Below are 72,089 nucleotides of genomic sequence, written 5' to 3'. Positions count from 1 at the left end.
GAAATGCAAAAGCATTTCTTTTTCAATCGCGCTGGAAGCTCTGCTTCCAGCGCGATGGTGGAGACCCTGTGACTAATCAGCGCGCGCTCGCGCGCTGACGTCACAGGGGGGGTTGGGGGGGTTGGGGGTGGGAGGGGAAGGGCTTCCCCTTCCATCCCTGACTTGGGGGGGTGGGGGGGAACCCCACAGAGGGAGCGAGAGCGCTCCCTCTGGGCTCTGTGCACAGGACGTAATGGTTACGTCCTGGGCACAGCAGCACTGTGCCTCAGGACGTAGCCATTACGTCCTGGGCACAGAAGGGGTTAAAAACAATGATAACACATGGAAATCATGCACAAGGCTCCGTTGCATGATGTATGTGACCCAAGCCCCACAAAACTTCTGACTAAATTGCTGTAATTCCTCTCTCACAGCACACACAATGCACCCCTTTCATCCACTGTTTCACTTACTTTGCAATTTAACAATATTGTTGCTGGGGTGAGGGAGGAGTCCTAGATGGTTACAAAAATCCATCCTTCTTTACATGCACGATTCAACAACCATTTACACTCAAAGTCACATATTCACTCACTGGCCCATCCTCTACAAATTGTGGACCCCAGAGCATCAAAGGTCCTCATTTGTCCAGTGCTGCAGTTCAGAAATCAAAGGAAAATCTTTGTATGCCCCATACATCTCAGGGAACAATAATTGTGGTAAAATAACTCTGGTGGTTAACACGTTTGCTGGAGAGTTGAGTGTATTGTCCCCTTTCCTGGTAAAGTGACTTGGAAGTGGTGTGCTGTCGGATTCACAAGATTTAAAGCATGAGCTACTAACAAGATCCGCGTCCATACTATGTCATTATAACTTGTTGATACACCAGTCCTATTCACTGAAGTGATTAGCTCTTTACCTTTGCACTTGTCATAGATTGCGTGGGCCGTCATCATGTGTAGCGTAGTTTTCTTTCTGCTGTGATGTAATTCATAAAACTTGATTTGAAAAAGACAGTACATTTGTACAGCAGAAGCCTGTCAGTTCATGGGGTTGTCTTCCGCTTCTTCGGTTATATCTTCCAAGCCATCATCAATGCTGTTGGCTTCTGTTCCAAACTCAATAATTTTTAGTTTGTAACAGTTTTGCTTTGGCTGATATTAAACAATGATGTAAAATGTTAGGAAAACAGGCATTCCCATTGACTCTCATGATTTGCAGAGCTCTGGTGCATCACAGAATTTGTCATTAAGTTTAAAATCTAAGGGGGTGATTCTGACCGCGGCGGACGGCGGTCGCCGCCCGCCAAGCGGTTCCCGCCGAAAGACCGCTCCGCGGTCAAAAGACCGCGGCGGTCATTCTGGCTTTCCCACTGGGCTGGCGGGCGACCGCCGAAAGTCCGCCCGCCAGCCCAGCGGGAAACACCCTTCCCACGAGGAAGCCGGCTCAGAATGGAGCCGGCGGAGTGGGAAGGTGCGACGGGTGAAGTTGCACCCGTCGCGAATTTCAGTGTCTGCAAAGCAGACACTGAAATTCTTTGTGGGGCCCTCTTACGGGGGCCCCTGCAGTGCCCATGCCATTGGCATGGGCACTGCAGGGGGCCCCAGGGGCCCCACGACACCCCATACCAGCATCCTGTTCCTGGCGGGTGAACCGCCAGGAACAGGATGGCGGTATGGGCTGTCAGAATCCCCATGGCGGCGCAGCAAGCTGCGCCGCCATGGCGGATTCCCATGGGCAGCAGAAAGTCGGCGGTACACCGCCGGCTTTCCGCTTCTGGCCGCGGCTGTACCGCCGCGGTCAGAATGCCCGGCGGAGCACCGCCAGCCTGTTGGCGGTGCTACCGCCAACCTCCGCCATGGCGGTAATTACCGCCAGGGTCAGAATGACCCCCTAAATCTTTCAACACATTTCTTTAAATGGTTTCTGCCGATTTTACTGCATTCTGTGATCTTATTTTGGTAGCAAGAACTTCCGGAATCAAATTAACTGAGAACACAATAAGTTGTTCATTCTTTTTGTTAGAATGACAAATCAAATTCTTTCATTGTACATTCTCACCAGAAAATCTTAATTTCATTAATATGGATCAATACAGTTTCATCAATGTTGACCATTACTTCTTTGATCTCACTGAGTGTGAACCTGTAGCCAGCACCCAGAAGTGGCTTTAAAATTTAATTTGCTTTTTCAAAGAGTGCAAACTTAACAGAAGGCTGGCGGTTATGTTGCTGCTGGAGGCTCATTGTGCATTCATATTATTAAATGTATGCACACATGCAGTTTGGATGGGCATATAAATCCGCTGCAAATACATTCACCTCACTGCTTAGATCAGCTACTCGGCTGACACTTCATCTTGGAAGAAAAAAGCTGCAGATTAAAATGTGTTTGCCCTTTGAGACTGACACGCTCTGTACTTTGTTCTTTCGTCAATCCTCTTGGCTCTTGTTTTGGCTAAATGACAAATAATACATTGAAAATCCCCTGCTTTCTGATCAGTTGGTGAAGGTGAACAAGGGTTAGCCATCGATCTTCTAAGTGGATGGGCATTGGGTTTGTTGTTGTCGCTTTCGCAGAAGACTTTGATTCTTGTTGTGATTCACTAGTTTCTGCTATTTTCCTACTAATATTTTTCCAGTATTTTTCCATTGTATACAACTTGTAGCACTTGTTGTTACAATGATAAAATATATAATCCTCTTCACCCATTAATTTTAATATTTTGTGCACTTCATCTTGCTGTATCTCGAACTCTCTTCTGTCCACCGCAGTTGATGTTAGCTTTTCTTTCGGATTAATTTGGTATAGACACATTTTTCTTTGTTAAAGGAGTCCTCCAATTTTGTAGTAAGCACACCCTCTCTGTCAGGAGGTAAAGATGCTCTGCTACCACCTGCTTCGCACATGTTTATGAATTTGAATCAATGGAAATCTGAAACAAAAACGATATTAAAATAAATTACCAATATTATGGCTAAAACACATCATTATAAAGTCACCATTTTGGAAAATGGTGGAAACATTGCTCTGATTAGTTATTTTCTGTCTCTGTAAGACTACTTGACCCCCAAAACATATGTTTTGACACCAAAATGAATTATATAGGTCTCATGGTTTCTGAAATATGACATCATCAATGCAACACTTCCTCAATTTTTAAAAATATCAACCAGACAAAATCAGCCTAGATGAGCAATGTCTGGCCAAGCCAAATTTATTCTCTAATAATATAAAAACACAAATCAAATCAAAAATGAAAATCTCTGGACAGCAATTTGTTTACGGAGGTACATCAAGGGGCCAGGACTACATTCAATCCTTTAACCATTAGGTGCCTGCTCTCCCAAATGTTGTGGCCAAAAAGCTCTGTACTGATTAACCATAGCTGTGGCCACAGAGGTGGTTCATCTTGGGACTGGCAATGGTTTTCCATAACTGACCCTCAGAAATGGATGAGAACTGCGTCTGCAGAGTCAGCTCATTATATCCACTTTGAACTCAGAAGAAGCTAGGCAAACCAACTCACACATGGTGCCTGATAAGAACCAAGACACCTGGCTTTGCTGTCACCCAAGAGACTGGGATCAAGCACTGTGGATAACCGGAGAAACTGAGATCAAGTACTGTAGATAACTCTGCTCTTGTGTGCAGTTGTGGAAGAAGAGGTGCTGGGCCACCTGAGGAGGGGAGGAGTTACCCTGCGCAGGAAGAAGAGATATTAGGGACCAGCTGACGGAAGGTAGCACAGCTCAGGGAGAGAAACCAAGCAGCAGCCAAAGGGGCATAAAGCGAGGCTGGCCTCGAAGAAGCTAAAGGACATCTCAACAGCCAGAGGGACAAGAAATGTGTAGGAGACCTCAGAGGGCGACCTCTATAGTAACTAAAATGAGGAAGGGCCATTTGTTGTTTTATGGTGCAGGTGTAGTAAATGTGCACTGATCTCAACATGCACCTTGATAACCTGACTTTTGGGGAGCCTGTACATCCTGCCTTATAGCCTGAGAGGGAAGGGTATGCCCAGACGTGGTCCCATGCTTGCTAAGCCACCAGATTCAAGCTAGCCTGGCTGATGAAGAGTGATACCCTGAAACCGGTCCCAGGATGCTTGTTTCTGGTCCAGGGAAGACCTAGCCTGGCAGTTCGGGCTGGACTGTTCTGGTGGGGATCAGGGTCAAGACTGATTTGCATATGGCTGGGTCCTAACTGGAATGACATGGCAAGCAAAAAAACTGATGTATTAAACCCAGATCTGTGATTGGGGGTGAATGTTTGATTTCTTGTGCATTCCGTTCATCATCTGTTGTTTTTTAATTTATAGCCTGAGAGTGGCATAAAAGGCTTTCCCTTTCACCCTCTGTCCTTGGGTTATGTCCAAGTAGCAGAGGATAGTTGCCTGAGTCTGGAGCCATCTGAACGGTTTCCACTGACCCGCTCCTCGCTAATGTAGTGCAGAGGTGGACTCTCCTCTTACTGTCCCTGTTAACTCTGGCCCTCTAATCTTCTGCAAGCAACTTTAAGGACCTAGAGCTAGGGATACAAGGGGCAAAGATAGAATGAAATAGAGAAGTCTGGGTTCAAATAAGTGGAGAAAGAAAGCGAGCGAGTGGGAGGAGCACAAGGAGAAAAAGAGGAAGAGTCTATTTTAGAAAAAGAAATGGTGGAAAAAAGAAAAGCGTGAGGTCTGTTTCTTAGAGGAGGCAAAAAGGACATGAAATTCAGAAGTTCTGGTTTGAAAAAAACGCACAATGAAAGAAAACGAGCCTTGACAAAGCCAAAGGCTGGCAGCTAAAGTCAGATTTTTTGGCTTTGCCAATGCTGGTTATGCTTCTATTAATGCCTTATGCCTACTGCTTTGCTAAAAGATATTTCATACTTGGTGAACATTTTTGTGTATCAATGCACGCACTATTGTAAAAGGAAACACAGAGCTCATGCCCTAGAGCTGAAAAAGCTAGAAATGTAAGTAGCATAAACGCCATGGTTAGCTGCTGTCCCAAAAGCATCACCAGCTACCCAGCGAAGCTGCAATTCAGCTTGGCCGAGGTCCCCAAGAAATGTGTAGGAAAGTGTACCATTGCATCTGACTTGTTTGAATGACTCAGTAGAAAGATACAATTTGGGCCCTTGAACAAGGCGAGGGAAGATTTAGGTGAACTTGAAAAGTCTACATTGATGAAGGGTCCGATTCTAAAGTAGAGCCTGAACTTCATAATTAAAAAAAATCATAAGCTGTATCCCCTAAATAAGAATGATTTGGTAATGGGTGTGGTCAGCGCATCACAGGTCAAATTCGTGCTCAGTAGTATTCATGGATTTATACACCTGCAGAATGTTTCCTTATAGCAGTTAGCAATGACTTATGCAGTTTGTTTAAGCTGTTGTTATCAGCTACATTTGGGTACTTGTCCAGTGGCTCCATGGCACTTTTTTTCTAACACTTAGAACAGTGTTTCCCAACCTTTTGACTCCCGAGGACCCCCACTGAATCACTACTGGAAGCCAGGGACCCCCAAGAAATTTGTACGATTTAAATTTCAAACATTAAAACAGTAATTTGCAAAAAATACACAAGTACACGCCAAACAAATACTCAAATTAGTAAAGATTTCATTATTTTATATTGGAAAAAATTGCAAAAATTGGAAAACTGTAATGGGAAGGTTGGTGCTGCATCTCGGCGACTAACTTTTCAATGTTTGGTTTTATTTAGGAAAGCTGAATCCTCAAGTCAGTTTCTACATTTCCCAAGCAAATTTTGTTCTTAATTTTTTAGATACATAAACTTTTGAATTTAATGTGTGGTGGGCAAAGGAAGTAAAACCATAAAGGCCTCTCATCTCTCCATAGCCTCTCAGTCACATGTATTTAGTTTGATTATAGCACCTCTCATACCAGGGTGTCGAAACACTTTACAGGGGACTACAAGGTGTAGGATTCACCTCATCCATACTGTTACGCATTTTCTAAGAGTGCTTGGTCTGGAAAAACACAACCTCAGGATTCAGAACATAACACAGTGGCTAGCCTTGACTTTAATAATAGCGTACTCCTATGCAGTCAAACCTTTTTTTTAGCAGTAATGAAAGAATTCGAAAAAATATAATTTTCTAATTTGTTCCATGTAGTTCTTTATTGGCAGTTCATAACTCACTGTGCTAGATTATGATTGTGACTTATGAACTGCACAATAACAAAAGAATCTTTGTGACAAAAGCGGTAACCCATTGGGCTCTGCACCTAAAATGTGGTTCTCTTTGCATGATACACGTTCTTTGCATCTGGCATATTAACCATCTGCACTACCTCCAATGGGTCAAAACTGCCACTATTAAAGAAACTCCCATCTCTCCAGTAGGTACATTAATTACCAGCGTTATCTTGTCACTTTCATTTATGTTGGAAAGCTTACACTGAACTTTGCAGTGCTTTTAAAGCTTCCACACAACTGAATAAACAGATAAAAAAGCACACACATGTTTCTGTAGAGGGCCCAGCTGGGGGAAGTGCCTTTTATGCCAGTCCAGGCCTGCGGACCCCCTGGGAATGTGTCACGGACCCCTGGGGGTTCGTGGACCACAGGTTGGGAAACGCTGACCTAGATGTATGTCACAGCATAGAGTGATTCCAAAATGCCATATTCAGAATATAGACTAATATATATATATATATATATATATATATATATATATATAGGCATATCGGAAAGGAGCGGTTCACACAGGTCCCTCACTGCTTGGACTTAAATTAGTCCCAGGGACCACCTCCTCCCTGGGGCGATTTATGTTATTGGGCCCTAAGGTAACTATAACTTGTGCCCTCGCCATGCACTGATCATTACCCCACAAATTACAGGTCTCATGACATCTTTGATAACATCACTGATAATTTCACTGTAACATCTGCAGTAAAATTATTGATCACATAACTGTGCATGGCAGGGGCATGAGTTATAGTTACCTTAGGGTGCGAGTTATAGTTACTTGAAATAACAATAACTATAGGAGGTGAATTCCATGGTTTTGTACATTTAAAATGTGAGCCTAAATATAATATCCCTGTAACCTTTGTCATTTTAATTGAATTTCTTTGTTTTTTTTAAATTCTGATTGTTAACTATAATGTCCCTGTAACCTTTGGTACTTTCAGTGAAAAAAAAAATATATTTATACATCTCTCTCTGTCTCTCTCTGTCTCTCTCTCTCTCTCTATATATATATATATATATATATATATATATATATATATATATCTCCTATTGGCAGTTGCAGGTAGGTAGTTATAGTTCGGACCTAGTTTACATAGGAAAAGCGTTTTTTGTTTTGCCAATAACTTTGGCACCGTTTGACAACTCCGTGATATTTTCATACCTAGTACGACACTGACTTTAGCTGCTGTCTTGAATGTTTGGGGGTGATTCATCAAGCTGGGGCCAAGAAAAATGGGGTCCTAAAACGCTTTTCCCCCCTTCCAATTTCATATAGAGATTTTGAACATGACTATGTCGGATAAGTATAACTTGCGCCGTCACCATGTACAGCTAATTACATCACATATTACATCCTTGATGACATCTTCTATGGCATCATTGTTTTTATCTCTGCAACATTTACAATAAAACAGGGATGAGAAAACTGTGCATGGCGGGGCGTGAGTTATAGTTAGTTTAGGGCACAAGTTACAATTGCTTGAAATAACTCTAGCTATAACAGCTGAATTTCTATGGTTTTGTGTGTGGAAATTCAGAACCTAACTATAATGTCCCGCTAGCCTTTTTTTTCAGTGAATATATATATTTATTTTTATATATGTGTCTCTGTGTGTTTGTGTGTGTAGATGTACAGTTCAAAACTCCATACCTTGAAGATATAAATAAATATATATATATATATATATATATATATATATATATATATATATATTTAAGATAAATAGATGCAGAGTTAAGACTTCAAATAACAATATACTTGCCTATTTATACTTAGCTTTGTGCTATTGTGGTAGTCTATATTCTGGATACAATACTTTGGCTGGACATTATTCAAAATGTAATATTGTAGAAGAGCACAAATATCAGTGCATGAGATGGAGTTACTAATAGCAATGTCAGTAAAAATGTTATTATAATAAAATACCTCTACATAAGTAATGAAATAACAGCCACAGCAGCAAGTGCCCACTATCACAACACAAGTATTAAAAGATATAAAACTTCCTAACTAGGTATGAGCTACAGTTCAAAGAGCTGCTTAAATGTGTTTCGGATTTTTGATCATTTTTTCAAACATTAGGATATAGGTTTCTCAAAATACTTGATTTTCTATCAAGTATTCACTTCCCATTTTGGGTTATTACAGTCAAAGAAAATCTTGCCTTTTTATAAAAATAAAAAATAAAAAAAACCTCAATATGTGCCTCAAAAATTAGTCATTTACTCTAAACGTTGTCCTTTAATTTCCCTAGTGCAAAGGCATCTCATTTTAGGCAGATTCTGCCCCACATGTCAAGATTTTACATAATAGGGATTCCCCCTGCAATGTCAAAGATGGTGATGATGCCAAGATTGCCAACCATTATGTCAGCACCATAATTGTGTCAATGCTACCCATCATAATACTTAGAACACCCACATCATGTCAGATATGGACATTAGTATGCAAAAGTTGGCTACAATTTTGTGGTGGATGTCTTCATTTAGACCAGTGTTTCCCAACCTTTTGACTCCCGAGGACCCCCATTGAATCACTACTGGAAGCCGGGGACCCCCAAGAAATTTGTGCGATTTAAATTTCAAACATTAAAACAGTCATTTGCAAAAAATACACAAACAAGTACACGCCAAACAAATACTCAAATTAGTAAAGATATAATTATTTTATATTGGAAAAAATTGCAAAAATTGGAAAACTGTAATGGGAAGGTTGGTGCTGCATCTCGGCGACTAACTTTTCAATGTTTGGTTTTATTTCGGAAAGCTGAATCCTCAAGTCAGTTTCTACATTTCCCAAGCAAATTTTGTTCTTAATTTTTTAGATACATAAACTTTTGAATTTAATGTGTGGTGGGCAAAGGAAGTAAAACCATAAAGACCTCTCATCTCTCCATAGCCTCTCTGTCACATGTATTTAGTTTGATTATAGCACCTCTCATACCAGGGTGTCGAAACACTTTACAGGGGACTACAAGGTGTAGGATTCACCTCATCCATACTGTTACGCATTTTCTAAGAGTGCTTGGTCTGGAAAAACACAACCTCAGGATTCAGAACATAACACAGTGGCTAGCCTTGACTTTAATAATAGCGTACTCCTATGCAATTAAACCTTTTTTTTAGCAGTAATGAAAGAATTCGAAAAAATATAATTTTCTAATTTGTTCCATGTAGTTCTTTATTGGCAGTTCATAACTCACTGTGCTAGATTATGATTGTGACTTATGAACTGCACAATAACAAAAGAATCTTTGTGACAAAAGCGGTAACCCACTGTGCTATGCACCTAAAATGTTGTTCTCTTTGCATGATACACGTTCTTTGCATCTGGCATATTAACCATCTGCACTACCTCCAATGGGTCAAAACTGCCACTATTAGAGAAACTCCCATCTCTCCAGTAGGTACATTAATTACCAGCGTTATCTTGTCACTTTCATTTATGTGGGAAAGCTTACACTGAACTTTGCAGTGCTTTTAAAGCTGCCACACAACTGAATAAACAGATAAAAAAGCACGCACATGTTTCTGTGAAGGGCCCAGCTGGGGGAAGTGCCTTTTATGCCAGTCCAGGCCTGCGGACACCCTGGGAATGTGTCACGGACCCCTGGGGGTCCGCGGACCACAGGTTGGGAAACGCTGACTTAGAAGGTTGATTTTGAAAAAAACATGCAGTGACTACAAGTAGGGTAAGACAATACGGTGCCATGCAAATGAGGAAATGCTTTTGTACCTGCATCCGTGCCATATTCTAGACACAAATGCAGATGAAAACAGGCAGATTAGGGCGGCACTAATTGTGCCACGTTGGTTGTAGAGCAGTTAGGGGCAGACTTACAAGAAACTGACACATCAGCACTGATGCACCAGTTTTTTTGCATCTTTTCTTTACAATATTGCGCACCATGACGGTCATTAAGACAATAGCGTCAAAATTGTTGAAGCTAGTGCAGCAAAGTATAGGGAGGTCCAATGATTTTAATGGGTTCGTCATTTAACGCCTGCTCTTAGTAGGTGTTAAAAATTATGGAAAAAATGGCGCAGTGAAATCTTGTAGAATTCACTGCTACATTTTTTCAGGCCTCCCTGCGCTGTAAGCCCCCTGTGCATACATTATGCCTGGCGCAGGCATAATATGGCGCAAGGGGATGCAAAGTGGCGCAATTTGTAAATCTGGCATGGCAAAAATGCCTTCCTAATGCCACATTAGTGTAAAAAACATATACTAATGTGACGCAAGGAGGTGCTAGGGGCTTGTAAATATGCCCCTTAGTGTGCTTCCCAAGGTTGTCCAGGGATTTCACATTGAAATTTTGAAGGACGCCTCTTCAGATGACAATGATTCCCTGGCGAGATATATAATTCCTCGTCGGTCTGATCTCTGGAATGTAGGCTGCAGAGAAAAAAGTACCTCATGGTGGCCACCTGTAATAATGTCTCCATTTTGTGCATTCTCGTCCTCTGTGCTTTTCTGTCCAGTAGCATAACATTTTTAAGATGCCTTTAATATGATTTATTTGGTCTTACAGCAGATTGACACTGGACTGGGTTGCACCCAGCTACCCATATCGGGTACTGTTAAAATTTCTTGATAAGGCGCGCATTCACAAATGGTTTCTTGGCTACTCCCCTTTTCTAGGAGCAGTTGTTGCTGTTGCACAATAGACACTCCATAGCTGTTCATCTTGTTGATTGATTGGGTTATGTGTTTATTGCTGTTAACAGAAAGAGTCTGCCCTGGTATTATAGACAGGCCTAGTATGACACCAAGCACATAATAATAACAAAAGACGATACGTGTTTTTTAGATTTTTTTTTCGAAATAGGAAGTGATTTTTGGTGAAGCATCAAATTAAAAGGAAGTGACTACGTGACTTTCAGGCCTTCACAGAGAGGCACAAATATGAGTCCCTCCAAGAAAGAGAAGGATCATGGAGTACTACTCAAATGTAACTTGAGTTTGTATCTGACGAAATGTGCCTGTTGCTGTAAACTGTATGCTAACAAAAGCAGAGACACATGGAATGAGTCTTGTTTACCCACAGCAGGCAGTGAAGAGACCCAAGTGGACAGTGATAGGGGTCTGTTTTGTAAAACCCAAAATAATGTGTGCTTGTGTTTTTTGGATAACCTGAACCTTAGTAGATATAGCAAGTAGATAGCCCAGGAAAACAGAATAGGAAATGTCATAATTAGTGTATCGGGCTTATCTCTATCGGAAGAGTGTGTCTAACAAGGACAAGAACATCCCATTTTATTTCCCCTATGCCCTTCATGGATCCAAGACTACGTTTTCACCTTACGCTTATAAACATGGTAATAGTTAATTTACCAAAAGAATTATCAAAACAAAACCGTCAGTCTGGCAATACAGATCCAATATACTCATTAACGAGTTCTAAATGTCTTTTGTTTAGGTCTGGCGGTCGCCAAAATCATTTGGTTTTACTGAAAGTATATATATATACAATATTCCCACTTACGAGACTGGGGCTTTCATCCAGCCCTGTTCATTCATTGGTCTGTTGTGTTATTCACATTTTTCTTCTGCCCATTGCAGCTTATAGCATTGGACAGAGGGCTTGCCCACTTCAGCCATTGGCTAACTCCACTGTGATTGAGAGCATTGACTGAGAGCACATCCACCCAAAACAATGGCTCCCTTCAGTGCCAAGGACTACTATGAAAATTCGTGCTTTTTGAGAAAAACAATTCGGCTGCTTTTAGCTAGTTTTCTATTTGTATGCATAAGAGCCGGGCAGTTAATACAACAATAACATTTTACAATATGCATGATAAAAGAAAATAAGCATTGGCAAAGCTGAAACTGGAAGCCAAGGGCAGATCTGTTGGCTTTGCCAATGTTATGCATGCATGTCTTGTGTCTACTGGTCCTCTAAAAGATTTCCATGCTTGATGAAAATTCTTGTGTAGCACACACAATTCGTAAAAGAAAACACAGAAACTCTGGAAAGCGAGTCGAAGTCTAATGTGTTTAATGTAACAAATAGCCAGCGAGCATTCGAAATGAGCAAGGCAATTCCCTAATCAGTGGATCAGAGCTTTGCCCTCGATCAGCTGAAGCATGTAATGCTAAAATTAATTCATTTTGGTGCTGCTTATATACACTTTTTTCTTGATGCAAGTCAATGGATCAAGAATGTGAATGATATAATCAAAATCTGCAAGTTGACACTAATAAACAAATGCAAGGCTCTTCTCATGGAACGAATGCAAGAGCACCTTGAAGGGAAAGTTACTTGTATTGCTGGCAAGATCTGACTTTACTACTGTCTGAAATCCTTGCTTCGATGTATACCAACTTCAGAACAAGGTTATGCTTATTAAAATGGTTCACCTAAAATGGGCAGTGTGCAACATGAGATGACAAAATGGTAACATGTAAAATGCATGTGTGTGCAAGAATGCTAAGGCTTTAGTGGACTTCAAATAGGTACAAAAATGGAATATGAATTGATTCATAAATTACAGCATCATATGTGCGAATTTGCATTTTTATAGCAAATAAACAATCATTAAGGCATCTAGGTAAGTGAATTCACATTCTCAACTCCTCTCTTAAATGCCAGGAGGTGAAATCCCTACAACAGATCAATTGCATACAGTGAATAATTTCAGTTTCAAATTCTTCATTGTCATATTTCTCATCCTCAAATGTACCATGCAGATAAGTTGGACCACAGCCTTTGTTATTGTAAGCATGTTGGATGATGCACATACTCAATTTGATCACAAGGTATAATAATATTATCACCGGAGTAACTGCCATCACTGTTTCAAAAATCTCCACCCCCAGTTTCTGAATAACCAAAATCAAATACACTTAGGATAAAAACAAAGCCATCTTGGATCTTGTGTAATTTCTTCACACAATCCTTAATGTGATCTATCCACTCATGTATACTAAGGGGAATATTTGGGAGGTGAGTACAGCACTCAAAGCCTACTATCACACATCCCCCTTCAACTGAATTGATATCATTTAGAGACATTTTATTCTGTAGAAGCATAGATTTCTAGGTATCTACTTGTTCTACTACTAAACCTAAGGAAATGGTGATGGCATTGGCTACTTCCTTCAGTGTTTAAGACTGTGTCTAATTTCTTGAATGGCCTGTCCTTAGCTGCTTATCTTGAACTGGGGTGGCAATGATAAGGGGAAATGGGTGTAATATTGCACAGCTGTGGTGGAACAGAAAGAGGAATGAAGTCCTTTGTGATTGTAATGGCACCTGCTTTTGCACAGAGATAAACCAAAAACATGCACATAACTGCCAACACCTAAGTATGAGAGTCACCCTAGACATTTGGATAAACTCCATTTGGAGGTGGACAAATGGGTCTCAAGGAGGAAGGTATGCAGGTGGGGAGGGCTTGATTTTTCCCAGTGTTAATGGGACTGGCAGATGGCACAGGAGGGGGAATTAATTTGATCAACAGGAGGAAAGAAGGGCATATACTTCTGGGATGGAGCAGCACGATTTATGACATCCCTACTGACATTGGCAGCTCCTTGATACAACTGCTGAAGGTTGGTGAGCACAATTTCAGTGCAACCGCACACTCTGAGCTGTCTCTCCACATTCCCTCAGGGTTTCTTGTACATTTTTGTTTGAGCCAGTACTGTTTCTCAACTGCACTGGAAACAAACCAGTCTGTACAACAAACATCACAGTATCAGCCGTTTCTGACAAGGCCACCTTCCTGGTGGATGAATCAGCAAGAGCATTGCCTGTGACACTTCATCAAGTGGGTATTGGTGGGTAGAGCACTTCAACACCACAGTTCATTGGAACAACATCAAATCATTCAGCAAATTCTAAATATAGACTCATTTGTAAATAGTGCACCAGCAGATGTTTAGACCCACATTTGCATCCAGAGAGTCATGTATCTCTCCAAATATTTACTTTATGTTCTTTGTTTTTTTCACAATCAGTACGCAGCCTTGGGTGTGTGCATTGAGTTTGACAACCTGAGCAGACTTAACACTGGGCATGCGGCAGCTTTCAACAATTTGATATACAGTATATATAGAATACTCTTCTAACAGGATACCTTTATTGTTCCTAGGACATGACTCATCCACAAGTTATGTTAACAGTTTTGTATGGGGGCATTAGTCAAATCAATACAAGGCTTTATTAAATATGCAGTTGTAACAAGACAATCATGACGTTCTCCTTCCTCACAGGTGTGCTTTGGAGATGCAGGGTTCAAAATGGGACAGTGGACAAGAGTAATGTGAGATGCAAACAATAACATTATTTCATATATTGACAGTCTGGTAGTGAGGAGAAGGGCAACAACATCATGGGGCACATCACCAATTAGAGTGGTACTCAGTACAATATTTTCAGAAGCTTCAATAGTACAGGTAGTGGTGGGTACAGGGTGGTGGCACAGAGGAAGGGTATTCACTTCTGGGTCCAAAGCGAAGGAATGTTAGGCTACAGGCTTTTTATAATCACCATGAAACATTGTGTTGATGACAATACAGGAAAAGGGGTTAGCATTAGGGCATACAGGGTAAAGAGGTTATTATAATCAGGAAGCCACAAAATGGGTTCAGGGGCCAGGACTTTTTTAATATTTACAAATACATTCTCTGTCTCTTTAAATGATTGCAAGGGCTCTGGAGTATCTTCTCTGATAAAAATGTGCAAGGCTTTAGAAATAGTGGTATAGCCAATGAACCATCAATACCCAAGAAAGATAGTACCTTGGAGACAGTAATGAGACAGGGCAACTCATGGATAGCTTCAATTTGCTTCAATTTACTCACTGAGATTACTTGACTGAGGTATCACACCTGGGAAAGTCAAATCTGCAGTTTCTCCTTTGAAGACTAATTCCCACTTCTTAGATAATTCAGTGAGTGGATAGAACCAATCTTGCAGTGACTGCTTTAGAACGAGGCTACACTTACAAGCATGGTTCAGCTAAAATGTGCAGTATACAACATGGGATAACAAAGTGGTAACTCATTTCAATTGTGTGGGAGTGTATAAATATGCTACAGCTTTAGCCAGCTTCAAGCAGGTGAGAACACTAGCGGCTGCCGCCGCGAATCTCAAGGGGAGTGGGAGAAATAAAAAAAAAAAAAAAAAAAAGAAACGTACCTACTCCCGTTGTTGCCTGCCGCGTTGCTCCTCTCCTCTTCGTCTGGTAACCCAGCATTCACTGCCACACCAGCACAGGCTCCTCAGCAATCCTGGCGCTGCTTTCAGGTTAAACCTAGCATGAAAGGAGGGCCAGGATTGGTCTGAGCGATTTGGACTGCCACTCAGACACTTCCTTGGAGTCTGTGCAGTTTCTCCAGCCCAGCTGTTCAACACTGCTGGGCTGGAGAAATCTAAGTGTGCTTGTGTGTTTGGCTAGCCTAAGACGGCCGGCCAAACACACATGCACACTTAGGTGCACTCTCTCCTCCTCACCCTCCCCATCACGTGGCCAGCCCCACCCCTCCCTGAACATGCTGCTGGTTGAGCCACCAGCTGAAAGATAAAATGAATATTAAATATCATTGTATCTTTCAGCTCCTGGCTTAGCCAGGGGGCGACGCTCCTTCACCATTGCGAAGAAGCCGTGCCAGGAAAAACTGAAATTGCAATTTATTCATAAAATATAGCAACAAACAATAAGGTACGTATATGAATTTGCTTTTTTATTGCACATAAGAAATCATTAACTCCTGCTCCATACATTCCTCAAATTCATTTAACAGGTGATGTGAAAAAGATGAACAAATGGGTAGGAGGGGGGTAAGAAAAAGTGGAATTGTCAATATGGCGCTGGGGTTCTAGCGTCATTTTTAGGAAGGGAATGCCTACCTTGCATCTCATTGACGCAAGATGGGTTGACGCTTCCTAGAATTGGCGCTAAACCCAATATTTTGGTGCTAGACAGGTCTAGCGTCAAAATATAAATATGTAGTTGAGTTAGAGCTGCTTCAGTGTCAAAATTAATGACGCTAAGGCGACGCTAACTGTCCATAAATATGGACCTGTACTTATATAGCGTTCACTACCTTTGATGAGGCGTGGAAGGGCTTTGACGCACGTAGCCGGCTACTCCAGAACCCAAGAATTAGAGTTTAATATTTAGAAGATTAGTAATGTGTTTATTCCTTGCGGTTTGATTGTGCTAAGTTTGTGTTTTTATGATGAATTCTCTATTTTTCTTTTTTTTATTCCATTTGTTTTTCTGGGGTATCTCTGAGTGTTTCACATAAATATCCCTCTTGAGCTCATTAGTTTCCTTGCTCGAGTAAACTCTGTATATTTATTCCAGTTTGCTCTTAGATATATTTAAAGAAGTATTGTACTCCCCCTTTAAATATCTTTTAGCAAAATACTTTTAGTTAGTTCCATTAATGAGTTTTAAAATGCACCTTTAAGTGTTTAGCGGAACCTCCAAGACACTCCTTTAAAGGATGGACTCGTGTTTCAGATTCTGATGATGAACCTGATTTGTCTGATAAAAATATGGTGAGATTATTCTGGTGGCAAGCCATTCATTCATTGATAGGGGGACATTTGCAATGAGCCAGAAGGGTGAGGCTCATGTCAGGCTGAATAACTGTGCTACCGACCAGCTCCTCCTTCAGGGCCATAGGTCTGTTGGGATGCATTTGCTGACTCTGCCCCGGCCCTACTTGTGCTTTTGAGGCATCGGCCTGTCTCTGGAAAGGCGTGTGATAGCCGTAGGCCTCTCGGTTTCACGCCGTGGGCCTGTAGGGCTCTGGCTGGACTGGCAGGCCTCGGAGGAGGCCTGTGAACCTTGGATTGGCTCCGAATCCCAGAGAAGACAGTGTGTGTCTAATGAGGGGGAACGGATCCGCTCTCCCTGGAGGGAGCTTTGCTTACATAGCAAATGAGATGTGATATCTTTAGCTAAACGGCAGCAGGATGGCATGCCAATCTGAGAGAAGGCGGAAAGGCGGGAGGGGGAATAGAGGAAAGGATGGATGGCGTGAAAAGGATAAGGAGAGACATAAAAGGAAAGGCAGAAATTAGCATTAGCTAGAGAGAAAATGGGAGGAGAGCGATGGGGAAGTGGTGGAGCTTGCTAGGGGCCGAGGAGTATAGAGAGGCAGAGAGGCGAGGATTCGGGTAGGTGGGAAGGTTGCTGGGGATAGAAGCGGGGTAATAGGGAGAGAATAAGGAGGGGGGTTGAGAGAGTGTGAAAGAGGAGATATGGGCAAAAAGGCAGGTAAAATGCTCCCTCTCACCAGCTCGCTCTCCAGGTGCGGCCCGTGCGGGCACAGCTCACACCCGTTCGTCCGTATCTATAATGCGAAGCTACGTGAGAGAGCTGACTGAAGCCTGTGGAGAAAGGGTGACCTGATAGGCCCCAAGGGGTCTTAGATTGACCTGCCCTCCCACCCCTCCACGTTTTCATCTAACGCGCCTCGTCCGCAGCCCGAGCGGCTTGAGATCAAGTCTGGTGGCGTGAAGCTCTAAACAAATTGCTGACTTAGAAAATGTGGCAGGGGACAAAGGGAGAGAGAAGTCACTTGTGAAAAGGATAGGAGATACGAGACTTAGGTTGGGAGAGAGAGGGGGAAGCGAGTGAAGTTGGGGATACAGAGAAATGTGCATCTTGAAGACAATGCCCTACTTGTGAAGGGGGGGGGGGGTTTGGAGGGGGGAGTAGTACGGGGCGTTACCACCCCCCCCCAAAAAAAATATTTTCTGATAAATAGTTGAGTGTAAGTGGTTAAGTGGTTTCGGTCGGGTATTGTGAGATGTCAGTCGGGTTTCAGCAGGAATTTGTTACATACGTAACGACAAAAAAGCACACAAACACTCACTCTCTTTTGAAAGCCCTCAAAAATGTTGGTTATTTTACAAAATATTGTGTTTTCTCTCTCGCTTCTCATATCAAACCGCATTCCCCTCCCTTTCCACTGCCCCTTAGGCCCCTCTCATGGACCCCGCGTGTCTTATAATGTATTTAAACCTTCTGTGCAAGTGTGATTGTCCTGAAATACTAAACTCAACTCCCCCAACTCACATTTTACTGACCAAGCGTGAAGAGATGTGGGGATGAAACGAGAGGTGGGGGAGGGTTAGTAACAAGTGGAGATGGAGAGAAATGTAGGAGAAGAAGAGAAATGGAAAGAAAAAAAGATTAAAGATGGGACCGAAAGTGATGCGAGGAAGCTGACAGGGGCTGGGAGAGATGGGCAGGATATTGGCTGTGGATGTAGATTGATGGAATGTGGGTAAAGAAAAGGATAAATAAATGTATAAGTGACGGAGAGACGGAGAAAGAGAACGAGCAGACATATGGGGGACGACAGACAGCGAATAGATGAGATAGAGACAGAGAAGACATGCCATGCAGGGATAGAGAGTTGAGAAAGAGGTGGAGCGTTAAAAATACTGTGCGTGTGAGAATGAGTGGGGAGGAGACTGATAGCTAGATGGCGATGGAGGAGGGAGACATCGATTTTCGGAGTTCATTATTATCCCTCTTCATTATAAAAGCTAGTGCGCGTTATGCGTCCGTGGATGAACGGCAGCTGCTCCTTTACGATAACCGTGCTCTGGGGGACGGCGGGCCGCCTGGTGGAGACCGGGCGCATGCTATTCCCAGCTGCTCCGCGGTGCACGTTACCAGGCCAATCGCGAGTTAATTGCGCTCATTTTTCAGCCTGGGCTGTGAAATGATATTGCTCTACCTGCCGCTCCTTCGCCTCCTCGCCCATGGGCCTTCACTCCAGCCAGCACCTCCTCGGATATGAGAGGAGATGGCAATAAGCAGAGCTCCTCTCCCCTTCTGCGGTCCTGTCACTGTCACCTGCGGCGACCTCTTGGACCTTGGGACCTTATTTGCAAGACCACCACACATGACCCCGTTGAAGAACCGTTTGGCTTATGTCGATGTCAGGCTGTCAGTGAATCGACATCCATGGTTGCCATGGATTTAGAGAAAAAGTTGGTTAGCGTAACCAAACATTAATGCATAATGTTAGGACAGAAAAATCCCCTGCATGGTTGACGCTTACCCCGTTGCGCCGAGTGCCCGACTGTACGGTGATGTAGATCCCTAATGCTGTGTTTTTTTTTGTCATAGACGACCACGGATCATGCATATGACGCATGAAATAGGCCTGTCTCACGGATTACAGTCTTGTTGGGCTTCCCTCGTAATGGTGGAAGGCTACTGCCTTCACCAGAAGTTAAGTAGCATGAGCGCAGTGGTGGCAGAATACCCTGTAGTGATCAGTAGTAGTGAACAGGGCCTTCTTAGCCTGTGTCATTGGAGGCCTTCAGGCTCATTCACCTTTTTAAAAGTTCTGCTGCTGTGTGCTTAACTTACCTTTGTCCTTCATCAGGTAGGTGTGGAGGGTTGTGTAGCACCGGAGTAATGACTATTCAGGATGTATGTGTGCAAGGAAGGGTACAGTACAGGGATAGAGCAGTCCTGTGAAGTGCATGTGTGATTAGAGCATGTCCTTACAGTATGTATGCCAATAAGGAATGGATGATATAAAAGATGTAGTGCTGTGCAGTGTGCGTGCAGTGAAAGCATGTGCTGGGTGCATATGTGATTGCATGGATTACAATACATGAAGGGAGAAGTGTTGTGCAGTGTGCACATGGTAAGTGTGTGTGCTGGCAATATGTGTTTTCAAATAGCACACCATGGTACAATATGAAAAAGCTGCAGTGCTGAAAAGTGCGTGCAGAACAGTGCTTAATTGGTAAATTAAAAGGTGTCGGTGCTCAAAGCTCCCTCTTAAACAAGCGGCTGTTGCAATTAAAAGTGCAAGCACATAATACTGAGGCAGCGTAATCCTGAAGCCACCTCGGGCCTCTTAAATCCATTTACAGCCACACCCCTTTCCTTCAGCTAACTCTTGCAGCTTCCTGCTTTTCCCCTTTCTGACGCTTTTTTGTTTTTCTCTTCCTCCGTCTTTCCCATATGTGTCTTTTGCTCGCAGTAAATGCTTGAGCCAGAAAACTAAGCGCCGGCTCTAAGAAATAAGTGCCGGTGCTCGGCACCTGAAACAGCCAGCACAAATTAAGCACTGGTGCAGACAGAATGAGTGTACTGAATGTATGTGTACTTGCGATGGTAGAATACATGGCGGTAGCAATGCTGTGAATGTACATTGAGTAAGTGTGCCTGCATTAGTACATTGCATGGAGGACTCTGGGTTCAATTTGTGAAAGCCCAGGCCTGCCTGATGAAAACATGAGGAGGAAAGGAATTCCCCCAGACAGATTTGTGTGTTGCTGCATTCCTGTGTCCTGTATGTGACACACTGGAGTAGAGAGAGCAAGGCTCCCCATTTACACTTGAAAAGGTTGCTCTTTGATTCAGTGGTAGGTCAAAAGGGAGGGGCCTGGACACATCCAAGGAAGGGAGATGGGGCTAGTAAGAGTATCATAAAGACTGGGGAACCCTGATTAACCTTTTGATGCACATATCACTATGCTTAACATTTAGGGGTGAACTCTGGTCATTCCCACAAATGGCTTTTTCGATCAGTCAGCTTCAGTGTCATGCCTGTTGTGACAGATAGCCTTTTAAAGGGAAAAAAAAGAAAGAGAAGTGAACACATCACAAGAAGCAGAACCCCTTCATAAAACCTCAAAGACTCATACCCCAAGTCACATTTTGGTTACTGGAAATAGACTATAAGAAGAGGCGGTTAAGACTCCAAACTTGGTTATATGCCAAGCAGCCAGTCGGGCTATGTGAGACAGGGAAGATCTGCAAGACTTCTGCCTGTGCGAGGGTCAAGGCCTGCTAGTCTCCCTGCCATGTGAGGGGATATCACCTAGGGAAAACCAAGATCACCAGCTCGGGAGCTTCAAACACCAGTGCCTGCCTCCCTTCCAAAACCAGTGTGCCCTATGAGGAGGAGGAGAATGAGGGAGTGAGGTCCAGCAGGGTACCCCACAGAGGGGGACTCCTTGAGTGAGGTGTGAGGAGAACAACTGCACACAGATAATGGTAATTGCCCTTGCTGTGGAGAGGTTTGGTGACCCCACATATGCCAAGAGATGACTGCTGTGATCTTATCTATGTGAAGAGCACCGTGCAGGAAGCGCAAGGCCTGAATCACCATGCCACGTTGAACCTGCATGCCAGATGGTGTCACCACTGACGTTATTTGGGCCAGGAGCATGAGCGACCCCATATGCCTGGATACACCATAGAGAGGGCGAACGCACATGCAGAGTCCGCACCCATTTGTGAGTAATGTGAAAATCTGCATGCCAGAAAGGGCGCCGGTACCGTTGTGGCCAAAGTGTTCAGGTCAGGGCCTTGACAAGAGGATTACTGCTGTGACCTGTGGATCAAGCCTGCCAACCGCACCTCACTGCTTCCATGAGGATCGCAGGACGCTGCCAAATATGTCACACCCTTGTCGGAGCTTCAATTAGGAGCCGGAGAATCGCCCCACCCCTTCTTAGGGGAATAGTGACTTTCCTCGTGTTGGCCGAGGGGGAGCATCTCTGATTGCTGGATCAGACAGCAGTGCTGCTCAGAGGAGAGAGCCTGCGCCTGCCAGATGCTGCCACGTGAGCTGCACACAGCCCATCTTCGCTAAATAGGATCTGAACTCAGGAGAAGGACTGAGCAGTAAACTCTGCTCTGCTGGTGGAGTTTTTGGAATTCGGGCACTTCGCGCTATGCAGAGTAGCTTGGAGTTCCCGCCAGCGGAGTTTTATTTTTTTTCGTCTCACACTCAAGATTTGTCTTTGGCACTCACTCATGACACGATTTTCTCGGGCTGTTAGCAAGCAAGCGTGAGATTTTGCACCCACTCCCGCAGTTTCTGGTCATGATGGCACCAATACAGTGCCGCTCGCGAACACACTGCAAGTAGATTTTCTACACGAGAAGCCGCTAAATCTACTCACAAAAAGATATTTTAAATTGATTTTTCTTCTCCAACAGACCATTCAAGTTGCTTTTTAGTGCAAGAAGCTTTTTTTTGCCCTTTTTTCCAACAGGATGAAAGTGCCCCAGAAAATGAAACTTCCTGTTCCTATTCAGTAGGCTCCTCCCAGTGTTCTGTCTATCTCCTGGTCACTTTTCACTTGGATTATGAGGTGGTAGGATTACTCTCCTTGTCTGCTGGATATATACCTTTGGATTTAAGGTGTTCGTTTTGGTGATATCACACAAGTAACTTCAAAAGCTACTGTATGAGGGTGTTGTTTGTTTAATAGTACATACACAAGTATTCCTTTGTAATTTTATTTTATTTTAAAATTGTATTGTGGTGGGTGGCCTGTAGTTTAAGTAGGGGCCCAGTTATTTTTTTTTGTATTTCCTTTTTCATCTTTTGTGAATGGAAAATGTTGCACAGTTCAGTACCCTTTCTCCATGTTTATTACATTTGCAATAATATTGATTTATTTTACTATGTGGCCTAGACTTCCAACAGGCCATCTAGCCTGTAGGCCAAGTACTAGTATTCATTAGTGCATGAAAGAAATGTTTCTGTGGTCTACGTTTTTAAAACATCATTAAGGGCAGGGATGCATTGGAAAACATTAAAAACGTTGGCTATTGTTTGTATTTAAGTTTATTTGCAAAACGTGTATATGTGGGGTAATATTTGATAACATAGGAGCATGTGTGTTTTTGTAAATTTTTTATAGCTCAGTTAATTTCTGTTTTGCTTTGCTGAATTAATGATAGTGGTTTATTCAGTGTTACCACCACGCCTCCCTTTTCTGACCAGTGTGTGTGTTTTTGTCATTTAGTCACCATTTGTCTTTGTTCTCCATGCTATGTGGCCAGGGGCCATTTTGCGTAGTCTGTGTCCATAGGCCTCAGTTTGTTCTTTGTTCCCCATACCTCCTTGCTTCTTGTTGTTGTTTGACCATGTGGCTGGTGGCCATTTTCTGAACACAGCCAGTGTGCCTTTGCCGTAGGCTTGCATGTGTTCTTTGTTCTCCATGCCTCCTTGCTCGCTGTTGTTGTATGACCATGTGGCTGGTGGCCATTTTGTGCACCCAGCTCGGTGCCTTTAACAAAGGCTTGCATGTGTTGTCTGTTCCCCCTACCTCCTTGCTCTCTGTTGTTGTTTGACCATGTGACTGACGGCCATTTTGTGCATCCAGCCAGTGTGCCTTTGTTATAGGCTTGCATGTGTTCTTTGTTCACCATGCCTCCTTACTTGCTGTTGTTGTATGACCATGTGGCTGTGGCCATTTTGTGCATCCAGCCAGTGTGATGTGATATCAGTTTAATATATGTTTGAGGATCATTGTAGTATATGTATATTAAGAATAGGATTTTGATGAACAATGCTTATATTTCATGCTTTTTTTTGCATTTTTTATTTTGCACCGTCCTACCTCACAATAGGTTTCTTTCTTCTCATTTCCCCCATACAAACATCGGCAATTACTGGTCTTTTTTAAAATATATATTTTTTAATTTAAGTTTTTAAAACTTTTTAATTTAGGTTTTTGTAATTTTTAATAGTTTTATTTTTTAATTGTGTTTATGTTTTTTTGCATTGTATTGCATTTTGCCTTGATTCATCCATCTGTCCACCTAGGCACACAACCATGCTACAGCATTCAGTTTCTTTATGTATAATTCCATTTCATCCTGGATACACTGGTTGCGGTACACTGAAGACACATCAGCATCATTCATTTTTGTAATGATCATTCCATTTCCCCGTAGATCACCTTGCCTGCCTTAGGTTTTTTTTAAAGAATTATTCCATTTACCCATGCACATCCCTGACTACCACAGGTGTTTCCTTCAGAATAGATGGCCATAAAGCAAAGAGCTATATCTGTGTGTTGTGTTGCCTGATTTGAAATTAAATTTTATGGTATGGTGGTGTGGTTTGACTTTATAATATTTGGATAAATTGTTACTTATTACATAAGTAACCAACCACACTAATAATGCCTTTGTCTGTACTATTTCAATCTGCAACAATTGCCACTATGCAATGTATGACTAACTACATGTTTTTCTTGCTTGGTTACTCTTAGGTGAAGAAGAAAAGAAGAGAACTCGCCTGCAGTACTGCCAAACAGAAGGCCTGTACAGTGTCTTCAGTCCTCCAATCTCTTCTGCTTGTGTGTTCTGCTTTCCTACTTATCTCATATCAGAGCTTACAGAACCTCTCTGGAATGCACTTCTGAGTTCAAAGAAGACCTTTATTGTTGTTAATTCTTCCCCACCCACAAGTTCTTGAGAGACAAATTAGTAGATTTCAAGCACAAAGTAGTCGCAGCAAGAAAACAAAATATATCACAGTACTTCTCAGTTGCAATGTACACAGCAGATATATATATTATATGATTATAGTAGCGAAGAATAAAAATCAAAATTCATCACCGTATGAGCAAGTAGGACCTATCTTCAGCTTCATCTTTCTGGGGTCTGCAAGTTGATGACTCCGGTCAACTGCGAGAAAGAGATTATCTACCCACACAGGAGACTGGCAACTGACGTCTAGTTCCAGCCTGAAGTCAAGCAGATTTGAATCTAACTCACTGTAGCCCAGAGTCATCCTTACAAAAGAGTGCCCCCTCCTCTCAGACTAGGGAAAACTAAGCAAGCCTTTGGAGACTGGCCAAATCTCCTAGACTTCTCCTATTCCCAAGGCTGAGCAGAAAGGAAAACACCAAATGTACTCTCTCTTATCAGGTCTAGTCTGGTGTGAAGAAAACAGCTTGGTTCATCTTGTGGAGAAACACAGCTTAGAAGAATACAGACATCTGCGATGTTTCAACTGCAATGTCTAACTCCACGTTAAAGCCAATAGGCAGCTAACCTAAATATCAAATGTAATGTCTAATGTCATGTCAAAGCCAATAGGCAGCTAACCTAAATATCAAATGTAATGTCTAATATCATGTCATAGCCAATAGGCAGCTGAGCTGAATACAAAATGTAATGTCTAATATCATGTCAAAGCCAATAGGCAGCTAAACTGAATACAGCATGTCAAAGCCAATAGGCAGAATATAGAATGTAATGGCTAATGCCATGTCAAAGCCAATAGGCGGCTAAACTGAATACAGAAAGTAATGGCTAATGCCATGTCAAAGCCAATAGGCGGGTAAACTGAACAAAACATATAGGGGGTCATTACAACATTGGCGGTAAAAGGCGCTTACCGCCGTGCAGAAGACCGCCAATACACCGCCGCGGCGGTGGCATTCCGCCACAGCTATTATGACACACATCTAGGAATCCGCCGAAATTCAGACACCTACACAACACCGCCACACCAAAGGTCAGTGATAAACTGTCGAAACAAATCCTCCACCTCCACGCCAACAGAAACACGCCCATGCTATTACGACCCACGAATCCACGCGGCAGTCTTTCAACCGCGGTATTCCATTGGTGGTACACACCGCCGCGCTCAAAATACACACACATCTCCAAAACACCGCCACATTGGACAAATCAAAAGTCACACACCTGATACACATACAAACAACACTTCCACACACCAAACACAATATAAAACACACACCCACATCACCCACAAACCCCTACGACCAAAAATTAGACACGAAGGCGACAGAAAGAGGGCACAGAATAGACAACCCCACTACACAGAGGCACACAACACCATCACCCACACAACATCCATGCACAAAACACCACACACCACTACACTCATCACCACATACACCACCCCACACATCACCCACACCACCCCATGGCACGCCAAAGACACCCCCGCTTCTCCGAGGAGGAGCTCAGGGTCATGGTGGAGGAAATCCTCCGGGTAGAGCCACAGCTATTTGGCTCACAGGTACAGCACACATCAGTAGCCAGGAAGATGGAGTTATGGCGCAGAATAGTGGACAGGGTGAACGCCGTGGGACAGCACCCAAGAAATAGGGAGGACATCAGGAAGAGGTGGAACGACCTTCGGGGGAAGGTGCGTTCAACGGTCTCCAGGCACAACATCACGGTACAGCGGACTGGCGGCGGACCCCCACCTCCTCCCCCACAACTAACAACATGGGAGGAGCAAGTCTTGACCATCTTGCATCCTGAGGGCCTCGCAGGAGTCGGTGGAGGATGGGACACTGGTAAGTCAAATCTTAACTATCATATCCCCCACCCTACCTGCATGCTATCACACCCCCCTCCCTCACCCCCTCCCCTATCACTACAACTCCTCACTAATGTACCCATGACACAAACCACCCATCCCAACAGCAAGCCCTGCATGACACAACTAAGCATGGACACCCCTCACTAAAGCATGCCCACTGCACATACCCAGTACACCCCCCTAACCATCACCACACAAACTCACACACAGGAATGCATGCACTGGGGTACACAAACACCCACCCATTGCACACCATTACACACACACATGCAATAATCATGCTCTTATGCCCCTGCAGGAACACGAAGGACCATCACCACACCAGAGGGTCCAGACAACATCACTCCACCCCCAGAAGAGGCCCACAGTGACGAGAGCAGCTCTGCCCTACTGGATCCTGATGACCAGCCCGGACCATCGTGGGCCTCGGGACAGTCGGTTCCCCTTGCACAGGCACAGCCCAACACCGACCTTCCACCTTCTGGTAACACCAGCACAGCACCCACCCAGCGGGCCCAAATCTCCCTACCCAGGACAGGTCAATCAGCGGTGTGTCCACCACTACAGGGCACCCAAGATAACCCACCACCCCAACAACAACAGGGACCTAGGGGCAGTGGTAGTGGGCACACGGTCCAGGGGACGGAGGCACAGGAACACAGGGGAACTGGGAGGGCTGCTGTGCGACAGGGGGCGGACAGGCCAAGGGAACCCACTCTCCACGAGGCCCTCTCCTCCATCATGGGAGCATACCACCACTCCCAGGAGACGATGGCAACGGTTCTGGACAAGTTGCAGGAGACCCTGCGCGTGCAGGACGAACTGTATTTGGGGTTCAGGGAGGAGCTCAGGACCATCAGCTCCGCCTTGGGCACCATCATAGGGGTGCTGAAGGACATACAGCAGACCTTGAGGGACACCGTGGCACTCCAAGTGGTCCCTGACACTAGCCAGGACGATGAAATGCCCACCACCTCCGCCGGCGCTAGTGGACAGGACGCCCCGCCACAGGACCAACACACCAGCACCCCACCCCCTGCAGACGGACAACCACCATGCAAGCGGTCCCTGAGATCCAGGAACAGGACAGAGCAAGATGGCAAGACCCCTGCCAGGAAATGACACCACCCTGATTGTCCTCCCACTGTCCCACTTTGTTACCCTGTCCAAACTTTAACTTCCCCAGCTCCTCTTCCTATGCCCAGATGGGCAGTGCACCTGTGAGACTAATAGACTGGACTCTGCCATGGACATTCCTTCACCATCACCCATCCTCATTTTACAACCCCCTCCCATTTCTGAGCACTTCAATAAACACCCTTGAAACACAAAACAATCTGGAGTCAGTCTGTGATTTAGTAAAAATGTATTATCAATGACAGTGTCATAATGGGTGTACCATTCTAAAGCTAACATACCTATGTCACACATCACAAGCCCTTGAAGGATGCAAGCAGTTGACACGTAGGTAACCACACCTGTGAAACCGTAATGGAAGGGTACAACTCAGTTACCAAATGTTGACTTAAATCGAAAAACAGGATAGAGGTAGACGTGTGAAAGTTAATGTAATGCTAAAAATGAAAATGTTCTCACCTGTGTGTCATTGGAAATATTGCTGTATGACTGTCTCCCTGTTGTCGTTGTCTTCTTCATCAGCTTCATCCTCATCACTGTCCACAGGCTCCACAGGCTCCACAGCTGCTACAACACCGTCATCTGGATCATCCTCCTGCAGAAAAGGCACCTGGCGTCGCAATGCCAAATTATGGAGCATGGAGCAGGCGATGATGATGTCGCACACCTTCTTCGGTGAGTAGAATAGGGATCCACCTGTCATATGGAGGCACCTGAACCTGGCCTTCAGGAGGCCGAAGGTGCGTTCGATCACCCTCCTAGTCCGCCCATGGGCCTCATTGTAGCGTTCCTCTGCCCTGGTCCTGGGATTCCTCACTGGGGTCACTAGCCACGAAAGGTTGGGGTAACCAGAGTTCCCCAAAAGCCATACACGGTGCCTCTGGAGTTGACCCATCATATCAGGGATGCTGCTATTCCGCAGGATGTAGGTGTCATGCACTGAGCCAGGGAACATAGCATTTACCTGCGAGATGTACTGGTCTGCCAAACATACCATCTGTACATTCATGGAATGATAACTCTTCCTGTTCCTGTACACCTGTTCACTCCTGTGGGGGGGGGAACAGAGCTACATGGGTCCCATCAATAGCACCTATGACGTTGGTGATATGTCCAAGGGCATAGAAGTCACCTTTCACTGTAGGCAAATCCTCCACCTCAGGGAAAATTATGTATCTCCTTAAGTGTTTCAGCAGGGCAGACAACACTCTGGACAAGACGTTGGAAAACATAGGCTGGGACATCCCTGATGCCATGGCCACTGTTGTCTGAAAAGACCCGCTTGCAAGGAAATGGAGCACTGACAGCACCTGCACGTCAGGGGGTATTCCAGTCGGATGGCGGATTGGTGACATCAGGTCTGGCTCCAACTGGGTACATAGTTCCTGGATTGTAGCACGGTCAAACCGGTAGGTTACGATGACATGTCGCTCTTCCATTGTCAACAGGTCCACCAGCGGTCGGTACACCGGAGGATTCCGCCATCTTCTCATATGTCCCAGCAGACAGTGCCTACGAAGGACAACAGCGAAGAACCAGTCATTAGTCCTCCAGGTATGTACCCACAGTCACACACAAGACTACACCACTCACATAACCCTTCCTGTAAGTGTGTTGAGTGTTGGCCTAGCTATGTGTGACGCAGTATCAAATGAAGCCATGTGGGCCCCTGAAATGGCGGCTGCCTGACCTTTAAATTGGGACAATGGATTGTGGGGTAACTGCGCTGGCGTTACACACCGTCGCGGTCGTAGACTGCGGCGCAAATCTGCATTGGTTAACATTGGACCCTATGGGTCCCAGGAGCCAACGAACAGGTGCGCCGGCGGTGATGATGCGCACCGCTGCGGACGTCACCGCCGCGGACGTCACCGTCATTTTCTAGCTGTTCAATCACTACATACCTGACCTTTGACAGGAGAGGACCTACACTGCAAGTGCTGCTGTGACCTCGGTCTGGAAGCGACAATTGCTGCTGCATCTGGGGAAAGGGCCCCTGCCTTCACTGCACAGGAGTTGGAGAAACTGGTAGACGGGGTCCTCCCCCAGTACACGCTACTCTACGGTCCTCCAGACCAACAGGTTAGTACACAGGGAGCACGTTGTATGGGCTAGGCCTGGGTGGAGAGGGCTGGTTGGAAGAGGGAAGGGGGCAGAGTCCATAGAACATTAATGCATGGGAATGAATGGGCCACATGGCCAGAGTAGGGAGGGGGCCACTCACAACGACAGTGCAGTTGGTAATGACTGTTCCTCTTTCCTTGTGCATGTCATGTAGGTCAGCGCCCACCAGAAGAGGGACATTTGGCATGCCATCGCCAAGGAGGTCTGGACCCTGGGGGCCCACCAGAGACGGGGCACCCACTGCCGTAAGAGATGGGAAGACATTCGCCGCTGCAGCAAGAAGACGGCAGAGGCTCAGCTGCGGATGGCCTCCCAACGTGGGAGGGGTGCCCGTCGCACCATGACCCCCCTGATGTTCCGGATCCTGGCGGTGGCCTACCTGGAGTTGGATGGGCGCTTGAGGGCATCACAGCAGACACAAGGGGGTGAGTACAACCTCATTCTGTGGACTTTGCGTGCAGTGGAGGTGTCTGGGTGGGGGAGGTGGGCTGTGGGTGTCCCTAGGCCAGGGCGAGTTAGGTAGGCAAGGCCCCTCCGTAATGTAGCCCATGTGGCACTCTACCCCACCTCAGCAGAGTGCCAAATCGAGGTATAGTTGCTCCTGTGGCATCCATGTGCGCCGATGTCCACCATTGCCATATAGGCCATATCCCAGAAATTGCATGTGCAGAGGGCAGAAGCACGGCGTAATGCAGGGGGCATCTGCGTTTGTCTTGTCCGCCAACGGTAGCGGTATGCCATGCACTAAAACCCTCTTTCTTCTGTCTCCCCCCCTTTGTCTGCTCTCCCTGTCCTTTTGTACATCAGCATCAACAGGCGGAGGTACAGTGGCACCGGAGCACGAGGGAGCTGCATCCCACATGGCTATGGAGGGCCACACCACAGACTCTGAATGCACCAGTGGGACGGAGGGCAAGGGGAGCTTCACGTCAGCCACTGGATCACCAAGCAGCGACACGGACTCGTTCGACGATGGGAGCTCCCTTGTGGTGGCGGCACCATCTGTGCCCCCCACCTCTACAGGTACAGCCGCCACCTCCCCTACCAGCACCGCCCTCCCAGCAGCCCCTCAGCGTTCGCCCCGTGCCCGCTCACCCAGGAGGGTGGGCATCACCTTAGCCCCAGGCACCTCAGGCCCTGCCCGAGTCACCCCTGCTGCCCTCAGTGAGGAGGCCATTGACCTCCTCAGGTCACTCACTGTTGGGCAGTCTACCATTGTGAATGCCATCCAGGGTGTAGAACGAGAGTTGCAACACGGTATGCATTCCTGGAGGGCATTAATTCTGGTCAGGCTGTCCTTCAGCGAACCCTGCAATCTTTGGCCTCAGCACTGATGGCAGCAATTGTCCCTGTGTCTAGCCTCGCCCCTCCATCTTCCTCCACCCAGACCCAGTCTCCTGTACCCCAGCCCATCCCAAGCACACCTACAGACCAGCATGCACACAAGTCAACACACCCAAGTAGCTCAAGCAAACATAGACACCACACACACCACAAGCACTCACGCAAGCCTCACCCACATACAGACACAACAACATCCACTGCCTCCACTGTGTCCCCCTCCTCCTCTTCTACCTCCTCCCTCCCAGTGTCGTCTACACTCTCACCTGCATGCACTACATCTACAGCCACTAGGACTCACACCAGTACACCCAGCACTACACTCCGCTCACCTGCACTCACCACCTCCACTGCCATTTACACGTCCCCTGTGTCCTCTCCCAGTGTTTTTCTGTGACGCCCCCTCCCAAAGTACACAAACGCCGGCAATCACTCACCCAACATCCATCCACCTCACGACAGCCTCCAGTACCTGCACCTACACCCAAAACACCTAAAGTGACACCTCCGACAACCACCTCCTCTTTCTCCATTCCCAGACTCCCTCCAGCTACCCATCCCAGTGTTCGTCAGAAACTGTCCCTCTGTAAAGTTGACCTTTTTGCCCCCACCCCACCCCCTCCAATTCATCAGTCCCGTCGTAGCGCCTCAGCCAAAAAGCCTCCAATACCAGTGGTGCCTGTTCAAGGTTTTTGGAGTGCACCGGCCACTAGGGCAGGCAGTAGGACCCGGAGCCAAGGCACTGGCAGCTCACCCCCTGTAAAGGCAATAAAATTGGAGAGTGGACGACGGGACCGTGTTAAGACTCCAGGTGGAAAAACAACTGACATGGGTTCCAAGGGGATTGGAGAGTCAGCTGTGACTCCACCAAAGGTGGGGAAGGGCCAGAGGAAGTCTGCCCAGCCTGTTGTGAGTGTCACGGCGGAGAAGTGCACCATCATTTCCGGCGGTCGAGACACAACCGCCAGCACCGTCGTTACTGGTCCAGAGACCACCGCCATAGTCACAGCCCAGGAGGGCCCCACTATCGTCACTGATCAGGAGACCACCGCCAGAGTCACAGCCAGGGAGGGACCAAGTATCGTCACTGGTCCAGAGACCACCGCCAGAGTCACAGCCCAGGAGGGCCCCACTATCGTCACTGGTCAGGAGACCACCGCCAGAGTCACAGCCCAGGAGGGCCCAAGTATGGTCACTGGTCAGGAGACCACTGCCAGAGTCACAGCCCAGGAGGGCCCAAGTATCGTCACTGGTCCAGAGACCACTGCCAGAGTCACAGCCCAGGAGGGCCCAAGTATCGTCACTGGTCAGGAGACCACCGCCAGAGTCACAGCCTAGGAGGGCCCAAGTATCGTCACTGGTCAGGAGACCACCGCCGGAGTCAGTGCCCAGGAGGGCCCCACTATCGTCACTGGTCCAGAGACCACCGCCAGAGTCACAGCCCAGGAGGGCCCCACTATCGTCACTGGTCAGGAGACCACCGCCAGAGTTACAGCCCAGGAGGGCCCAAGTATTGTCACTGGTCAGGAGACCACCGCCACCGCCGGAGTCAGTGCCCAGGAGGGCCCCACTATCGTCACTGGTCAGGAGACCACCGCCACCACCGGAGTCAGTGCCCTGGAGGGCTCCGGCTGCCACAGCCCTGCTGGGCAATGATGAAACGTCATGCCACACACCAATGTCCTTATCAGAACCGCCATGGCAAAGCACCGCTGAACAGGGCAAAGACCGCCATGTCAATGCACCGCTGAACAGGGCAAAGACCGCCATGGCAAAGCACCTCTGAACTGTCCTGAACCGCCATGGCAAAGCACAGCTGAACTGTCCTGAACCGCCATGGCAAAGCACCGCTGAACTGTCCTGAACCGCCATGGCAAAGCACCGCTGAACAGGGCAAAGACCGCCATGTCAATGCACCGCTGAACAGGGCACAGACCGCCATTGCAAAGCACCGCTGAACTGTCCTGAACCGCCATGGCAAAGCACCGCTGAACTGTCCTGAACCACCATGGCAAAGCACCGCTGAACAGGGCGTAGACCACCATGGCAAAGCACCGCTGAACTGTCCTGAACCGCCATGGCAAAGCACTGCTGAACAGGGCAAAGACCGCCATGTCAATGCACCGCTGAACAGGGCAAAGACCGCCATGTCAATGCACCGCTGAACAGGGCACATGCCGCCATGGCAAAGCACAGCTGAACTGTCCTGAACCGCCATGGCAGAGCACCGCTGAACTGTCCTGAACCGCCATGGCAAAGCACCGCTTAACTGTCCTGAACCGCCACGGCAAAGCACCGCTGAATAGGGCACAGACCGCCATGGCAAAGCACCGCTGAACTGTCCTGAACCGCCATGGCAAAGCACCGCTGAACAGGGCAAAGACCGCCATGTCAATGCACCGCTGAACAGGGCACAGACCGCCATGTCAATGCACCGCTGAACAGGGCACAGACCGCCATGGCAAAGCACTGCTGAACTGTCCTGAACCGCCATGGCAAAGCACCGCTGAACAGGGCAAAGACCGCCATGTCAATGCACTGATGAACAGGGCAAAGACCGCCATGGCAAAGCACCGCTGAACAGGGCAAAGACCGCCATGTCAATGCACCGCTGAACAGGGCACAGATCGCCATGGCAAAGCACCGCTGAACAGGGAAATGCACCGGGTAGGAATGAATGGCCCGCCACATCAGGCATCCTTATCCCATGTGCAGCTGGGACAGTGACAGGACACGACTTTTCACGGGGAGACTCATCAAGTCTGGGCACCAGTCCCCCCCAGTACCAGTAGAGACCTGCATCAACTTGAGAGACTGTGGCTTTGCACTCCCCAGGATGGCACAGTGGGCAAACCACCCACTGTATAGACTTGAGAGACTATGGCTTTGCACTCCCCAGGATGGCACAGTGGGCAAACCACCCACTGTAGAGACTTGAGAGACTATGGCTTTGCACTCCCCAGGATGGCACAGTGGGCAAACCACCCACTGTAGAAACTTGAGAGACTGTGGCTTTGCACTCCCCAGGAGGGCATGAATGGGCATGGAGCCCCGTCGTGGATCTGGCTTTGCAGTCATCCGGCTGAGGTGCCCCCCTTCCCTTCCCCCTGAGGTGCCTGTAGAATTTCTATCTGATGGCCCGGCTGTGTTCTCTCCGATTGTGGTCAGGTATCGTTTGTGGGCCTCGCCCATGTATTTTTGGACTGATGGTGCACGGACATTGTTATGTACATATCTGCACTACTTCTCGTCTTGTATATAATTATGACTGATTTTCAAATATCTATCTGTATATTTTTGTATGAAATGTATATTGGCACATTACATTGTTTGACCGATTTTCGCTTTGTGTATTCATTTTTCCGGGGGGATTGTGGGTTGTTACTGTGATTTTTGTGAATGCATTGGTGTGTATGTTGTAATATGCGAGGGTGGGGGTGGGGGTGTTTGGCGTGTGTCCCCCTAACTTTTGCCTCCCCCATGTCGTAGGTGCAGTACTCACCGTTGTCTGCGGCGCCTACGTAGCTGTTGGTCGTAGAAGAGCAGAAACAGAAGGGCAGGGAGTATTTGGAGTTCCGGCTCCATGGATTCCTCGTTCCTCGTGGGATATGTTAAGGTGAGCGTTTTCCCATAGCAAAAGCTGTCTCCGCCCTGTTTTTATCCACGGTGAATCCGCCCCGGAAAAGGTGGCGGATTGGCGGGTTGTAATACTGTGGGCGGTACATTGTCTTCCGCCTGTCTGTTGGCGGTGACCGCCACGCTGCTTGTCTGTACCGCCGTGGCGGGCGAAGTGTTAAAGTGGCTGTCTTTGTTGGCGGTTTCCGCCAGGGTCATTATTCCCTTTTTTTTGTCCTCCGGACTGTTTGCGGTATTTCCGCTGCTTTAACACCGTCCGCCAGGGTTGTAATGACCACCATAATGTGCTACTGGTGAACATTGAGCAACTAATATGCGCATTGGTGAAACACAAAGTCATTGGTCAAACACAATTAATAGCATCACATTGTGTTAGCTTAGTGTCACTGCCAACCGAGAGCTTTAAAATGGCCCCAAAGAAAGTTGCTCTCAAGAAAGTCGTTAGTGAGAAGAAGCAGCTTTCCACCAGTGACACCCAAACCACAACCTTTTTCGGGAGATGTGTGTCTGCCACACCAGCCTCCGGGGAGAAACCTGGGAGCAGCACTGCCGCTTCAACAGCACCATCGCAGCCTAAGCCCAAGACCATGTCTGTCAGTGAGGCAGCCACTGCAATCATGGTGATGCCAATGAGCAGTGAAGCTGAATTGGATTATCCCTGTCGCAAAGTAGTACCCAGTCGTTTCACGAAACAGAGCAAATGGGACAGCAGCCACAGCCGGCAATTTTAGATTTTCCTGAAGTTACAGCAGAATTGGAGGTCAAGCTTCCTGCAGAGCAAGAACTCCCTCTTTTAGATTTATTGGCTCTCAGATTTCCAGCAAGGAAAAGGAAGGGTACTACTCCACTACCTTCTCCAAGCACTACTTTGGATGATGATATTAGGGACATGGAGTGAACCCCAGCAGAGTTCAGGAGACGCCAGTCTTAGAATTATTGAAGGGGATGATGAGGAGGATGATGACGACGAGCCAGTCATTGTGGAAGCTGGCACAGAGGAGTCCAACATTACTATTCAACCTGCTCTGAGGGATGTGGCACAGGTAGCACCACCAGCTCACATATTTGTAAAGTCATAGCTGAGACCTACACCAACTCCTACCTTAGTAGAAATATGCACTGCAGAGAGGCAATCAACGACACACCCACTTACCTACAGTACTTCTTCAGACATTGGCACACTAATAAAGTACTCCTTCCCAGTTCGGGACTTTCTTACGCTTAGCAAAGAGGAGGAGTACATTGTAATTTGCTCCATTTGCCACACAAGTGTTCTTCAAAGTAAGCCTGGTTTACATTATGGTACTGGAGGCCAAACGACCCATACAACAAAACATCATTCAATCTGGTGAGAGGAGCATCTTAAAAAAATGCTCAACATGGTCGTCGTGGTGAAGGTAAGGAGAGCCAGGAAACATCAGCTACAAGTACAATCACGGATGGAGGTGATGATGAGGAAAAGTAAAGTGACATCCTCACACAAAGCAGCCCCCATCAGTGTGCCTGAATCACCCACCTCAGCGACCTCACAATGACACAAGAAGACTCAGATGGAGACACCACAGCATAAGTGACTGCCCCATGACGCACATTGGTCTACCTCCACCTACTTCTCGAAAGCCGCCTGCGTCAGTGGCCCCAGAAAAGAAGACAATCCAAGCTACTATTATGGCAGTGTTTAGCCAGGAGGGGCCCTACGACCGAAACCACTCAATGGCATGTTTGTACAATGGGAAGCTGGCAAAAATGTTAGCGCTGGTCCTCCTCCCTTTTTCTTTTGTGGAAGGAGTGGGATTTTTAGAATTTGTGGCAGCCATCTGTCTGACTTAGAAGGTTCCAAGTTACACCTATTTTGCCTGTGTTGCTATTCCAGTGCTCCATCATGATGTGCTGCAATGGGTGGGACAAGCTTTGCAGCAAAGTGTTATTCACACTACCCACCTGACGACAGACATGTGGACCAGTTGTCAAGTGACTGATTAAATGTCATCACTGCACACTGGATCTCTTTTGCGGGGGTATAGCAAAAGCCATTTACAGGTCTTGGCCTTGAAGACATTTTTAAGAGCATTTGGTGGCATGCAACAGTAGCCGTGTTTGCCAAGGAGAAATCACATACAGCAGCAAGCATCTTGGACAAATTTAACAGCAGGGTGTCTGAATGGCTATGACTCAGAGGTCTCAGAATTGTATTTGTTGCCAAGGACAATGGCAATAACATAGTCAAAGCCATAGCAGACCGTGGCTATTTCAGGGTCTTCTGTTTGGTGCAATACATCAACCTGGTTGTGCAAGACTTTCTCAAAAAATAAAACATAGTCAGAAACATACTGACCACCTGCCAAAGACCCTGCACTCATTTCTTTTGAAGCCTGGAAGCAGTTGAGGATTGTTAGACCTGACTCTCTTAGGGTGGTCACCCCTAACGTTTTGCCTGCCTCCCTCCACTTTTGAGATACTGTTTGTGCTGGTTTTTAGACTCTGCACACTTTATCACTGCTAACCAGTGCTGAAGTGCATATGCTCTCTCCCTTTAAACATGGTACCACTGGATCATACCCAATTGGGCTATTTGATTTACTTATAAGTCCCTAGTAGAGTTCCCTATATGTGTCCAGGGCCTGTAGATTATATGCTACTGGTGGGCCTGTATCCCCATAACCTTGTCTCGTCTCAGGACTTCCATTGCAAGGCCTGTGTGTGCAGTTTCACTGCCAATTCGACTTGGCATTTAAAAGTACTTGCCAAGCCTAAAATTCCCCTTTTTCTACATATAAGTCACCCCTAAGGTGTGCTCTGGGTAACCCCTAGGGCAGAGTGCTGTGTAGGTAAAAGGTAGACCATGTACCTATGTAGTTTTCATGTCCTGGTAGTGTAAAACTCCTAAACTCATTTTTACACTGCTGTGAGGCCTGCTCCCTTCATAGGCTAACATTGGGGCTGCCCTCATACATTGTTTGAGTGGTAGCTGCTGATCCAAAAGGAGTAGGAAGGTCATATTTAGTATGGCCAGAAGGGTAATACAAAATCCTGCTGACTGGTGAAGTTGGATGTAATATTACTATTTTAGAAATGGCACTTTTAGAACTTGAGCACTTCTCTGCACTAAATCTTTCTGTGCCTTACAATCCACGTCTGGCTGGGTTTAGTTGACAGATCCTTGTGCACTAACTCAGACACACTCCAAACACACGATACTCACCCTCACTTGCACACATCTGCATTTTGAATGGGTCTTCCTGGGCTGGGAGGGTGGAGGGCCTGCTCTCACACAAAGGACTGCCACACCCCCTACTGGGACCATGGCAGACAGGATTGAACTGAAAGGGGACCTGGTGCACTTCTAAGTGACTCTTTGAAGTCTCCCCCACTTCAAAGGCACATTTGGGTATAAGAACAGGGCCCCTGCCCCTACCAACTCAGACACTCCCTGGAGAAGATAACCTAAACCAGAACCTGCATCCTGCCAAGAACACCTGCCTGGCTGCTCAAAGGACTCACCTGTCTGCTTTCTGTAAAGGACTGCTGCCTTGCTGTTGCCCTGCTGCCTTGCTGCTCTCTGGCTGTGGTGAACAAGTGCTCTCCAAGGGCTTGGATAGAGCTTGCCTCCTGTTCCCTGAAGTCTCAGGACCAAAAAGACTTCATCTCTACAAGTTGCACTCCTTGTAGGGCGAAATTTGATGCACAGCCTGCCAGAAACGACGCACAGCCTGCACTGCGGTGAAAATTTCACTGCACGACTAACCGAAACGACGCAGCCCAACTTCGCAACAAGAAGATTGGCACAGCACCAGCGTAGCAACCGGAAATTCGACGCACGGCCTCACCGGATCGACGCGCAACCGAGCCGGAACGACGCAGCCCGTCTTCCATAAAGGAATTGATGCAGTGCCTGCCGTGTGGTAGAAAATTCGACACAACGCCTACCGGATCGACGCAGCTCCTGTGACTTTGTCCTAGCAGCGCCGGAAATCCACGCATCGTCCCCGAGACGTCTGGAAACCCGTATCCCGAAGAGGATCCTCGACCGAGTGCCGAAATTGACGCACAGCCGCCCCGGTGTGAAAACAATTCGGCGCATCGCCTTGTGCGGCCCAAGAAATCGAGGCACACCCTTTTGTTTCCACGAATCTCCTCCTCCTCCTCTTTGGCCCTTTGCGGAGATTTTTCACGCAAACCAGGTACTTTGTGCTTGAAAGAGACTTTGGCCATCATTACAACCCTGGGGGTCAAAGACCGGCAGGTTTGAAGTGACGATCGTACCGCCAACATGCAGGTGGTACAATTTGCCATATTTTGACCGTGGCAGTAGCGCCGCGGTCACACCGCCAGGACTGGCGGTTTTCCGCCATGGTTGTCCCGGCGGTTTTCTGACATGGTTGTCCCAGCGGTTGTCCTGGTGGCTCCTGGGGGCCCCTGCACTGCCCATGCACTTAGCATGGGTAGTGCAGGGCCCTCAGGCACAGCCCATCGCAATTTTTACTGTCTGCCTGGCAGACCGTGAAGAGCGCGACGGGTGCTGCTGCACCCGACAAACCGCCACATTGCCGCCGGCTCCATTAGGAGCCGGCTGCAATGTTAGAATTTAGAATCCCACTCTGCAGTTCTAGAGTGCCGCCGTCAACTTCCAGAGAGAACAGTCTTGTCTCACAGCAGCCAATACCAGCAATAAGAACACCAACAATAACAGCAACAGAAGACCCAGAACCAACATTTGCATTGGCTTGGGTTCAAATGGCAGGTCTTAAGTCTTGTACAAAGGTGAAAGCAAAAGAGGTCGTGCAAGTGGCAGCATCAATGACTATTCAGAGGTTGCTCCGGGAGTGCCTAGATGACCCAAAAGAGGTCTATGTGGATAAAACCTATTGATCTTTTGGTATTGGAGAATCTGCCAATGGCAAGAGCTAAGCAGGCTGGCAGTAAAGTATCTGGCTTGTCCTGTAACCAGTGTGTCTGCTGAGCATGTGTTCAGTGCAGCTGGCACAGTTGTTGCAGTGAAAAGGATCAGTTGCTTGCCCCAAAACGTGGAGAGATTGACCATGTTCAAAATTAACCAACATTTCATACCACCTGATTACACCGTTTCTGAAATAGAACAGGGGGAGGATGATGATGGGCCAAGGTCAAGTGTGTTAGCTAACCAACCTCCGGGTGAACTACCTGAGTTTGAGGACAAACTTTACTTCCCATACTGAGTATGCCAGTGCCACCATAAAACCTTTTATTTATTTGTTTAATGTTGAACTTTTTTCTTTGCAAAAAAAAGTATATAGTGGAATACTATGTTTGAGTTGAATTTAAGATGCCCCGCTATTTTTTAGGTAAATATATGACCATATTGGAGTGAGACCAGTGTGCAGTGAAGAAGCCTCCATAATTCCGTCATGACATTGGTGACAATGCCTGCCTCCCTGGCCTGCTTATCCTTTTTTTGTATCACTTTGCAGGTCTGCAACAGAAGATCATTTATTTACAAGAGTGCCAATAACAAATTCCAATGTGTTGCCTCTGTCAAAGATACAATTGTATACCTAATCTACCCGTGCTTGGATTGGAAGAAGTAACTATGACTAACTACAACTATTGCAACAATGAGTGAGTGATTGTGAGTGATGATTGATGATTTATGTGGTGGCAGATAGTGAGGGAGGTTGTTCAATGAATAGTAAACTTGCTTTTGATCAATGTTTTGTGCCTTATGGGTGATTTTGTTTTCTGAAGGTAATTGGCCTTCACAAACGTACTTAGCAAATATATACCTGTACGGCCCACTCTTTTTTTCAGGTTCTTCAGAGACCAGACCAGCCACTTTAATTAACAAACACAAATCTGTACAAAATACTGCAATTCTATTTCTCTACTTGTTCTTCAACGGCAGTGCACTATATGTCTATCTTGCTCGGGTCGGGACTGGGATGAAGTTACTTGGAGTTAGAAGGAGGATGGAAGGACTCAGGTCCGGGCTACCTGAACAGCTAGAATAAGGGGGTTATCAACGTCAAATGGAAACCATGACTCTGAGGCCTAGTACTCAGCTATGTAGAATGGAGAGAGGTGTGCTTAATTGGGAAATGCTGATGAGTGTGTGTTGCACTGGTGGCAAAAGTGAAACTCCCAGTCTTCTTGTTTTTTGCTCTGCGTCTGAGTTTTCTTGGCACACTCTTCATGAAGCTTACATTCCTTCTGCCCTTCTCCTTGATTTTACAATACACTTTCTTTTTTACAGTCTAAAGGCCATCTCTTGTCCTACAGAAAGAAAGGCAAAAGCTGAGTTCAAGACTCCTGCTTATCTACTGGACCGGTTCAGACAGGCACCCAAGAGTGACGGACATTCAGAGGAGAATGCAGATGCACCACTCAATTTAGCAATACAGTATAATGTTTCTTCTAACAATCATATTTTTGTTAGAACTGGGTGGGTTCAATTCACTCCTCCTTAAAATGGGTTTTTCAAACCTAGATGGCAGAATATTTAGACATTAATAACTTGGGGCTCTTGGGCACTGGGGCAGAAGGACTGTTTGCAATTAATGTAACTAAACTGTGTCATACTCATTCCTTCATTTCCTTCCACAACAGATTGATGATGATCTGCTGCTCATCACCCTGAAGAATATTGTTGTTGTGTTTGTCTTTGTCACACCTTTCCTCAAATCCCCTCTCTCATCCATTCATCAAACCTCTAACCCTCTTTCCCCAGGTTCTGTGTTTTATTGAGGTGAGACTTAATTTACACCAAATAGATCACACACTTGGTGGGCAGATGTGGTTAAATGCAATACCAACTCAGTGCAGGATCTTCTATTATCTGAGCAATAGACCACAACAGCCCACTTACCCTAGCACGCATAAGTAAGAAAGAACATTGCTCCTCAATGTCAACCTCATCAATCAGTCATTTGTTATGCGTAAATAAAACGCTTAAGCTTATCGATCACTGGATAACAAACTTTTCGTACATTTTTCCTGACTTGAGGATTTCATAACTTTGTTTTTCAAATTCCATGCTCACTATTGCTCAGAATAATTTATTATTGCTAGTTTTTTTAACCTCTTGGGTGCCTTGGACGAGATGATCTCATCCAAGGCTACAGTTCCCCTGTGCCTTGGACGAGATCATCTCGTCCTAGGCACAGGGGAACTTGGGGGCGCGCTAGCGCGCCCCCGTGCACCCCCCCTCCCCCCCCCCAGGCGGGGATGGAAGGGGAAGACCTTCCCCTTCCACCCCCGCCCCCCCCCACGGCAATCCGATGACGCGCTGACGTCATCTAGTGTTGCCGGGCGCGCTGGAAGCCATTTGCTTTCAGCGCGTCTACCGAGGAGGACGCAAAAAGTAAGTCCTCTTCGTTTTTGGGGGTCGGGGGTGGTGGAAACAGACACGGGGGGAAAGGAAAGGGTTTTTCCTTTCCCCCGGTGCCTGTTTTCATTAGATTCCTGCTCCACGATCGCGGGCAGAGCCCGCGATCGTGGAGCAGGAATCTCCACTAGCCACCAGGGATTTACTGTGTTCAATATTTTGGGGGCGACCCCTTGGGCAAGGGTCGCCCCCCCCCGGGGGCAATTATTTTTAGTATTTCGCCCCCCCCTGGGGGCAGATCCGCCGTTTTTTTGGCGGATCTGCCCCCAGGGGGAGGCGAAAACCACTAGACACCAGGGATAGTGTTATTTTGCCATTATTTTGGGGGCGACCCCTTGGGCAAGGGTCGCCCCCCCCTGGGGCAATTTTTTTTGGTATTTCACCCCCAGGGGGGGCGAAAACCACTAGACACCAGGGAAAATTTATTATATTGATTATTTTGGGGGCTACCCCTTGGGCAAGGGTCGCCCTCCCCCGGGGGCATTTTTTTATTGTATTTGGCCCCCCCCTGGGGGCAGATCTGCCGATTTTTCAGCGGATCTGCCCCCAGGGGGGGGCGAAAACCACTAGACACCAGGGATATAGTATTTTATGTTTATTTTGGGGACGACCCCCTTGGGCAAGGGTCGCCCCACCCCGGGGGCAATTTTTTTTTGTATTTCGCCCCCCCCCCTGGGGCAGATCCGCCAAATTTTTGGCGGATCTGCCCCCGGGGGGGCGAAAACCACTAGACACCAGGGATTTTATATTTTGTGTATATTTTGGGGGCGACCCCTTGGGCCAGGGTGCCCCCCCCGGGGAATTTTTATTTGTATTTAGCTCCCCCCCCCCCGGGGGGCAGATCCGCTGATTTTTTGGCGGATCTGCCCCCGAGGGCGGTTGAAAACCACTAGACACCAGGGATTTATTTTTATTGTAAAGTTTTTTTTGGGGGGTGACCCTTTGGGCAAGGGGCGTCCCACTGGGGGACAAATTTTTTAGTATTTGCCCCCCCCCCCCTCCCCCCCGGGGGCAGATTGCCAATTTTTGGGCTGATCTGCCGCCGGGGGGGGGGGGGGCGGGGGGGTAAATTCCACTAGACACCAGGGATTTTGTTTTTGTTGTTTATTTTGGGGGCAACCCCTTGGGCAAGGGTCTCTCCCTTGGGGAGTTTTTTTTCTTCTGTTTCGGCCCCCCCCGATGGCAGACCAGTCATTTTTTGGACCATCTGGCCCCGGGGTGGTGGAAGCACACTAGGCGCTAGGGATTGTGTGGTGTGTGTGTAATTTTGTAGGCCCATCTGCCCCCAAGGAGGGCAGAAACCACCAGTATGGCAGGGATTTTTTTGTTTTGTGCTGGGGGTGCCCCCTTTGGGAAGGGTTGCCCCCTAAAAGGGGGCACAGAGGTGTTGCCCATTTCGGCTAATTTTTTTACGCCCATCTACCCCCGAGGGGGGGCAGGATCCACTTAGGTACCAGGGACAACTTCTAAGTTCTTGGTGGTGGGGTGTTTGTCAACTGGCAAAGTATTTGTATTTGTGATTATAACAATTTATTTCTTCTTTTTCTTCTAGTTCAACGCTTTTGCTTCCTTTGCTGTGGATCTTAGCGGTTTTGGCAGTAGTTGTCCAGTGGTTTGCATAGCTGCATGTTTTAGGTAAGTGAAAGCAATTTACTCCAAAGGAGTATTGTTGACATGCATGAATGACATGTTTGTAGGTGGTGTACTAAATGCAGTATTGTGTGTTTGACATTGTCCTTAGATTTGAGCACAGTGATGTTTGTGTTGTCATATGTCTAATTTGCTTTTTTCTTTTTTCTTTTTAGTGGGATATCATTGGTGATTGCTGTGTCTGTGCAGAGTAGTTGCTTGGTGAGTAGCTATTTCAGGCAACTGAGTGGTATAGTTTTTTGTAGTACATAACTCTTTGTGATAAAGCTACACTTTGTTTATTACTTATTTTAGTGCTAGTTGTTGTTGGCAATCCATTTGTTGTTAGGATCATGGCTAGCCGCAAAGTGACCGCTCAGCAGGTTGTTCGCATGCTCTTTGAGTCATCTTCAGACCATGATTACGACACTGACTCTGCATCTGAGGCAGAGGAGGAAGCAGGAGATTCTGGAAGTGAGTTTTCTGTCCAAGAGTATTCTTCTGATGAGGAAGCTACTCTCAGTGCAGATGAAGGGCCTGAGTTAGAGTAGGACATTGATGTGCCAAGAGTGCAGCAGCCTGGGGCTGAAGGGTTTCCCATTAGAAGACCTGACACCTGGATTGCCCCAAACATGGAGCAGCCACAGTTCCCTGCATTTACTAGTCTCCCAGGGTGTAGAGTTAATACGGAAAACTTTCTGCCTGTCCATTTCTTTCACTTGTTTATGGACGATGTATTTTTGGAAGAGATTGTGGAGCAGACAAATGTGTATGCAGAGCAATATTTGCGGGACAACGCTGCCAGACTTAAGCCTCAGTCTAGAGCTACTCATTGGGTTCCCACATATCTGGAAGAGATGAAAAGGTTTTTAGGTTTGTCTTTTTTGATGGGGTTGATCAGGAAGCCGTCACTGGCTTCTTATTGGTCTACTAGTCCCTTGATGGCAACTGCTATATTTCCTGCAACTATGACACGTAATCGGTATTTGCTTCTTCTTCGTATGCTGCATTTTGTAGACAATGCTTTAGCCTTGCCACGAGATCACCCTGATTGTGACCGCCTTTTTAAGATTAGGCCTGTCCTTGATCATTTTGTGGATCGGTTTTCAGAGGTCTATGTTCCAGGCAAAGAGATAAGTGTGGACGAGTCTTTGGTCCTTTTCAAGGGGCGTTTAGTTTTTAAGCAGTACATCCCTAGTAAGAGGGCACGGTATGGGATTAAATTGTATCTGCTGTCAGAAAGCAGTACAGGATATGTTTATAATTTCCGGGTCTACACTGGTAGGGATTCCAGTATTGACCCTCCTGGTTGTCCGGCCACTTTTGGAGTTAGCGAAAAAATTGTGTGGGAACTTGCTAGACGGCTGTTTAACAAAGGTCACCATTTGTACGTAGATAATTTTTACACTGGAGTGCAGTTGTTCAAGGAGTTGTTTAGGGTGGACACTGTTGCTTGTGGCACAATCCGTTCTAACCGCAAAGGCTATCCAAGGGAGTTTGTCTGTAAAAAGTTTGAGAGGGGACAGTGCAGTGCCTTGCGGAATAATGAGCTGTTAGCTATGAAATTTTCAGACAGGAGGGATGTGTACATGCTATCGACCATCCATGATGAGAGTACTTCCCCTGTGGCTGTTTGGGGTCAGGTTGCGGAAGTGCGCAAACCTGCGTGCATTTTGGACTACAATAGGCACATGGGTGGTGTTGATAGAGTAGATCAGAGGTTGGAACCTTACACTGCTCTTCGTAAGTCGTATGTGTGGTATAAAAAGTTGGCCCTACATTTATTTCATTTGGCAACTTTTAATGCCTTTATTGTATACAAGGATTGTTCACCTGAGTCAAGGATGACTTTTGTTCAATTTCAGGAGTCGGTGATAGAAAGCCTTATTGTGGTGGAACCGGCAAGAGTTCCTGGAGTAGAAGTGGTGGAGGATGTGGCTAGATTGAAAGATCGGCACTTTCCAGATCACATTCCTCCCACTCCCAAAAAAGATATGCCCACAAAGAAATGTAGAGTATGTGCCCGGAGATCAATCCGGAGGGAGAGCCGGATGTACTGCCCCGAATGCCCTTCAAAGCCTGGGCTGTGTGTGCCCAGCTGTTTTAGAAGTTACCACACAAGGAAAAACTTTTGGGAAATACCGTGAGCGTAAGCTGTCTGTTTTATATTTTCATATGTTTCACGGTTGGCATCTGTCGTGTATTTAGTTTGAAGTTTTGTGTTTGTAGTTTTGTGCCTATTTTATAATTAGTAGTTTATTTGTTGTTTATAAATAAAAAAAAGTGATTGCGGTGTGCGTGGGGTGGCGCTTGGCTGGCGGTGTGCGTGGGGTGGCGCTTGGCTGGCGGTGTGCGTGGGGTGGCGCTTGGCTGGCGGTGTGCGTGGGGTGGCGCTTGGCTGGCGGTGTGCATGGGGTGGCGCTTGGCTGGCGGTGTGCGTGGGGTGGCGCTTGGCTGGCAGTGTGCGTGGGGTGGCGCTTGGCTGGCGGTGTGCGTGGGGTGGCGCTTGGCTGGCGGTCTGCGTGGGGTGGCGCTTGGCTGGCGGTGCCAGCCAAACGGCAGTCCACACTCCCATCAGCTGGTGTGATTCTTGTATCAGGCATGTGGCGTATGTAAGTGATGGGCCCTTGAGTGGCGCGGTCTGTCGATGTGAGTGTTGTAATGTGCTGGGCCCGTGGCTGGCGGTGTGAATGGTCTTGTGCGTGTCATGTATGAAAGGTGTGTGAATGGACTGTAAAGCGGTTGGTGCCTTGTCGCGGCTTTACAGCTCACGAGCTGTGAGTCATTGGTTCACTTTTTTGCCTTTCAGTTATTAGCAGTGCATTTCATTTTTGTGAAATCTCTTGTTAATAAAATTTGATCCACTGAACCATCACTCACCCTCGTGCCAAATCCAACCAGTATGTGTTGTAAAAAATGACAAAACCTGCTCTGCTGTAATCAGGCGTCGCAGCACACCTGTGAAACGCTAGGTGCCTCGGGTGGGACCCCAATGATGAAGCATGCCACCAACTTGGTTGGTGGGTGAGGGGGTCTTCTTCACATAACCTAAGTGTGTTTCTTTTCACTATTTTAGTGTTTGGCACATCACGGACGTATGTGCACACATCAAAATGATATATTGCAAAAATACCTATCCCTTCTATCTCTTCAGGTTTTGGGCCTTATTCTGTTGCAGGCACCTGGCCCACCCACACAAGTGAGGTATCATTTTTATCGGGAGACTTGGGGGAATGCTGGGTGGAAGGAAATTTGTGGCTCCTCTCAGATTCCAGAACTTTCTGCCACAGAAATGAGAGGAAAAAGTGTTTTTTTGGCCAAATTTTGAGGTTTGCAAAGGATTCTGGGTAACAGAACCTGGTCCGAGCCCCGCAAGTCACCCCTCCTTGGATTCCCCTAGGTCTCTAGTTTTCAGAAATGCACAGGTTTGGTAGGTTTCCCTAGGTGCCGGCTGAGCTACAGGCCAAAATCCACAGGTAGGCACTGTTTTCTTCCAAAATTTTGGTTGTGTCCACGTTGCGCTTTGGGGCGTTTCCTGTCGCGGGCGCTAGGCCTACCCACGCAAGTGAGGTATCATTTTTATCGGGAGACGTGGGGGAACGCTGGGTGGAAGGAAATTTGTGGCTCCTCTCAGATTCCAGAACTTTCTGCCACAGAAATGTGAGGAACATGTGTTTTTTTAGCCAAATTTTGAGGTTTGCAAAGGATTCTGGGTAACAGAACCTGGTCCGAGCCACACAAGTCACCCCTCCTTGGATTCCCCTAGGTCTCTAGATTTTGGAAATGCACAGGTTTGGTAGGTTTCCCTAGGTGGCGGCTGAGCTAGAGGCCAAAATCTACAGGTAGTCACTTTGCTAAAAACAGCTCTGTTTTCTGTGATATGTCCACGTTGTGTTTTGGGGCATATCCTGTCGCGGGCGCTAGGCCTACCCACACAAGTGAGGTATCATTTTTATTGGGAGACGTGGGGGAACGCTGGGTGGAAGGAAATTTGTGGCTCCTCTCAGATTCCAGAACTTTCTGCCACAGAAATGTGAGGAACATGTGTTTTTTTAGCCAAATTTTGAGGTTTGCAAAGGATTCTGGGTAACAGAACCTGGTCCGAGCCACACAAGTCACCCCTCCTTGGATTCCCCAAGGTCTCTAGTTTTCAGAAATGCACAGGTTTGGTAGGTTTCCCTAGGTGGCGGCTGAGCTAGAGGCCAAAATCTACAGGTAGTCACTTTGCTAAAAACAGCTCTGTTTTCTGTGATATGTCCACGTTGTGTTTTGGGGCATATCCTGTCGCGGGCGCTAGGCCTACCCACACAAGTGAGGTATAATTTTTATCGGGAGACATGGGGGAACGCTGGGTGGAAGGAAATTTGTGTCTCCTCTCAGATTCCAGAACTTTCTGCCACAGAAATGTGAGGAACATGTGTTTTTTTAGCCAAATTTTGAGGTTTGCAAAGGGTTCTGGGTAACACAACCTGGTCCGAGCCACACAAGTCACCCCTCCTTGGATTCCCCTAGGTCTCTAGTTTTCAGAAATGCACAGGTTTGGTAGGTTTCCCTAGGTGGCGGCTGAGCTAGAGGCCAAAATCTACAGGTAGTCACTTTGCTAAAAACAGCTCTGTTTTCTGTGATATGTCCACGTTGTGTTTTGGGGCATATCCTGTCGCGGGCGCTAGGCCTACCCACACAAGTGAGGTATCATTTTTATCAGGAGACGTGGGGGAACGCTGGGTGGAAGGAAATTTGTGGCTCCTCTCAGATTCCAGAACTTTCTGCCACAGAAATGTGAGGAACATGTGTTTTTTTAGCCAAATTTTGAGGTTTGCAAAGGATTCTGGGTAACAGAACCTGGTCCGAGCCACTCAAGTCACCCCTCCTTGGATTCCCCTAGGTCGCTAGTTTTCAGAAATGCACAGGTTTGGTAGGTTTCCCTAGGTGGCGGCTGAGCTAGAGGCCAAAATCTACAGGTAGTCACTTTGCTAAAAACAGCTCTGTTTTCTGTGATGTGTCCACGTTGTGTTTTGGGGCATATCCTGTCGCGGGCGCTAGGCCTACCCACACAAGTGAGGTATCATTTTTATCGGGAGACGTGGGGGAACGCTGGGTGGAAGGAAATTTGTGGCTCCTCTCAGATTCCAGAACTTTCTGCCACAGAAATGTGAGGAACATGTGTTTTTTTAGCCAAATTTTGAGGTTTGCAAAGGATTCTGGGTAACAGAACCTGGTCCGAGCCACACAAATCACCCCTCCTTGGATTCCCCTAGGTCTCTAGTTTTCAGAAATGCACAGGTTTGGTAGGTTTCCCTAGGTGGCGGCTGAGCTAGAGGCCAAAATCTACAGGTAGTCACTTTGCTAAAAACAGCTCTGTTTTCTGTGATATGTCCACGTTGTGTTTTGGGGCATATCCTGTCGCGGGCGCTAGGCCTACCCACACAAGTGAGGTATCATTTTTATCAGGAGACGTGGGGGAACGCTGGGTGGAAGGACATTTGTGGCTCCTCTCAGATTCCAGAACTTTCTCCCACAGAAATGTGAGGAACATGTGTTTTTTTAGCCAAATTTTGAGGTTTGCAAAGGATTCTGGGTAACAGAACCTGGTCCGAGCCACACAAGTCACCCCTCCTTGGATTCCCCTAGGTCTCTAGTTTTCAGAAATGCACAGGTTTGGTAGGTTTCCCTAGGTGGCGGCTGATCTAGAGGCCAAAATCTACAGGTAGTCACTTTGCTAAAAACAGCTCTGTTTTCTGTGATGTGTCCACGTTGTGTTTTGGGGCATATCCTGTCGCGGGCGCTAGGCCTACCCACACAAGTGAGGTATCATTTTTATCGGGAGACGTGGGGGAACGCTGGGTGGAAGGAAATTTGTGGCTCCTCTCAGATTCCAGAACTTTCTGCCACAGAAATGTGAGGAACATGTGTTTTTTTAGCCAAATTTTGAGGTTTGCAAAGGATTCTGGGTAACAGAACCTGGTCCGAGCCACACAAGTCAACCCTCCTTGGATTCCCCTAGGTCTCTAGTTTTCAGAAATGCACAGGTTTGGTAGGTTTCCCTAGGTGGCGGCTGAGCTAGAGGCCAAAATCTACAGGTAGTCACTTTGCTAAAACCAGCTCTGTTTTCTGTGATATGTCCACGTTGTGTTTTGGGGCATATCCTGTCGCGGGCGCTAGGCCTACCCACACAAGTGAGGTATCATTTTTATCGGGAGACGTGGGGGAACGCTGGGTGGAAGGAAATTTGTGGCTCCTCTCAGATTCCAGAACTTTCTGCCACAGAAATGTGAGGAACATGTGTTTTTTTAGCCAAATTTTGAGGTTTGCAAAGGATTCTGGGTAACAGAACCTGGTCCGAGCCACACAAGTCACCCCTCCTTGGATTCCCCTACGTCTCTAGTTTTCAGAAATGCATAGGTTTGGTAGGTTTCCCTAGGTGGCGGCTGAGCTAGAGGCCAAAATCTACAGGTAGTCACATTGCTAAAAACAGCTCTGTTTTCTGTGATATGTCCACGTTGTGTTTTGGGGCATATCCTGTCGCGGGCGCTAGGCCTACCCACACAAGTGAGGTATCATTTTTATCGGGAGACGTGGGGGAACGCTGGGTGGAAGGAAATTTGTGGCTACTCTCAGATTCCAGAACTTTCTGCCACAGAAATGTGAGGAACATGTGTTTTTTTAGCCAAATTTTGAGGTTTGCAAAGGATTCTGGGTAACAGAACCAGGTCCGAGCCCCGCAAGTCACCCCTCCTTGGATTCCCCTAGGTCTCTAGTTTTCAGAAATGCACAGGTTTGGTAGGTTTCCCTAGGTGGCGGCTGAGCTAGATGCCAAAATCTACAGGTAGTCACTTTGCTAAAAACAGCTCTGTTTTCTGTGATATGTCCACGTTGTGTTTTGGGGCATATCCTGTCGCGGGCGCTAGGCCTACCCACACAAGTGAGGTATCATTTTTATCGGGAGACGTGGGGGAACGCTGGGTGGAAGGAAATTTGTGGCTCCTCTCAGATTCCAGAACTTTCTGCCACAGAAATGTGAGGAACATGTGTTTTTTTAGCCAAATTTTGAGGTTTGCAAAGGATTCTGGGTAACCGAACCTGGTCCGAGCCACACAAGTCACCCCTCCTTGGATTCCCCTAGGTCTCTAGTTTTCAGAAATGCACAGGTTTGGTAGGTTTCCCTAGGTGGCGGCTGAGCTAGAGGCCAAAATCTACAGGTAGTCACTTTGCTAAAAACAGCTCTGTTTTCTGTGATGTGTCCACGTTGTGTTTTGGGGCATATCCTGTCGCGGGCGCTAGGCCTTCCCACACAAGTGAGGTATCATTTTTATCGGGAGACGTGTGGGAATGCTGGGTGGAAGGAAATTTGTGGCTCCTCTCAGATTCCAGAACTTTCTGCCACAGAAATGTGAGGAACATGTGTTTTTTTAGCCAAATTTTGAGGTTTGCAAAGGATTCTGGGTAACAGAACCTGGTCCGAGCCACACAAGTCACCCCTCCTTGGATTCCCCTAGGTCTCTAGTTTTCAGAAATGCATAGGTTTGGTAGGTTTCCCTAGGTGGCGGCTGAGCTAGAGGCCAAAATCTACAGGTAGTCACTTTGCTAAAAACAGCTCTGTTTTCTGTGATGTGTCCACGTTGTGTTTTGGGGCATATCCTGTCGCGGGCGCTAGGCCTACCCACACAAGTGAGGTATCATTTTTATCGGGAGACTTGGGGGAACATAGAATAGCAAAACAAGTGTTATTGCCCCTTGTCTTTCTCTACATTTATTCCTTCCAAATATAGGGGTGTGTGTAAAAAAGACATCTATTTGAGAAATTCCATGTAATTCACGTGCTACTATGGTCACCCCGGAATTCAGAGATGTGCAAATAACCACTGCTCCTCAACACCTTATCTTGTGCCCTTTTTGTAAATGCAAAGGTTTTCTTGATAGCTATTTTTTACTCCTTATATTTCAGCAAATGAATTACTGTATTCCCGGTATAGAATGAAAACGCACTGCAGGGTGCAGCTCATTTATTGGCTCTGGGTTCCTCGGGTTCTTGATGAACCTACAAACCCTATATATCCCCGCAACCAGAGGAGTCCAGCAGACGTAACGGTATATTGCTTTCGATAATCTGACATTGCAGGGAAAAGTTACAGAGTAAAAAGTAGAGAAAAATTGATGTTTTTTTCACCTCAATTTCAATATTTTTCTTTTTCAGCTGTTATTTTCTGTAGGAAACCCTTGTAGGATCTACACAAATGACCCCTTGCTGAATTCAGAATTTTGTCTACTTTTCAGAAATGTTTAGGTTTCTGGGATCCAGCATTGGTTTCATGACCATTCCTGTCATTGACTGGAAGGAGGCTGAAAGCACAAAAAATTGCACAAATGGGGTATGCCCCAGTAAAATGCCAAAATTGTGTTGAAAAATTGGGTTTTCTGATTCAAGTCTGCCTGTTCCTGAAAGCTGGGAAGCTGCTGAGTTTAGCACCGCAAACCCTTTGTTGATGCCATTTTCAGGGGAAAAAACACAAGCCTTCTTCTGCAGCCCCTTTTTCCATTTTTTTTTAAAAAAACGAAATTTTCACTGTATTTTGGCCAATTTCTTGGCCTCCTTCAGGGGAACCCACAAAGTCTGGGTACCTTTAGAATCCCTTGGATGTTGGAAAAAAAGGACGCAAATTTGGCTTGGTTAGCTTATGTGGACAAAAAGTTATGAGGGCCTAAGCGCGAACTGCCCCAAATAGGCAAAAAAAGGCCTGGCACAGGAGGGGGAAAAGGCCTGGCAGCGAAGGGGTTAATGTGATATTCTTTGATTTGTCGCAATGGTAGTAGCCTTTCCTAAGTCCTTCAAAAGCAATATTATAAATGTATATGTATAACCTACTAACTCATTCAATTTAGTTGCATGTGATCCTTTTGATTAATCCTACAGTTGGAGATCAACTAGATGGGAGTGGGACCTCGCTGTGATGCCTTCCCTGTTAGTGTACTACCATAAAGAAGGCACCTTGGCAAACCCTCTGGTAAGCTATTGGAACTTGGAAGATTGACAGAGGGAGCAGACGCCAGCCATAACTTCATCTATTCAGGTAAGAGAACTATGGGGTGAAGTGAATTGCTTTACTTAGAATGTAACTAACTTCTACTGCAGATAAGATAAGTGCTTGTTTATCTGTGATTCTGTAGGCAATGTAGCAAATGGCAGCATACCCTCCTAACTGGCATACACTTAGTGTTAGACCTGACAGCTTTAGGGTGGTCACCCCTAACTTTATGCCTGCCACCCTCCACTTTTTGGACACTGTTTTTTGCTGGTTTTAGGACTCTGCACACTTTACCACTGCTAACTAGTGCTACAGTACATATGCTCTCTCCCTGAAAACATGGTGACATTGGTTCCTACCCAGTTGGCTTATTTAATCTGCTTGTAAGTCTCCAGCAAAGTGACTACATGTGCCCACGCCCTGTAGATTAAATGCTACCAGTGGGCCTGCAGAACTGATTGTGCCACCCACATAAGTAGCCCCTTAACCATGCCACAAGCCTGCGATTGCAAGGCCTGTATGTTCAGTTTTACTGCCAATTCGACTTGGCATCACCCGGGGATTGACCATGCCAACACTGATGGTCTCTCCAGATACCTCCACCTTAGCGATGAGAGGTCCCAGGAGGTTGGGTAGCTCTCCCCACTTTCAGCTGGGGGGGACCCATGTTAGACCTGACAGCCTTAGGGTGGTCACCCCTAACTTTTTGCCTGCCTCCCTCCACTTTTGAGATACTGTTTTTGCTGGTTTTTAGACTCTGTGCACTTTACCACTGCTAACCAGTGCTAAAGTGCATATGCTCTCTCCCTTTAAACATGGTAACATTGGATCATACCCAATTGGGCTATTTGATTTACTTATAAGTCCCTAGTAGAGTGCACTATATGTGCCCAGGGCCTTTAGATTAAATGCTACTAGTGGGCCTGCAACACTGATTGTGTCACCCACATAAGTAGCCCCTTAACCATGCCTCCGACCTGCGATTGCAAGACCTGTATGTGCAATTTCAAGTACTTGCCAAGCCTTAAACTCCCCTTTTTCTACATATAAGTCATCCCTAAGGTAGACCCTAGGTAACCAATAGGGCAGGGTGCTATGTAGATAAACGGCAGGACAGATACTTGTGTAGTTTATTTGTCCTGGTAGTGTAGAACTCCTAAATTCATTTTACAATGCTGTGAGGCCTGCTCCTTTCTTAGGCTAACATTAGGGCTACCCTCATATACTATTTGAGTGGTAGATTCTGCTCTGAAAGGAGTAACACAGTCATATTTAGTATGGCCAGAATGGTAATACAAAATCCTGCTGACTGGTGAAGTTGGATTTAATATTACTATTTTAGAAATGCTACTTTTAGAAAGTGAGCATTTCTCTGCACTTAAATCCTTCTGTGTCTTACAATCCACGTCTGGCTAGGTTAATTGACATCTCCCTTGTGCATTTCACTCAGACAAGCCCAAACACAGGATGCTCAGTCACACCTGCACACATCTGCATACTGAATGGGTCTTCCTGGGCTGGGAGGGGGGAGGGCCTGACACTTGCATGTCAAAGGACAATGGCCTGCCCTGACCCATTGAACTGGCAAACCCCCTACTGGGACCCTGGTAGACAGAATGGAACTGAAAGGGGACCTGGTGCACTTCTAAGCAACTCTTTGAAGTCTCCCCCACTTCAAAGGCACATTTGGGAATTTAAACAGGGCCTCTGGCCCTACCAACTCAGACACTTCTGGGCAAGATACCACTGGTGAAGAAACTCTGAACCAGAACCAGCAATCTGCCAAGAGGAACTGCCTGCTGCCCAAAGGACTCACCTGACTGCTTTTCTGCAAAGGACTGCTGCCCTGCTGATGCCCTGCTGCCTTGCTACCCTCTGGCTCTGCTGAGAAGTGCCTCTCTCAGGAGGTTGGGTATCCCAACTTTCAGCTGTGGGGGGACACGTGTCAGAGTACCTTAATTTGATTCCCTCAGGAGCAGAAGATAAATCCTCAGTCCCAACCCAGATTTATCGGAACAAAATAGATTCTCTGTATTAAGCACCCTGAAAGGGGACAGGGTAATGGGATTTAGACAGACTGCCTCAGAGAAGGTGTTTCGTCAAATACTCGGTTTGCCGCCTCACTTCTTGTTTGACTGGATAACGGCAACTGAAAGATCGCAATTACAATTTCTAGGGACACATTATTGAATTATATTATTCTTTCTCATTGACTAACAATTATTTCACTGACAAAAATATCACACTCACTTGCATGAGTTCCCTGAGGAATTGCCTCTCTCTTTCTATGTAAATGTTTGATATTGAATAATAGGTCATGAGTTTCTTAGAAAATGTTCTCAGTTTAACAAGAAGATTAGTCTGCTTCTCAACCTTTGTGATGATATTTAAATTTTGAGTTTGTTTATGTATTCGTTCTCAATTATTTTCAATGGTTGCTATATGTATATATATATTATAAATATAGTTAAGAGTCAATTAAGGTTGTATGAAGCGTAGGAAGAATTTCCTCTTGACTATCTTATAATTACTTTTCTTGTCAAGAATAAAGTATATGCCTCCTTGAAAATACTTTGTATTAAACTTCCTTCTGTAACTTTCTTGAACTCGTGCAGTTTGCTTATTGATGACAAGATGATCAAATTTGGTGTTAGTAGAGCTTAATATTCTCTCAATGTTCTTAACAGTCCATTCTAGCCGGAGAGACTTTAATGTACTTGAAAAAACCTTCTGTCTCCGTAATATTGTTATCTCCGGTTAACTCGTTTGTCTGTAAAATACATGCAGTCATGTTTTCCTCAAAAAATACGTTTACCTCACATTACATGCTCTCTCTGTGCATCTAGATTCCTTTCAGGTCACAGTTGAAGTGAGAAACTTTCAAGCGGTGTGCACGTATCATAGCAACAAAACTGAGTGCAACACTAGAACGACAACATAACCTTTGGACTTCTCATTGACCATCTTGGATTCCTTTCTTCTGCATTTTCTTTGCAATGTGTGCAGCACGACTTGGCAAACCTCCCAACAAGGACGTTGCTGTCCCCACTGTGAATACTTCTTTGCCCGCACTCTTATTGCTTTTCTTTTACTTTTCACTGTTGCTACATGGCAGGTTTGAGAGTTCTTGACAACATGTTAGACCTGACAGCTTTAGGGTGGTCACCCCTAACATTTTGCCTGCCTCCCTCCACTTTTTGGACACTGTTTGTGCTGGTTTTAGTACTCTGCACACTTTACCACTGTTAACCAGTGCTAAAGTGCATATGCTCTCTCCCTGAAAACATGGTGACATTGGTTCCTACCTAATTGGCTTATTTAATCTACTTGAAAGTCCCCAGTAAAGTGCACTACATGTGCCCAGGGCCTGTAGATTAAATGCTACTAGTGGGCCTGCAGCACTGATTGTGTCACCTACATAAGTAGCCCCTTAACCATGCCTCCGGCCTGCGATTGCAAGGCCTGTATGTGCAGTTTCACTGCCAGTTCAACTTGGCATTTAAAAGTACTTGCCAAGCCTTAAACTTTCCTTTTTCTACATACAAGTCACCCCTAAGGTAGGCCCTAGGTAACCCATAGGGCAGGGTGCTATGTAGATAAAAGGCAGGACATATACCTGTGTGGTTTATATGTCCTGGTAGTGTAGAACTCCTAAATTCGTTTTACACTGCTGTGAGGCCTGCTCCTTAGGCTAACATCAGGGCTACCCTCATATACCATTTGAGTGGTGGATTCCAATCTGAAAGGAGTAACAAGGTCATATTTGGTATGACCAGAATGGTAACCTGACTGCGAACCAAAGATCCAATTTATAACACTTAGAAAAATAGATTAAAAAGACAGGCTGTGTGAAAAGGCATCAATGCAAAGTTAAAGTAACACACGACAAATACATTTCAGATATAGAGTGGATTATAAAAATTTCCCTTCAAAAACATATAAAATATAAATAATAAAATGTAAAACCCATCCTCTCCACGCACCCCTCTCCTATATCTTCCCCATCCCCAACTAATGTCCAAAATAAATATGTCCATGTACAAATTCAAATTGTCCATAATGAAGAAAAATGTTCTTCCCAAATTCCCACCCTCTCCACCTACAATTCCCTCCCACCAAAAATAAAATAAAAAAGGGCTAATAGTGGGCATTTTCTATGAGGGGTCATTAGATGTTGAATGCCGGTCTTGAGGCGTGACGTGTGATGGCCCAAGTGCACCAGCTTGTGCAGCATGCAGCAATGGTGGAGCAAGTGTGAAAGGGGTGCTGCATGGGGATGGGCAGGTCCAAGCTGCCAGCGGCACTGTTGTGGCATGGAGGCTGGAGGCACAGGTGTTTGGCTGATGGAACTGTGCTCAGGTCCAGGAGCGGGTGCATGTTCTGAGCCCTCCATGTCTACCAGCCACTGCTAGTGTCTCTGCTGCTGGGCTCAGGCCGTGATCTCCTGCTGGGTTGATGGTGGTGGTCCACCAGCAGGAGTAGCTATCTCAAGAAAGCAAAAACGCAAAAAAGACACATTTTAAAGAATGTTCTGTGTAAACAATTTTCTTTTTAAAATTACATAGTGGCACAGTATAAGTACATTGCTGCTGGTCCCCTAGAGCCATTGGAATGTTTGATGTGACGAACAGGAATATCTGTCAAAGGGAGGGACATGATTTTCAAAACACATGCCTTACATAAAACCACTGACCGGCTGAAAGGATGCAGCATAAGATTAAAAAAACAGAGTGATTTTTTCTGGTAAAGGATTTCCTAAGAAATTAAACCACACAGACACTTTGGTGGTCATTACAACCCTGGCAGTCGGTGTTAAAGCGGCGGTAAGACCGCCAACAGGCCGGCGGAAAAAAAATGGAATCACGACCGTGGCGGAAACCGCCAACAAGACAGCCACTTTAACACTCTGACTGCCACGGCGGTACAAACAAACATCGCAGCGGTCACCGCCAACAGACAGGCGGGAGACAATGTACCGCCCACAGTATCACAACCTACCAATCCGCCACCTTTTCCGGGGTGGATTCACCGCGAACAAAAACACAGCGGAAACAGGACTTCGAAGGGAAAATGCTCACCTCTGCACACCCCACGAGGAACCAGGATGCCATGGAACCAGAGCTCCACATTTTACCAGCCTTTATCTTCTTGCTCCTCTACCAGGAGCACGAACCCTGGCGTCGAAGACCACAGTGAGTACTGCACCTATGACACAGGGGAGAGGGGAGGGAAAAAATACTGACACACATATACGCAACACGCAACAACCACACCCCCACCCACAACAACACACACACTAATACAGCATGATACATTACAGTTACACCCCCAAGCCCCACGAAAGAATGCAAAGACAAAAGGAAATGAGGTGAACGATTGTAATATATAAAAATTCAGTAGTCAAATAATATACATACACTATTTACAAATATATACACCAAGAATATTAGTCCAAGGTATTCCACCCTTAAAGTCTGTGGACCACTGGGCCCACACTGCATGGGCGAGGCCCACACAAGATACCCGAACATGACGGAGAGAACACTGCAGGGGCATCAGATAGAAATAAAACAGGCACCTCAGGGGGAAGGGAAAGGGTGGGCACCTCAGCCGGTTGAGCGCACAACGCCAAATCCACGAGGGGGCCCCATGCCTACTGTTCAATCCTGGGGAGTGCAAAGCCACAGTCTCACAAGTCTCTACAGTGGGTGGGTTGCCTACTGCTATATCCAGGGGAGTGCAAAGCCACAGTCTCTCAAGTCTCTACAGTGGGTGGTTTGCCCACTGTTCAATCCTGGGGAGTGCAAAGCCACAGTCTCACAAGTCTCTACAGTGGGTGGGTTGCCCACTGCTATATCCTGGGGAGTGCAAAGCCACAGTCTCTCAAGTCTCTACAGTGGGTGGGTTGCCCACTGTTCAATCCTGGGGAGTGCAAAGCCACAGTCTCACAAGTCTCTACAGTGGGTGGGTTGCCCACTGCTATATCATGGGGAGTGCAAAGCCACAGTCTCTCAAGTCTCTACAGTGGGTGGGTTGCCCACTGTTCAATCCTGGGGAGTACAAAGCCACAGTCTCTCAAGTGGATAACAGTCTCCACTGGTTCTGGAGGGGGCTTGGTGCCCAGCGTGCTTCATCCTGCCAAGGACAGAGGTAGTGGATGTAAATCTCCACTGGTTCTGGAGGGGGCTTGGTGCCCAGAGTGCTTCATCCTGCTCGTGGCAGCCTCAGTAGCGTCAGTGCTTTTGGCGCTCATGGGCCTGCGGTGCTTGTGGCGGCGGTGTCCTTGCCAGTAGTGCTTGTGGCGGCGGTGTCCTTGGCAGTGGTGATTGTGGCGGCGGTGTCCTTGGCAGCGGTGCTTGTGGCGGTAGTGTCCTTGGCAGCGGTGATTGCGGCGGCGGTGTCCTTGGCAGCGCTTTAGCTGCTGGCGGTCCTGTCTTGGGCAGCGGGGCTGCTGGCGGTCAACTCCTGGGCAGCGGGGCTGATGCTGGCGGTCCTGTCGGGGCCAGCGGGGCTGCTGGTGGTCACCTCCAGGGCAGCAAGGCTGCTGCTGGCGGTCCTGTCTGGGTCAGCGGGGCTGCTACTGGCCGGCTACTGGGCAGCGGGGATGATGGCGGTCTTCTCCGCCGTGCTGATCTTCCCAGACTTGCTGTGTTTCTTGTGTCCCTTCCCCACCTTGGAAGGTGTCGCAGCTGACTCCACACTCCCACCTGTACCCCTGGGAGCAGCTTTGGTGGCTGTTGTCTTCCCCCTCTCCCGCCGGGCACTGGCCAGCTTTTGATGCTTGACAGGTGGGGGACTGTCCGTGCTGTGGCTCCTTGCCACACTGGCTGCCCTGCTGCCTGGTGCACTCCAGAATCCGGTGACTACTGGCACCACTGGTCCCGCCGATGTTGTGGCTGAGGTGCTAGGTTGGGACCTGGAGAGTCGGACCCTAGGAGACTGACGGGGTGGGGGAGGTGAGGGAAAGAGGTCAAGGGTGGACAGTAAAAGTTTCTTAGGAACACTGGGACGGGTAGCTGGAGGGGGTTTGGGAGTGGAGGAAGAGGTTGTGGTTGTAGGAGGGGTACGTTTGGGTGAAGGTGCATGCGCGGGAGGCTGTCATGAGGTGGATGGCTGTTGGGTGGCTGTGTGCCTGCGTTTGTGTACCTTGGGAGGTGGCGTCACAGACACACTGGGAGAGGATACAGGGGATGTGTGAATGGTAGTGGGGTAGTGACTGCACGTGAGCGGGGTGTGGTGGTGGGTGTGCTGGTGATGGAAGTAGTGGCTGTAGATGTATTGCATGCAGGTGTGAGTGGAAACGAGACTGGGAGGGAGGAGGGAGACAAGGAGGAGGGGGACACAGTGGAGGCAGTGGATGTTGCTATGTCTGCATGTGTGTGATGCTTGCGTGAGTGCCTGTGGGATGTGTGGTGCTTATGTTTGCCTGAGTTTCCTTTGTATGTTGAGGTGTGTGCATGCTGGTCTGATGGTGTGCTTGGCGTAGGCTGAGGTACAGGGGATTGGGTTTGGGTGGAGGAAGTTGGAGGAGGGAGGCTAGAGACAGGGACAATGGCTGCCATCAGTGCTGAGGCCAGAGTCTGAAAAGCTTGCTGAAGGGCTTCCTGACCAGAATGAATGCCCTCCAGGAATGCATTTGTTTGTTGCAACAGCCTCTCTACACCCTGGATGGCATTCAAAATGGTAGACTGCCCAACAGTGAGGGACGTTAGGAGGTCAATGACCTCCTCTGAGGGCAGCAGGGGTGACTGGGGCAGGGGCTGAGGTGCCTGGGGCGAAGGAGATGCCCACCCTCCTGGGTGAGCGGGCACGGGGCAAAGGCTGAGGGGCTGCTGGGAGGGCGGTGCCGGAGGGGGGGTGGCGGCTGTACCTGTAGATGCGGGGGCACAGATGGGGCCGCCACCACAAGGGAGCTCCCATCAGAGGACGAGTCTGTATCACTGGTGTCAGCTCCTGTCCCCGCCGTGGAGCTCCCCTCGCCCTCTGTCCCACTGGTGAAATCAGACTCCGTAGTGTCGCCCTCCAGGGCCATGTGGGATGCAGCTCCCTCCTGCCCCGGTGCCACTGCTCCTCCGCCTGATGATGCTAATGTACACATGTACAGGGAGACCACAAATGGGGGGGGGAGACAGAAGAAAGACATGTTGAGTGCATGCATTACCGCTACCGTTGGCGGGCACGACAGACACAGAAGCCCCCTGCACTATACCGCGCACTTGGGGTCCACTATTCAATCCGTGGGACATGGCCTTCAAGGCTATAGTCGATATCTGCACACATGGATGTCACAGGAGCCTGATTAGGTGTAGTTGGCACTGTACCCAGGTAGGGTGGGGTGCCACAGGGTCTGCCTGAAAAAGGGGACTTAACTAGCACACTCGCCCTGCCCTAGGGAAACCCACAGCCCACTTCCCCCACCCAGACACCTCCACTGCACGCTGAATCAGCAGAATGAGAGTGTACTCACCCCTTGTTGCTGCTGTGATGCCCACAAGCGCCCATCCAACTCCAGGTACGCCACCGCCAGGATCCTGAACATCAGGGGGGTCATGGTGCGACGGGCACCCCTCCCACGTTGGGAGGCCATCCCCAGCTGGGCCTCTGCAGTCTTCTTGCTCCAGTGGCGAATGTCCTCCCATCTTTTCCGGCAGTGGGTGCTCTGTCTGTGATAGACCCCCAGGGTCCAGACGTCCTTGGCGATGGCACACCAAATATCCTTCTTCTGGTGGGCGCTGACCTACATGAATTGTACAGGGGAAAAAGAGAAGTTATTACCAACTGCACCATCACAGTCATTGGCCCGCATTGCTAGCCTTGCCATGTGGCACATGCACTCACTGTCGTTTCATGCACGCATCATTCTCCCCCCTATCTTTCATCCACACCACTCCACACAGGTATTGCCCATACAGCATGCTCACAGTGTACTTACCTGTTTGTCTGGAGGACCGTAGAGTAGCGTGTACTGGGGGAGGCCCCATCCATGAGTTTCTCCAACTCCTCCATGCTGAAGGCAGGGGCCCTTTCCACAGACGCACGAGCCATTGTCTCTTCCAGACTGAGGTCACAGCAGCACTTGCAGTGTAGGTCCTCTCCTGTCGAAGATCAGGTATCGAGTGATTGAACAGATAGAAAATGGCAGCACGTCCGCGGTGGTGCGTACCGTCATTGGCTCCTAGGACCCATAGGGTCCAATGTTAATCAATGCAAAATTGCGCCGCAGTCTTCGACCGCCTACCATAACGGTGTACAACGCCAGCGCAGTTACCTCACATCCCATTGTCCCACTTTACAGGTCAGGCAGCCGCCATTTCAGGGGCCCTCATGGCTTTATTTTTAATTGCGTCACCCATACCTTGGCCTTGCCTCAACACTCATACAGGAAAAATTCGGGTTATGAATGGTTTTCTGAGTAAGCTGTGTTTACGTACCTCTGAGTTGGTTGACTCTCTGCTCGCTGTTGTCCTTCGTAGGCACCGTCCGCTGGGACATGTGAGGAGATGGCGGCATCCTCCGGTGTACAGACCGCTGGTGGACCTGTCGACAATGGAGGAAAGACATGTAATCATCACCTACAGGCTTGATCGTGCCACAATCCTGGAACTGTGTGCCCAGTTGGAGCCAGACCTGATGTCAGCTATCCGCCATCCCACAGGAATCCCCCCTCAAGTGCAGGTGCTGTCAGTACTCCATTTCCTTGCAAGTGGGTCTTTTCAAACTACAGTGGCCATAGCATCAGGGATGTCCCAGTCTATGTTTTCCAACGTGTTGTCCAGAGTGTTGTCTGCCCTGCTGAGACACATGCAGAGGTACATTGTTTTCCTTCAGGTGGAGGATTTGCCTACAGTGAAAGGTGACTTCTGTGCCCTGGGACATATCCCGAACATCATAGGTGCCATTGATGGGACACATGTGACCTTGGTCCCCCCCCCGGAGGAGTGAACAGGTGTACGGAAACCAGAAGAGTTACCATTCGATGAATGTGCAGATGGTGTGTTTGGCAGACCAGTACATCTCCCACGTTAATGCAAAATTCCCTGGCTCAGTGCATGACGCTTACATCCTGTGGAATAGCAGCATCCCTTATGTGATGGTACAACTCCAGAGGCACCGTGTGTGGCTATTAGGTGAGCACCTGGAACCAGATCAGTGGGAATAGTTGTCTGGGTCTGGGGATATCCCTACAGTTTAGTGTGTGTCTAACAGTTGTCCCTCGCCATTTGCAGGTGACTCTGGCTACCCCAACCTCTCATGGCTACTGACCCCAGTGAGGAATCCCAGGACAAGGGCAGAGGAACGCTACAATGAGGCACATGGGTGAACTAGGAGGATTATAGAGCGGACCTTCGGCCTCCTGAAGGCCAGGTTCCGGTGCCTCCATATGAAAGGTGGTTCCCTATTCTACTTACCAAAGAAGGTGTGCCAGATCATCGTGGCCTGCTGTATGCTTCACAACTTGGCTTTGCGATGACAGGTGCCTTTTCTGCAGGAGGATGGTCCAGATGGAGGTGTTGTAGCAGCTGTGGAGCCTGTGGACAGCGAAGAGAAGGAAGCAGAAGAAGAGGACATTGACAACAGGAACTCTGTGATCCTGCAATACTTCCAGTGAGACACAGGTAAGAAGACAACCCTGCCTACTACATGTACTTTAACACTACTACCTCTCTACTGTCTGTCCTTTTCACCCAGTGTATGGTCACTGAGTTGTCACTTTCCCTTACGATTTCACAGATGTGGGTCCCACTGTGTGACATCTGCTTTGTTTCCTCATGGACTAGAGCTGTGTGACATAGGTATGTTGAGATTACAATTGAAAGAGCATTTTGTCACTGTAATTGCTAATACACTATTTCGAAATCACAGACAGACTCCAGATTGTTTTGTGCTTTAAGGGTGTTTATTTAAGTGCTCAATATTGGAGGGGGTTGTAAAATGGTGAGGGGTGATGGTGGAGGAATGTCCATGGCAGTGTCCAGTCTATTAGTCTCACAGGTGCATTGTCCAAAGGGGCATAGGAAGTGGAGCTGGGGCAGTTTGAGGATGGACAGGGTGACAAGGAGGGAGAAAAGGATGACATTCAGGGTGGTCTCATTTGTTGGCGGGGGTCTTGGCATCGTTCTCTGTCTTGGTCCTGGATCTCTGGTACCGTTTGCGGGGTGGTTCTCCCTTTGCAGGGGGTGGGGTGCTGGTGTGGTGGTCCTGTGGCGGTGCCTCCTGTCCACTAGCGCCGGCGGAGGTGGTGGGCAGTTCATCGTCCAGGCTAGTGTCAGGGGCCCCTTGTTGTGCCACAGTGTCCCTCCTGGTGTTGAGGACTTCCTTCAGCACCCCTACGAAGGTGCCCAGGGTGGAATTGATGGCTCTGAGTTCCTCCCTGAAGCCCAAATACTGTTCCTCCTGCAGCCGCTGGGTCTCCTGAAACTTGGCCAGTACCGTTGCCATCGTCTCCTGGGAATGATGGTACGCTCCCATGATGTTGGAGAGGGCCTTGTGGAGAGTGGGTTCCCTGGGCCTGTCCTCCCCCTGTCGCACAGCAGCCCTCCCAGTTCCCCTGTTTCCCTGGGCTTCTGTCCCCTGAACGGTGTGCCCACTGCCACTGCCCCAGGTCCCTGTTGTTGTTGGCGTGGTGGGTTAGCCTGGGTTCCCTGTAGTGGTGGACACACTGCTGATTGACATGTCCTGGGGACAGAGGTATGGACCCGCTGGGTGGGTGCTGTGCTGGTGTTTCCAGAGGGGGCAAGCTCTGTAGTGGCCTGTGCCAGTGTGAGGGGATCCGACTGTCCCGAGGTCCCAGATGGGCCGGGCTGGTCATCTAAATCCAGTTGGACAGAACTGCTGTCATCACTGTGGGCCTCTTCTGTTGGTGGAGTGGATATGTGCGGACCCTCCTGTGCGGTGACGTTGGGTAGGGGTCCTGCAGGGGTGTAAAAGCATGATTATTACATCTGTGTGTACCATGGTGTGCAATAGGTGGGTGACTGTGTACCCCAGTGCTTGCATTTCTGTGTGGGACCTTGTGTGATGATGGTTTAGGGGGGTGTATGGCTATGTGCAGTGGCCATGCATTAGTGATGGGTGTCCATGCTTTGTTGTTGCATGCAGGGCTTGGTGTTGGGATGTGTGGTTTGTGATATTGGGACATATGTGAGGAGTAGGAGTGATGGGGGTGAGGGCGAGGGTGGGGGTATGAGATGGCATGCAGGTAGGGTGGGGGATATAGTAGTTAAGGTTTGACTTACCAGAGTCCATTCCTCCAGCTACTCCTTCAAGGCCCTCAGGATGCAGAATAGCCAAGACTTGCTCCTCCCATGTTGTTAGTTGTGGGGGAGGAGGTGGGGGTCCCCCGCCAGTCCTCTGAACCGCAAGTGGTGTCCTGAGACCACGGAACGCACCTTCCCCCGTAGGTCGTTTCACCTCTTCCTGATGTCATCCCTATTTCTTGGGTGCTGCCCCACTGCGTTGACCCTGTCCACTATTCTTCGCCATAGCTCCATCTTCCTAGCTATCGAGGTGTGCTGCACCTGTGCTCTGAATAGCTGTGGCTCTACCCGGATGATTTCCTCCACCATGACCCTGAGCTCCTCCTCAGAGAACCTGGGGTGTTGTTGCCGTGCCATGGGGTGGTGTGGGTGATGTGTGGGGTGCTGTGTGTTGTGATATGTGCGGTGATATTTAGTGGTGTGTTGTGTGAGGTGCGTGGATGTTATGTGGGTGATGGTATTGTGTGCCTGTGGATGCTTGGTTGTAGATTGTAATGTCTCTCTCTGGCCTTCTGTCACAATTGTGGTTGTAGGGGTTTGTGGGTGATGTGGGTGTGTGTTTTATATTGTATTGGGTGTGTGGAAGTGGTGTGTGTATGTGTATCAGGTGTGTGTATTTGGAATTGTCCAATGTGGTAGTGTTTTGTATATGTGTGTTTATTTTGAGCCCGGCGTTGTGTACCGCCAATGGAATACCGCGGTTGAAAGACCGCCGCATGGATTCGTGGGTCGTGATAGTGTGGGCGTATTTCTGTTGGCATGACTGTGGAGGTTTTGTTATTGCCAGTTTATCACTGACCTTTGGTGTGGCGGACTTGTGTGGGTGTCTCAATTTTGGCAGATTCCGACCTGTGGGTCATAATGACCATGGCGGAATTCCGCTGCTGTGGCGATGTGTTGGCGGTCTTCTACACGGCGGTAAGCTGCTTTTACCGCCAATGTTGTAATGAGGGCCTTTGTGTGGAAAAAATAAAAAGAACTTTAATGAGTAAGTCATCGTCCTCTATGGAGTACAAGTATTTTATTATTGTGCTAAATGACTGGAAGCGTGCGAAGTAGTGCATCAGATACAAATTTGCTACTCTCTGTCTAGTCTGCAACTGGGGCAGCTGCAATGGACATAAAGTTATATTTGATTCCAATAGCTCTGCTCTTCTCCAAATTCCTTTCAAGTCTAACCTGACTCCAAAGAGGCAGATGATGATTATATGGCACACGTTATGTACACTGTGCAGGTAAAAGATATCCTGTCTGGCTTAAGTATACCGTGGGAAAAGCAATGCCCTATAGTACAGGGAAGGGAACAGGATATATAGATTTTATTGGGCACGTTTGTCACAGAGTATCCCGTCCGCAAAACACAAAATCACAGACAGTTAATCCCACTTTAATTCCTGGCCTCACCCTTAAACACAATTTATTTAAATCAAATACATTTGCTCAGCAGTAAGTAAAGGAAACTTGACTTAGTGATGGATTTAGCCTAGAGTTTGGAGGAGGGGTGACTCCATCACAAACGAGAGAGATATCCCGTCCACCAAATTACAATTCATAATACTTTAGACAGGACACATATCGGTCACATTTGTGATGGAATAACCCCCTCCTCCAAAATCCAAATCAGGCCCTTTGTCTAGTGCAGCAAGGTAAGGTACAGGGAAAAGCCGAGTAGGTAAGGTATAGGCTTTGCTATAAAATAGTGGGGGCCAGGGTTCACTGAGGATGTGGCTTAGGCTTAGTCAGTCACAGTAGTTGAAACTGAAAGTTGACAAATGTCAAATTTAAACAGGCATAAACTCATTACGGAAGCCATATGAAGTATGAACCACTTGTCCAGGCTGTGACAGTTGGCACATGTCAAAAATGTTTTTTTTTTAATGTGGACGGAATTTAGGAATAAATAAAGGAGTGCGGTACTAGAGAAGGTGACTGAGTGGGCACTGGGAGAGAAGAGCAAGACACCTTGTTTTTGTTTCAGTTTGCAATCCATTAAAAGCTTTGTAAATTCTACATTAACAGAGGCAGACACGCATTGCACAGCCAACACTGTAGTGCTGGATTGAACCATGCTGCAGTTAGGTGGGGTCATGGTCCATGGGTCACGACTTGTGAAGTGCCATGGGCAGGGAGGTCATGAATGATGATGGATGGGTGGGATCGGTCTGACTTAACCAATACAGTAGGACTTCTAGTAATTGTCAATAACCAAGCAATGTGACTTACCATCACGGGTCCCTGCCACGAAAGAGACTCCCTCTTCAGGTGTTGCATTGTCTGGCATGGTTGTGGTCTGTGCGGCTAGAAAAAAATGTTACAAATTTTAGATGCTAGATACACCTCCCTTTTTTTTAACAAAATACAACCGCAACACAGCTACAGTTGAGTTTGCAGTATCTCCTCGCCCATCTAAAATATAACTTTGGACATTTGCTGGTTGACAATGTTAGGAAAGCCAGTAGTTAATCCCACCTTAATGGAGAGACAGAGATAGGATGATGTCTGTGAGTCACTTGAAGTGCAATGAAGGGGTAGAATAAATTGGTCAATGAAGGACATACGGTTTGGTTTTGCTTGGCAATTTTGGCAAATGCAATGGAACCGTCCGCATACTACTTTACTACCATTGAAACTGTTAGGATAATACAACATAGGAGGTTGCAGCATAACCTTGGCCACTCTCTCATCATCTGAGCTTGAGCAAGAAATAGAAAGCCTTCTCTACAAACGAGGGTAGAAGAGCTTACTTGGGTCTGCAAACTCTGTAATCACCACGGTCGACTATATAATCTAGTGTCTTAGGGCCTGATTTAGAGTTTGGTGGAGGAGGTTATTCTGTCACAAACCTGACAGATATCCCGTCCGCTGTATTAGTATCCCATTATAGCCTATGGAGATCGTAATATGGCAGACTGGATATCCGTCACATTTGTAAGGGAGTAACCTGTCTGCCAAACTCTAAATTAGGCCCTTAGTCTTACAGCACCAGTCCACAGGTTATAATATCTCTCATATCACAGCAAGACTGCTGGATTTGGGGCGGCAGCACCTCTGCTTCTAGGTGGCTGAGTCACTCCCATACCAGTTGGCAGCTGTCTGCCCAACCCTCCCAGCTCCCTAGCAGCACCTCACCCAAAGAGTAAAGGTGATTTGTGGTGGCCTAGTGCATGGAACTCTGAAAAAGCCTCAGGAAAATTGTGACAAGTCTCTTATACACACACAGGCACGAGAGGAGATGCAGGATAGTTTTCAATACATTTATTGAAAAGACTGAAATGTATGATAAAATGCATGAGGTGCAATGATTAGGATAATGAGGAATAACAAAATCAGGATTGTAAAAATCAGAGATGTAAAGATGAACAATCCCAATATATTGCAATAAACATGAATGTATAATTCATACCTAAAGTCTATTCCCTAGCCTCTAGCGAGATCATGGCAGTGTAAGCCCAATCTGTCCATGCATTGTCCATGAAAAGCACACCACATCCCTGCTATCCTAGTACAAGGTTGGGCTTCCAGTCTCCAATTCAGGCTCCGTAGAGACACAAAGACTGAAGTTGGCTGCACCTAACATGCAGTGTAGATGGAAAATCCTGTCTGGAACCCCCTCTAACGCCCTTTGTCCTACAAGGTGTTTCTATAAGGAACATGGTTTGTTTTTGCACAATAACCCTGACACATGTATGTACCTAAGTGCTGGACTGTTTGCACAGTCTTGTGGCAGCAACACAAAAAGTCCTTGTCAGTCCAGGGAAGAACTACACAATGAAAATATGAATAACACTGATAGTGACACACTCGCAGAATGGTAAGTGATTATGAAAATAAAACATCACCACTAAAACAAGCTGTGCTAAAATGAATAAAATAAATAAACGAAGACAGAACATATTACGTAGGTAAAAGGGCAAAAGACACAAGCTAAGCTAAGCTAAGCCAAAATACTATGGCCCTCATTCTGACCCTGGCGGTCGGTGATAAAGCGGCGGCCAAGCCGCCAACAGGCCGGCGGTCTAAAATATGCAATTCTGACCCTGGCGGGAACCGCCAACACAGCCCGCCAACTTAACACTCCGACCGCCACAGCGGTACAAACAAACAGCGCGGCGGTTCCCGCTAACAGCCCGGCGGCAGACAAAGTACCGCCCACCCTATTACGACCCACCAATCTGCCACCTTTTCCGGGGCGGGAGCACCGCCGATAAGAACACGGCAGAAACAGACTACGAACGGGAAAACGCTCACCTCTACGCACTCCACGCGAGATTCCGGCAGTATGGAGCCAGAGTTACAGGTCATCCCCGCACTCCTATTCCTCCTCATATACCAGGAGCACGCCCGGCGGCGCGGAAGACATCGGTGAGTACTGCACCTACGACACAGGGGAGGGAAAAGATTACCGGCACACACCCACCCACCCACACCCACTACAACACACACATCAATGCATTCCCACAGATCACTGTCACAACCCACAAACCACCCCCCTCCGAAATAATGCAAAGACCAAAAGAAGAGATCATAAACGGCAAGATATATTGAAATATGTACACCAGTAATCCTAATAAAAAAATAAACTATGTACAAAATATATACAGCTACGAAATGTAGTCCAACCACTGTCCGTGGATCACAGGGGTCCTGTGCAAAGGGGCAAGGCCCAGTCCCACGACAAGAACTCCACGGAGAGAACACTGCAGGGGCATCAGAAAGAAAATAGGACAGGCACCTCAGGGGGAAGGGAAGGGGGGGCACCTCAGCCACTTGAGTACACGACGCCAGATCCACGAGGGGACTCCATCACCACTGGCCCATCCTGGGGAGAGCAAAGCCACAGTCCAAACAGTCCATACAGTGGGTGGCCTGCCCACTGGGCCATCCTGGGGAGAGCAAAGCCACAGTCCAAACAGTCCATACAGTGGGTGGCCTGCCCACTGGGCCATCCTGGGGAGAGCAAAGCCACAGTCCAAACAGTCTATACAGTGGGTGGCCTGCCCACTGGGCCATCTTGGGGAGAGCAAACCCACAGTCCAAACAGTCCATACAGTGGGTGGCCTGCCCACTGGGCCATCCTGGGGAGAGCAAAGCCACAGTCCATACAGTCCATAACAGACCCCACTGCCACTGGAGGAGGCAAGTTGGCCAGAGGACATCCTGCAGCCCTGCCCGAGATAGATCCTGCCCTGCCACGTCTGCCAAAGGGCCAGCGGTTCTTGCCTTGAAGGGCCCAGTTCAGCGGTTCTTGAGACGGCGGGGCCCAGTTCAGCGGTTCTTTCCTTGAAGGGCCCAGTTCAGCGGTTCTTGAGACGGCGGGGCCCAGCGGAGCGGTTCTTGAGACGGCGGGGCCCAGTTCAGCGGTTCTTGCCTTGAAGGGCCCAGTTCAGCGGTTCTTGAGACGGCGGGGCCCAGTTCAGCGGTTCTTGCCTTGAAGGGCCCAGTTCAGCGGTTCTTGAGACGGCGGGGCCCAGTTCAGCGGTTCTTGCCTTGAAGGGCCCAGTTCAGCGGTTCTTGAGACGGCGGGGCCCAGCGGAGCGGTTCTTGAGACGGCGGGGCCCAGTTCAGCGGTTCTTGCCTTGAAGGGCCCAGTTCAGCGGTTCTTGAGACGGCGGGGCCCAGTTCAGCGGTTCTTGCCTTGAAGGGCCCAGTTCAGCGGTTCTTGAGACGGCGGGGCCCAGTTCAGCGGTTCTTGCCTTGAAGGGCCCAGTTCAGCGGTTCTTGAGACGGCGGGGCCCAGCGGAGCGGTTCTTGAGACGGCGGGGCCCAGTTCAGCGGTTCTTGCCTTGAAGGGCCCAGTTCAGCGGTTCTTGAGACGGCGGGGCCCAGCGGAGCGGTTCTTGAGACGGCGGACGGTCTATGGCCAACTGCTAAATGCCTGGTGGTGCCCTCCTGGGCAGCGGGGATGGTGCTCCTTCACTGCCCACCTGGGCTGTGGGTGGTGGGGCCCTCCTGGCCAGCTGGGCTGGGTCCTCCCTGGGCAGCGGCTATGGGGCTGGTGGGCTCTCCCGGGGCAGCTGTGCCGGTTCCTCCCGGGGCAGCGGCTATGGGTGTTGTGGGCTCCTCCTGGGCAGCAGGCCTGCTGCCTGACCTCTCCAACTTGCTGCCCTTGCCCTCCTTAGTCGTGGGCCTGTGGCCCTTTCCCCCCTTTGGAGCTGTGGCTGGTGACTGTCTCTGGGTGGTGTTCGGGGGGGATGTAGAAGGCGGGCTCCTGCGGTGCCCCTTCCGCCTTCTGCTCCTCTTCCCAGGGGGTGGGCTGGCTGTCCCCTTGCTGCTGGGCGAAGATCCAGACATGCGGGCTGGCGGGCTCCAATACCCCTGCACCCTTGTCAAGGGGGCTGCAGGGCTGGTGGTGGCTGAGGTGCTCTTCTTACCCCGACGAGAAGGAGGGGTGGGCTCAGGGTCAGGAAAGAAGTTAGTAGTGGCGAGGAAGAGCTTCTTGGGACAATGGAGAGTGGTAGGTACAGTGGGAATGGGAGTGGAGGGAGAGGATGTGGTTGTAGGTGAGTCACGTTTGCTGTCTTTGGGTGCAGGTGCAGGAGGGATAGGCTGTCGTGAGGTGGATGGCTGTTGGGTGGGTGGGTGGCTGCGTTTGTGTGGTGTGGAAGAGGGGGTGACAGACACAGTGGGAGAGGACACAGGGGACGTGTAAATGGCAGTGGGGGTGGTGACTGCACGTGTGCGGACTGGAGTGGAGGGTGTGCTGGTGATGGAAACACTGGCTGATGGTGAAGTGAATGGAGGTGTGAGTGTAGACGTCACAGGGAGGGAGGAGGGAGACGAGGAGGTGGGGGACACAGAGGTGGTAGTGACTGTTGGCATGTCTGCATCGGAATGTTGCGTGTGTGAATGTCTGCGTGATCTGTGGTGCTTATGTTTGGATGAGCTTCTCTTGGGTGTTGAGGTGTGTGCAGGCTGGTCTGATGGTGTGGGTGGGACAGGCAGAGGAACAGGAGACTGGGAGGAGGGAGTTAGTAGAGGCAGGCAGGAGACAGGGACAATGGCTGCCGTCAGTGCTGAGGCCAGAGCCTGGAACGATCGCTGATGGGCAGCCTGACCCGAATGAATGCCCTCCAGGTACGCATTGCTGCGATGAACCTCCCTCTCCACCCCCTGGATGGCATTCAAAAGGGTAGTCTGCCCAACAATGAGCGTTCGGAGGAGGTCAATGACCTCCTCACTGAGGGCAGCGGGGGTAACAGGGGCAGGGCCTGAGGTGCCTGGGGCGAAGGAGATGCCCGGCTTCCTGCCAGAGCGGGCACGGGGCGAACGCGGAGGGGCTGCTGGGAGG

This window comes from Pleurodeles waltl, chromosome 9 (genome assembly GCF_031143425.1).
Source record: "Pleurodeles waltl isolate 20211129_DDA chromosome 9, aPleWal1.hap1.20221129, whole genome shotgun sequence".
NCBI classification, from domain to species: Eukaryota; Metazoa; Chordata; class Amphibia; order Caudata; family Salamandridae; genus Pleurodeles; species Pleurodeles waltl.
The sequence above is the reverse complement of the archived record's forward strand: the minus strand, read 5'-3'. Positions refer to the sequence as shown.